This window comes from Poecile atricapillus, chromosome 15 (genome assembly GCF_030490865.1).
Source record: "Poecile atricapillus isolate bPoeAtr1 chromosome 15, bPoeAtr1.hap1, whole genome shotgun sequence".
Classification (NCBI taxonomy): domain Eukaryota; kingdom Metazoa; phylum Chordata; class Aves; order Passeriformes; family Paridae; genus Poecile; species Poecile atricapillus.
This window is the reverse complement of record NC_081263.1, coordinates 13,997,212-14,067,598: the sequence shown is the minus strand read 5'-3', so window position 1 is coordinate 14,067,598 and position 70,387 is coordinate 13,997,212. Positions and strand designations below refer to the sequence as shown.

Genomic DNA, 70,387 nt, shown 5'->3' with positions numbered 1-70,387 from the left:
TGGCAGCTATAATCCCCTTACTCTCTTTTCCTTATGGTTTGCTTTCTCCTCTTTTCCCTCTATCGCATATGAGTGCTGATGAGCACTCTATTGAGTGTGTTTTGCTGTTGAAGTCCTTGGTTTAAGTCCCTGATAATCTTTTGTACACTAAGATCGAATAAAAGAACCACATCACGAATCCCACCTTGCGGATCGTGACACTCAGACTGATGAGTTTGGGAGACTAAAGCATGTACATGTCTATTGATACTTTTCTCACTTTGCTATTGTAGCAACTGCACATGCAGGAGAAAAAGCTTTGGATGTTATTTGTCATTTTCAAAGAGCATTTTCAATTCTAGGAGTACCTCAAAAAATAAAAACTGATAATGGATCTTGTTATATATCTCAGAAAACACAAGATTTTTTGGCTGCATGGGGAATTGTATATGATACAGGTATTCTTCATTCTTCTACTGGACAAGCTATGGTTGAACATGCCTATGGCACTCTGAAGCATCAGCTTCAAAAAGAAAAAAGGCGAATGCAAGGAGAAACTGCCCAGGCACGACTGCACAAAGCAGTTTATGCGTTAAACTTTTTATCCTATAGGGAGAAAACTTTTGACCTCCTTTATTTCCTCATTTCTCTACTTTGATTTCAAAATCCAAGTTGCAAAAGCCTGCTCGGGTGCAGGTGAGGTGTTGTAATGCAGTTAGAAAAGATGGTATGACCCAAAGAATATACCCCCAAAAATGTAGAATTGTAAGCTTCTTTCCCTTATCTCTTTCTCCCCAGTTCCCTTTATTGGTTGTGTGAATGTAAGCCACCCTCTTCCCCCTGCCTTCAAGAAGGGGTGCTTATCGATACCTCCTCCTCTTTCCCTCCTGCTCTTCTCCACGGGACCCCAAGAAATAAAGCTGCACTTGCATCTCAGCTAAGGGAAAGGGCCTCGTTTTTAAGTTCTTCTTTTCTATGCTATACTATCTCCCCTGTTTCCCTGGCTCCAGCTGGGTGGACAGTGGTAACAGAGAAGCAGGGGACATAGAAATTATAGCAGAGAGGGATTTGGGAAGTGGCCAATGGAGTGGTGCTGTAGATTTAATAACCTAGGGAAAGGGTTATGCTTGTGTTTGCACAGAAAATGCACCACGCTGGATTCCTGCTCATTGTGTCAAGCCTTCTTTGGAGCACACAGGAAGGAACAGGATGGATGGCTTTGCAGCCAAAACAGAACGTGTGAGTGACACTGGCTAAAGCCGTACATCAGGATACTCTGTGTTTAGCAATCGCCAGTCCTGAAAATCCATGCTCTACATGTCTTGTTGGTGTTCCTCCTAACAACTGGCCTTGTCCCTCACAAGCTTTTAATTGTAAATCAAGAAATCCTGTACATAATGGAGACTCCTGGGATAGCATTTAGGCCCTCTTGTCTCAGGTTACAGCTGAGCCACAAGAACTAGAATTGCTAGGATCATTGCAAATGGATGCTTGTGTAATGTTTAGTTACAGGGACAAAGACAAGACCACATGGGGGTTACCTCAGAATGTAAATGCAACCTTAGACGTATCTAGAAATGCAAGCTGATGGTGTAACTCTACCTCATGCCGTAAATCACATGCCTCTAATGTGCCTTTGCAGCTGCCAAAGGGTGTGTTTTTAATCTGTGGTGATCGTGCTTGGTTTGGTATTGCAAGTAAAATAACAGGAGGTCCCTGCAGGTTGGGGCGATTGATCTTATTGACACCCAAGAGAACAATGATAGATCAAGAGGTAAGAACATGATCACCTTGACACACACATTTACTTCTCAGTGTCAGGATGATGTGGCCTTTTGGGGACCTGGTTCTCTTATTTCTGCATCTGTTTTGGCACCTGGAGTGGCTGCTGCTCACACTTTAACCTCAATGCATAGACTTGGTTGTTGGCTAGCCAAACAAAGCAATGACACATCTGTAGCTTTAAGTGGGTTGTTAATGGATGTAGATAGCATTAGACATGCCACTTTGCAGAATGGAGCCACTATGATTTTCTGTTATTGGCACATGGTCATGGATGTCAGGATTTTGAAGGAATGTGTTGTATGAATTTATCAGATCACAGTGAATCAATCTACAAAAGCACTGCAAACTTGAAAGGGAGAGTTAATTACACGTGAATGAAGGATGGATAGATGATCTTTTCAAGGGCTGGGCCATCACTGGGTGGCTTGGATCTTTGTTGAAGACTGGATTGCTAATCTTGTTAGTGATTGTAATTATTGCTTTGTGTCTCCCCTGCATGCTTGGATTTTAGCAGAGGGCCCTGCAAAAATCCTTGACAGCTGTGTTTGTAGCTCAAATACAAAAAGGGGGAAGTGTGGCTGGGCTTAGCAGCTGGTCTGCAGGCTCATCAATTGGGTTAGCAGAAGAAAAAATTGATAAAATACAAGTTTATCCATAGCAAGGAAGAAAGCAAGGCCTTTAGCATGGAAACCAATAAAATAGATGCATAAGGGATATTTGCAGTTAGGGGGGAGTTATGCCTTAGGAGAGCATATGTGCCTTAATAATCTCTTGTAAGCTCTTGCCAATTCATTATTGACATTAATTGCTTTGTACCAATAAAATACAATGAGCTATTGCTTTGTCCAATGAATATAATGAGCTGTTTTGATATAACTAATGACTTCAGACCACGTTTTGTTAAGGGTGTAAACTTGAGATCATGTAATAAAGAGGAGCCATTGCTGTCTCTGCTCAAGAGTGCGTGGGTGGCTGGGTGTGTGTTGTGTGTCTGTCTCTACAATGATACAAGGTGACCTCCAGAAATGCCTCCAAGCTCACCCAGACTGAGATTCTGTGACTCTCAGAATAAAACAGGTTGCAGTTTCCTAAGGACAAATGAAAAAGCTCCACATATGGCAGGATTCTCCTGCCCTCACCAAAGTGGATTATGTCACATGTCTCCCTTCTGCAGACTCCTCCCTGGAGTGACAATGTCCCTCAGTGCCACTCCTTGAGGCTGAGAGAAATCTTTGCCCATGATCATTGGTCTGGGTGATCAATCTCGAATTAAGAATTGGTTTTGCTGGCTTGAATAGAATTGCTTCAAAGTTGCTTCAAATATAATGCACTATACTGGAAATTATAATTATATACCCTGTACTGGGGAGTACGTAATTCAGACAAAGATCTTTTAGTTTAATTGTGATCATAACAACCTCTTTATTTGTCTATAAATATATCCTACATCCTATGGAACGCAGTTGTATAAAGGTTCACTTACACCTATAACTATCACTTACACCTATAACTATTAGTTATTAAACATAAACTATTGACAAATACTAAGGCTAAGACTAAATCGAATTGCACTCTGGCTCCTCTCTGAGAAGTTTAGGGAGCAAGGAGATCCCTTCTGCTCCTTGTGACTCAAGGGGAGTGTCTCATGCCTGCTCCCAGCACAGCTCTCCAGGTGGTGCTGTCGGTCTCGGGCCAGCTGTGACTGCAGCAGGGACACCTGAAAGAGGCACAAGGCCCGGCTCAGACAAGCCCACGCTGGCAGCAGCATCCACAGCCCCACGGTACCGGCTGTCAGGGCAGACACAGCCTCCAACTGCAGCCCTCACCAACACTCTGCCCTTGGGGAAGGGGAAAGGAACAGGCTCCCAGACTGGCCCTGAACAGAGCTCAGATGATCAACAAGTCCAGTCCAAGGCTGCCAAACCCTTCCCACATACATCCCTCCGCCCCCACAGGTCTAGCAGAGTGAGTTCCAACAGCCGTGAGGAACCCAACTCTGATTTCCAAAGGACACATTTGGGCCACTGACCCCTTGCTCCACAGGCTGTGCATCAGCAGGAGGGCTACTGCCCTCCTGAGCTGCTGGAGGTCTCTTCTCTTTGAGAAGTCAACGTATTTTGCTGGTCAGACTTGGGGACACGCGACGTAAGAGAGTGTGGTGGGAATACTCTCCTAAAAGTTCTGATTCTTCTCCCTTCAGGTTCCACCTGCACATTGGATGGGAGAAAGGGTCACAGAAATCCGTCAGCAAACATGGAGCAAAAGAACCTCTGGACATCAAGGCAAGATCTCTGCTCTGAGACCCTGAATTGCACCAGACAGCACTGGGGGCAAAAAGCTCTCGCTGGGGGCTGCGCAAGAGAGGCCAGTGTGTGTCCAGGGACACGGGGCCAGGGAGGGAGACAGCGCAGTGAAGGCGCCTTTGAGAAAGCCATGGGCTGCTGCAAGAGACAGAACAAACCAAAGGGTGTGCCCACAGCAGGGACAGGGAGAGGCAAGGAAACAGGCAGGGGACAGCAAAGCACTGCCTGGGCAAACGTGCTGTGTTCCAGAGGAGCCTGAGGCTCTGTGGAGGCACAGAAAGCCCATTTTACCTGCTCAAAAGTTCTCCTGGGCTCAGTGGTTAGTTCAGGCGTCTCTGTCTTTTCCTCTGCGGATGCAAGCGCTTGCAGAGGTTCCAGCCTGGTCTGTGAGACACATAACAGCTGCTCCTCTTGTGCTCCAACAGCCTGCTGGGGATTCAGAGGGGAGATGATTGCCTTATTTCAAACACCACAAGAGCTGTCCCTCAGAAATCTCCATCTTGGGAAGCATCCTCGAGGTACCAGCAGTGCAGCTGCTGCTGCTCAGATCTCTTGGTACAAAACTCTGCTGGGTTTAGTCCATCGCCCTGCTCACCTGCTCCATTCCTTCCCACACCAAATCCAAATCCCCATGTGTTGCCTCCCCTTGTGTGAGCACAGGAGAAGCAGCTCCCCATGCCCAGCATTTGGCCTGCAGCTGATTTGAACAGCAAACTCCAGAGCTGTAGCAGTCATTCTGGGTGTGCCAGGAAACAATCTGGCAGTCAATGGTCTCTGGCTGGGGCCAGGCAGACAGACAAGGCTGCCTGCTGCAGCCTGGGCTGCTTTGCCCAAGCAGGCCAGGACTGACAGGGATATAGAGTCCCACTTCTTTATGGGAAATATCACTGGAATTCTTCAGGGACATTGGAGTGGACTGAAGGTCAGTGCCTGTGCCTACCTGGAGATGAGACTGGCCTATGCTGTTGTCAGGAGATTTTCTCTCCAGGATTACGAAGTTTTTCTTCAAAGTCCCTTTGGCCATTTCTCTCTTCCTCTGTGCCCAAGTCTGGAGTTGTCCATTCTCTGTCCCTTTGATTTCTTCTCTTCCTCTCTTCTTCAAGGCAGCAGCAGTCCCATGGTCCAACTCTTCTTGCATGTCTTCCCTCTCCACTTCCAATTCCTGGGTTATCTTCTTCCGACTCTGTGCGTCAGGTGCACCCATTCCCTTCTTCTTTTCCAGGTCTCTCAGCTGCTGTTCGTACAATTCCCGTTCATGCTGCCAAAACAGGGAGAAGAAAACTCACTCTTTGCTTCTCCTGGTTTGCTTCTCATACCACATCTGGACTCCTGCTGCAGGGGCAGGCACGTGCTGCCCCTCTCTCTCTGCCTCTCGCGGTGCTGCAGACCTTGGCTGGGCCCCCCTTGACGCTGCCTCTTTCCCAGCTCGCTCAGCCCATCCCAGCTTCCTTTCTGCCCTTCCCCGACCTCTGGCAGCTCCACTCCCGTGTTCCTTTGGGCAGGAGCTGCCAGAACTGCAGCCAGGATTTCAAGTCCACACTAAGCAGGATTTAGGCAGTGCCACAAGGATGAGCTCTCCATCAGCAAGGAAGAGCAAACATCCTCAGCATTTCATTCCAAGGGCTTGGGGCAACAGGAGTGGTTTTCCAACACTCTTGTGTAGAGTTTCCATGGCAGCATCCCCGAGAGCCCCACTGCCCTCTCTTGCAGCACCAATGGCCAGATCAGGCTGTCATTCCCTGCTGCCACTCAGGACGAGTTGTCCCCTGGCAGGCACACGTCCTTATCTGCATCAGCACTTGGCTTTCCTCTCTTCTCTCCCCACTGCCTGCTCTCACATGGCCACGGCCAAACACCTTTCAATCAACAGCAAACTTGGTCTTCTCACCCCTCCTGCCAGCTCCACATATTTAGAAATCTGAACATGGATTTGGACACCAGAAATTGCCCAAACCATGCAATGTCAATGGAGACAGTGTGGCCATAGAGAACTAAAGCTTCCAGGGCCACAGAACTCCAGCATGGAGGAAAATCAGCAGCCTCAGTGCTAACTGGCTTTGACAGGACTACAACATCATTTCCTCCTTATTCAGAAGAATGAAATTAGGAAAGTTAAACTGGAAAGAGGTGCTCCTTAGAACTGGTAACACAAGGTGCAAACATAGCTAGGAAATGGCCCTTTGTGGCATCTGCCATTCTCACCAGCACATCCTTCCTTTCCTTCTCCTGACTCTCCAGTTTCCTCCGAAGATATTCCATCTCCTGACGAACAGTCACAGCCTCTTTCTTCAGGGCAGTGGCCTCTTCCTTCAGGCCCGTTCTTAGAAAGATTTTCTGGTGTTCTGCCCTCCATACTGCTGCAGGAGGGAAAGGGAAAGAGAAGGGGGAAAGCAAAGTAAAGTAAACTGATGGCCATCCTGCAGAGACAACAGCACTGTCTTCTCTGCCTGACTGGGTTTGCCAAGTCTTAAGCCCACAAGAGCTTCCAAAACTGAGAGAAATGAAGGAAACTTCCAGGCAGAGAAAAAAGCAGGAATGGCAGGGGCAAGGTTCAGAGGAATAGCAACGTGTGTTTGCTCTTGGCCTCGTGCAGAGTGAACAATCCAAGAGAGACAAAGCAGCTGGGATGCCTGTGCAGCCCTGCTCCAGAGGGGCCAATAGCCTGGAGGCTCTGGCAGGGCCTGGAGCTTAGGGGAATTGAGGTGAGGCATCCAGCTCCAGCTGCTTAGCACAGACACAGCACCTGAAAGGCATCAGCTGTGGATGGGATCAGCCACAGCAGAGACAGTTGGCACTGCCAGCCACAGCATTGTTCTCAAGAAAAATCTTTCACAGGCACTTGGATGGATAAATCTCATACTGGTTGTTTTTCCTGTCTGCCATCTCTGGGCAAAGGCCTTTACCTCTCCATGGGATCAGAGATCCTCACTGGTGGAACAGGATGGGACAATGGATGGCAGAGAAGTTGTACCTTGCTGAGTTTCCTCCAAAAGTGTCTGCAGCTCCTGATTGCAGGCCTTGATTTGGTTGTAGTCAGCCTGAGCCATCCTCAGCTCCATCTCCATGGCCTCACAGTGTATGGCCATGGCCTCTGTTCTTTCCTCAGAGCTCTGGAGCCTCAGATGCAGCTCAGACACCTCAACCTGCAGCACATGCACAGCGTCCCTCAAGCTCTGTTCTCCTGCTCGGGACTTTTCCAGCTCCTGCAGCAGCTCCTTCTCTCGAGTGTCCTGCTCAGCTGCCTTCTCTGTCACTGCGTCCTGCAGGGCCTGGATCTGGAAGATGGATGCAGAGAGCCTCAGGGACAGGGCTGCTCCTGAGGCAGCAGAGTGGGCAGTAGGGAGAGCATTGATGGAGAAATGACTTCAGGCAGAAATACACCAGAAACAGAAGGTGCAGAACCAAGGATTCCAGTGGAGACAAAGGTAGAGAAAACAGGGAAAGGGAGGCAAGGGGCATCCTTGAGGCTGCAGCTCTGAACACGGGCTGAACTGGCTGTGGTGGAAGTGCCCCGCCCAGCCTGCCATAGCCACGTCTGTGTCCCCACATTGCTCAGTGCCTGGCACAGGCACCAATCCTGTCAGGGACAGCACTGCTAACAGAGGGACAGAGAAGCTCCAGAGGAGTGTGCTGCTGCTTCTCCTCCCACATTTCTTGCTGGGACCCAGGAGAGAATGGGGGAAAACTTTGGCAGCAGACACCAGATCCAGCCTTGGCCTGAGGGTGCAGCAGCAGCAGCCCTGGGCAGAACACGGCGGCAGTGGATGCTGCTGGGAGGGGAAAGAGGTTGGGACTACCATGCCAAAGGTGGTGTTGTGTGTCCCTGGAGAGGAGGATGGAGTGCACAGCTTACCTGGCTGTTGAGCTCCTGCAGTTGTCCTGCACGGCTTGAAGAGAGGTGTTCAGCCTGCTGAAGAGCAGAATGAAACTGAGACACCTGATTGTTCAGTGCCACGTTCTTCTCTTCCAGTGATCTGAGGCACACGTTCTTTTTCTCCAGAGACAGAATCAGCCTAGAAGGGAAGCATGCAACTCATTACTAATGGTATCACATTTTATAAACTCCTAGGACTTGCACCACCTCGGAGAAAACTGCTCTGTCCGATGAGGTTTGTCAGAACAACTTGGCTGTTTGTTCCCCCTGCAGTCACAGCCCAGCATGTGCCCACTCTGCTCTAGTTCCTGAAAGAACAGGGAGTTCCTGCCTACATGGAATATCTTCTATTTGAGATGGGCATGTGAACACAAACCTAACAAAATCCTACAATGAAGACATTAGGGGAGAGGATGAATTTTCCTCTGACTAACCAGGCTCCAAGGGGAACAGCTTTGGTCAACATGGAAGAGACATTTCCTTCCCCCATCTTGTATGTCCAGGTAGGAGGAGCAGCACCCTACAGCCAGGGGATGTCTGGGAAGTTCCCAGAGATTTACCAGCACCCATCCTACTTGCAGCTGGAGGAACAAAGGCCCAAGGCAGAAGTGGCAACAGAGGCTTGGAGCTCAAGCTGATGGAAGATGCAGAAACCTCCAGGCAAGCAAGAGTGCTCTGCCTTTCCTTTGTCTTCTTCTTGGAAGAAGAATCCTGTGGCACTGAAGACTGGCTTGACTTGATCAGCTGGAGGAGCCCCCCTAACCTTGCTCTGGTTTCTTCCATTCTTTGCACAGTCAGTAACACCTGTGAGTGTGGAGGGTGACAGGGACCCTGCTTGAGCCCCTCCAGGCTCCGGGGGGCATTTTGTAAGGAACAATGCACCAGAGACATTCTTGTTTCTCGGGTGCCTCCCAGGGCAATCTGGGCTTGATCAGCACTCAGGGCCTTAAGAAGGTTCAGCCCAGCAAAGGCATCAGATGCCAGGATGATCAGATCCCAAAGGCTTCAAGTTACAGCAGCCCAGGTGGAGCTGATGGATGTATCCAGCTCCTTACACTGCAGCTCCAGCACTGTTAACACACCCACCTAACCTAACAGCACAACACTCCCTAGAGGGAAAGAGCTACCCCAAAAGCCTTGGTCTTCAGAAAAAATCTAACTGAAGGCTTAAAATATTAGAGAATGAACACAACATACAGATAACGAGATGTGTCTTCAGGGAGACTTCAGAATCTGCCACCTAGGAAATGCTACCAGAGCCCCAAGTAGGTGCAAAGATGGCAAAGAGGGAATGCATTCACCACAATGCAGAGTCCCACAGGCTTTCATTTACCTGTTATTTTCACTGTCTAGGAGCTGCATGAATGCTTGCAGTTCTGAATTCTGGCGTGCCACTTCTTCCCATTGTTTCCATTTCTTGTCCATTAGCTGTAGCTGCATTTGGAGCTCCTTTTTCTGATCTTCTACCTCCTCCAGCCTCTTCTGGATGTCTTCGGTCTCCAAGATCTTCTGCTGTAACTCTTCCTGGGCTTCACTCACATCCTGCTGGGCTCTCTGGACTGTGCTTTCCTGGAACTCTCTGGAGGCTGCCAGCTGAGCTGTCAACTCTTCCACCTCCAGTCAAACAGAACAAAGCAGTCAGAGGCGACAGCCACAGCCTGCCACTGTCAGCCACAGCAGAGGCCGTGAGGAAAGGGAAAGGACAACTTTCCATTTCTCCCTGTCCTGAGAGTGCCACGGCGGGTTGGATGGCTGGGGTGCCGTGACCTCCCTGAAGAAATGTCTTTAAGAAGACGGCCCAGGGGCACAGGCACGTCCCTCACCCCGTGAGTGATTTTCAGCTCAGCCCGGCAGCGGCTCTCAGGTGATGCGGAGAGAGGGACTGAGGCAGTGTGTGGCGTTCCACAGAGAACTAGCCTTTCTTGAAAGCAGGGCCCTCTGTGAAGGGAGCCAGGGACAGCAGCTCTCTCCAAGAGGGGAAAAACTTGGGTTTATGAAGAGAAGGAGAGGGGCAGGGAGAAACTAGTAACAGAGCAACTTGGTAAAGTGACAGGGGGAAAACCAATGGGATACAATAAATCAACATATAAGTCCAAAGGTCTCTGGGTAAAACATTTCCCCTCTATGAGCAGTATCTTGCTCATAGATTAGCTCTCCAGGGGAGTGCCACAACTCTTGCTGGCCGACTCCTCAGCCCCCACATGAGAGCACCAGATTGACAATGGATATGGACAACTTGGTTAAGTCTCTAAGTGGCCCGCTATGGGCACCTGAAAAAGCACCTCCCAAAAACCAAGAAGAGGCCAGCAGGAGTCCATGCTGATGGTTGCTGGCCAACAGCCCAGAGGACTGGCCTAGCTGTCCAGGGCAGCAGCAGCTGAGATTCAGCAGAGCACTGAGTGTCCTTCAGAGCAGCTGCCATGGAGCCCCCACAGCATGAGGCAGCCCCAGGGATCACCCCATCAGCTGCTGCTCTGCCATGGAAAAGCAAGAAGGCCGCAGAGTCCTCCCTGGGTGACTGCAGTGCCACTGCTGTTTCACTCACCTGCTTTTGCAGAGCATCCCTCTGCTCAAGGAGGACATTCATCTCCTCTCTGATGCCCTCAAGTTCTTCCTTGTGCCTCCTCTGCCCTGCCTGCATTTCATTGTGAGCTTCCTGCAGCTCAGCCTGTAGCTTTGCCTTGATGGTCTGGCAACAAAATTTAGAGTAACTTCCTTCAGCTACTTCTTCTGGCTTCTCAACCCAGCTCTGCTTTTACTGCCAGCCCTCCTTCCTGGGGCTGAGCTCTGGAGCTTACCAGGCTCTGTGTTCCCAGAGCCTGAGGAATCCCTTGCCCCCTCAGTCCCAGGAGCTGCCTTTTGTGCCCTTGTCCCTGCCCTGCACTCCGTTCCCTGCCTACTCAGACTTACCTGTCCCTTCTCTTGCTGCTCTTTCACCTCCTGCCTGAGCTGCTGGACCTGCTGGCACGCTTGGCTGAGGTCTCCTCGAGTTTGGAGCAGTGCCTCAGTTAAAGCCCTCTTCTCATTCTGCCCTTCCTGCAGCACCTGCACAGAAGCAAAGAGCAGAGGGTTTCACACTTCCCTGCAACACCTGTGTGGCAAGAGGCAAAGACGGATGGGCTCACGCGCCCTCAGAGCACTTGGCTGCTGCTCCCCTGGGCCACTGTCTGCCCTGGGGAGCCACAGCTGCCCAGGAAGTGACTTAAAACACAGCCCAGAAGACATCTCTGGGTTACTCTTCAGAAATATTCCAGACAAGTCGTTAAATAGATTTTTCTCATCCTTCTCAGCATTCCTCGGAAGCCCTGTGCAGAGCCAGCCAGTGCCACCTCGCAGGCAGCCAGAGGACAAGGAGCACCAGAGCTCTGGGCTCAAAGGTTCACAGCATCTGCCCTATGCAGCTCTGATACCCTGGGCTGCAAAAGCCTCTGCCACTGTTACCTTGGAGCTGCTGTGTCAGGCCCTGCTGCCTTGCCTGGAACCAGACAGCTCCTTGCCAACAAACATCCCTACTCCAAACTCCATGTTGTGACACAAAAATACTGCATCTTCCACAGCTGCCAATACAATTTACTCTAAGCACCAGCAGTGCAGCTGCTGCTGTTCAGATCTCTTGGTACAAAACTCTGCTGGGTTTAGTCCATCGCCCTGCTCACCTGCTCCATTCCTTCCCACACCAAATCCAAATCCCCATGTGTTGCCTCCCCTTGTGTGAGCACAGGAGAAGCAGCTCCCCATGCCCAGCATTTGGCCTACAGCTGATTTGAACAGCAAACTGCAGAGCTGTAGCAGTCATTCTGGGCGTGCCAGGAAACAATCTGGCAGTCAATGGTCTCTGGCTGGGGCCAGGCAGACAGACAAGGCTGCCTGCTGCAGCCTGGGCTGCTTTGCCCAAGCAGGCCTGGACTCACAGGGATATAGAGTCCCACTTCTTTATGGGAAATATCACTGGAATTCTTCAGGGACATTGGAGTGGACTGAAGGTCAGTGCCTGTGCCTACCTGGAGATGAGACTGGCCTATGCTGTTGTCAGGAGATTTTCTCTCCAGGATTACGAAGTTTTTCTTCAAAGTCCCTTTGGCCATTTCTCTCTTCCTCTGTGCCCAAGTCTGGAGTTGTCCATTCTCTGTCCCTTTGATTTCTTCTCTTCCTCTCTTCTTCAAGGCAGCAGCAGTCCCATGGTCCAACTCTTCCTGCATGTCTTCCCTCTCCACTTCCAATTCCTGGGTTATCTTCTTCCGACTCTGTGCGTCAGGTGCACCCATTCCCTTCTTCTTTTCCAGGACTCTCAGCTGCTGTTCGTACAATTCCCGTTCATGCTGCCAAAACAGGGAGAAGAAAACTCACTCTTTGCTTCTCCTGGTTTGCTTCTCATACCACATCTGGACTCCTGCTGCAGGGGCAGGCACGTGCTGCCCCTCTCTCTCTGCCTCTCGTGGTGCTGCAGACCTTGGCTGGGCCCCCCTTGACACTGCCTCTTTCCCAGCTCGCTCAGCCCATCCCAGCTTCCTTTCTGCCCTTCCCCGACCTCTGGCAGCTCCACTCCCGTGTTCCTTTGGGCACGAGCTGCCAGAACTGCAGCCAGGATTTCAAGTCAATGCTAAGCAGGATTTAGGCAGTGCCACAAGGATGAGCTCTCCATCAGCAAGGAAGAGCAAACATCCTCAGCATTTCATTCCAAGGGCTTGAGGCAACAGGAGTGGTTTTCCAACACTCCTGTGTAGAGTTTCCATGGCAGCATCCCCGAGAGCCCCACTGCCCTCTCTTGGAGCACCAATGGCCAGATCAGGCTGTCATTCCCTGCTGCCACTCAGGACGAGTTGTCCCCTTGCAGGCACACGTCCTTATCTGCATCAGCACTTGGCTTTCCTCTCTTCTCTCCCCACTGCCTGCTCTCACATGGCCAAGGCCAAACACCTTTCAATCAACAGCAAACTTGGTCTTCTCACCCCTCCTGCCAGCTCCACATATTTAGAAATCTGAACATGGATTTGGACACCAGAAATTGCCCAAACCATGCAATGTCAATGGAGACAGTGTGGCCATTGAGAACTAAAGCTTCCAGGGCACAGAACTCCAGCATGGAGGAAAATCAGCAGCCTCAGTGCTAACTGGCTTTGACAGGACTACAACATCTTTTCCTCTTTATTCAGAAGAATGAAATTAGGAAAGTTAAACTGGAAAAAGGTGCTCCTTAGAACTGGTAACACAAGGTGCAAACATAGCTAGGAAATGGCCCTTTGTGGCATCTGCCATTCTCACCAGAAGATCCTTCCTTTCCTTCTCCTGACTCTCCAGTTTCCTCCGAAGATATTCCATCTCCTGACGAACAGTCACAGCCTCTTTCTTCAGGGCAGTGGCCTCATCCTTCAGGCCCGTTCTTAGAAAGATTTTCTGGTGTTCTGCCCTCCATACTGCTGCAGGAGGAAAGGGAAAAAGAAGGGGGAAAGCAAAGTAAAGTAAACTGATGGGCATCCTGCAGAGACAACAGCACTGTCTTCTCTGCCTGACGGGGTTTGCCAAGTCTTAAGCCCACAAGAGCTTCCAAAACGGAGAGAAATGAAGGAAACTTCCAGGCAGAGAAAAAAGCAGGAATGGCAGGGGCAAGGTTCAGAGGAATAGCAACGTGTGTTTGCTCTTGGCCTTGTGCAGAGTGAACAATCCAAGAGAGACAAAGCAGCTGGGATGCCTGTGCAGCCCTGCTCCAGAGGGGCCAATAGCCTGGAGGCTCTGGCAGGGCCTGGAGCTTAGGGGAATTGAGCTGAGACATCCAGGTCCAGCTCCTTAGCACAGACACAGCACCTGAAAGGCACCAGCTGTGGATGGGATCAGCCACAGCAGAGCCAGTTGGCACTGCCAGCCACAGCATTGTTCTCAAAAAAAATCTTTCACAGGCACTTGGATGGATGAATCTCATACTGGTTGTTTTTCCTGTCTGCCATCTCTGGGCAAAGGCCTTTACCTCACCATGGGATCAGAGATCCCCACTGGTGGAACAGGATGGGACAATGGATGGGAGAGAAGTTGTACCTTGCTGAGTTTCCTCCAACAGTGTCTGCAGCTCCTGATTGCAGGCCTTGATTTGGTTGTTGTCAGCCTGAGCCATCCTCAGCTCCATCTCCATGGCCTCACAGTGTATGGCCATGGTCTCTGCTCTTTCCTCAGAGCTCTGGAGCCTCAGACGCAGCTCAGACATCTCAACCTGCAGCACATGCACAGCGTCCCTCAAGCTCTGTTCTTTTGCTCGGGACTTTTCCAGCTCCTGCAGCAGCTCCTTCTCTCGAGTGTCCTGCTCAGCTGCCTTCTCTGTCACTGCATCCTGCAGGGCCTGGATCTGGAAGATGGATGCAGAGAGCCTCAGGGACAGGGCTGCTCCTGAGGCAGCAGAGTGGGCAGTAGGGAGAGCATTGATGGAGAAATGACTTCAGGCAGAACTACGCCAGAAACAGAAGGTGCAGAACCAAGGATTCCAGTGGAGACAAAGGTAGAGAAAACAGGGAAAGGGAGGCAAGGGGCATCCTTGAGGCTGCAGCTCTGAACACGGGCTGAACTGGCTGTGGTGGAAGTGCCCTGCCCAGCCTGCCATAGCCACGTCTGTGTCCCCACATTGCTCAGTGCCTGGCACAGGCACCAATCCTGTCAGGGACAGCACTGCTAACAGAGGGACAGAGAAGCTCCAGAGGAGTGTGCTGCTGCTTCTCCTCCCACATTTCTTGCTGGGACCCAGGAGTGAATGGGGGAAAACTTTGGCAGCAGACACCAGATCCAGCCTTGGCCTGAGGGTGCAGCAGCAGCAGCCCTGGGCAGAACACGGCGGCAGTGGATGCTGCTGGGAGGGGAAAGAGGTTGGGACTACCATGCCAAAGGTGATGTTGTGTGTCCCTGGAGAGGAGGATGGAGTGCACAGCTTACCTGGCTGTTGAGCTCCTGCAGTTGTCCTGCATGGCTTGAAGAGAGGTGTTCAGCCTGCTGAAGAGCAGAATGAAACTGAGACACCTGATTGTTCAGTGCCACGTTCTTCTCTTCCAGTGATCTGAGGCACACGTTCTTTTTCTCCAGAGACAGAATCAGCCTAGAAGGGAAGCATGCAACTCATTACTAATGGTATCACATTTTATAAACTCCTAGGACTTGCACCACCTCGGAGAAAACTGCTCTGTCCGATGAGGTTTGTCAGAACAACTTGGCTGTTTGTTCCCCCTGCAGTCACAGCCCAGCATGTGCCCACTCTGCTCTAGTTCCTGAAAGAACAGGGAGTTCCTGCCTACATGGAATATCTTCTATTTGAGATGGGCATGTGAACACAAACCTAACAAAATCCTACAATGAAGACATTAGGGGAGAGGATGAATTTTCCTCTGACTAACCAGGCTCCAAGGGGAACAGCTTTGGTCAACATGGAAGAGACATTTCCTTCCCCCATCTTGTATGTCCAGGTAGGAGGAGCAGCACCCTACAGCCAGGAAACGTCTGGGAAGTTCCCAGAGATTTACCAGCACCCATCCTACTTGCAGCTGGAGGAACAAAGGCCCAAGGCAGAAGTGGCAACAGAGGCTTGGAGCTCAAGCTGATGGAAGATGCAGAAACCTCCAGGCAAGCAAGAGTGCTCTGCCTTTCCTTTGTCTTCTTCTTGGAAGAAGAATCCTGTGGCACTGAAGACTGGCTTGACTTGATCAGCTGGAGGAGCCCCCCTAACCTTGCTCTGGTTTCTTGCATTCTTTGCACAGTCAGTAACACCTGTGAGTGTGGAGGGTGGCAGGGACCCTGCTTGAGCCCCTCCAGGCTCCGGGGGGCATTTTGTCAGGAACAATGCACCAGAGACATTCTTGTTTCTCGGGTGCCTCCCTGGGCAATCTGGGCTTGATCAGCACTCAGGGCCTTAAGAAGGTTCAGCCCAGCAAAGGCATCAGATGCCAGGATGATCAGATCCCAAAGGCTTCAAGTTACAGCAGCCCAGGTGGAGCTGATGGATGTATCCAGCTCCTTACACTGCAGCTCCAGCACTGTTAACACACCCACCTAACCTAACCTAACCTAGCCTAACAGTACAACACTCCCTAGAGGGAAAGAGCTAGCCCAAAAGCCTTGGTCTTCAGAAAAAAATCTAACTGAAGGCTTAAAATATTAGAGAATGAACACAACATACAGATAATGAGATGTGTCTTCAGGGAGACTTCAGAATCTGCCACCTAGGAAATGCTACCAGAGCCCCAGGTAGGTGCAAAGATGGCAAAGAGGGAATGCATTCACCACAATGCAGAGTCCCACAGGCTTTCATTTACCTGTCATTTTCTCTCTTTAGGGAAGTCACAAAAGCATGCAGTTCTGAATTTTGGCGTGCCACTTCTTCCCATTGTTTCCATTTCTTGTCCATTAGCTGTAGCTGCATTTGGTGCTTCTTCTTCTGATCTTCTGCCTCCTCCAGCCTCTTCTGGATGTCTTCAGTCTCTAAGATCTTCTGCCGTAATTGTTCCTGGGCCTCACTCACATCCTGCTGGGCTCTCTGGACAGTGCTTTCCTGGAACTCTCGTGAGGCTGCCAGCTGAGCTGTCAACTCTTCCACCTCCAGTCAAACAGAACAAAGCAGTCAGAGGTGACAGCCACAGCCTGCCACTGTCAGCCACAGCAGAGGCTGTGAGGAAAGGGAAAGGACAACTTTCCATTTCTCCCTGTCCTGAAAGCACCAGATTCACAATGAATATGGACAACAAGTCTCTAAGTGGCCAGTTATGAGCACCTAAAACAGCACCTCCCAAACCAAGAAGAGGCCAGCAGGAGTCCATGCTGATGGTTGCTGGCCAACAGCCCAGAGGACTGGCCTAGCTGTCCAGGACAGCAGCAGCTGAGATTCAGCAGAGCACTGAGTGTCCTTCAGAGCAGCTGCCATGGAGCCCCCACAGCATGAGGCAGCCCCAGGGATCACCCCATCAGCTGCTGCTCTGCCATGGAAAAGCAAGAAGGCCGCAGAGTCCTCCCTGGGTGACTGCAGTGCCACTGCTGTTTCACTCACCTGCTTTTGTAGAGCATCCCTCTGCCCAAGGAGGACATTCATCTCCTCTCTGATGCCCTCAAGTTCTTCCTTGTGCCTCCTCTGCCCTGCCTGCATTTCATTGTGAGCTTCCTGCAGCTCAGCTTGCAGCTTTGCCTTGATGGTCTGGCAACAAAATTTAGAGTAACTTCCTTCAGCTACTTCTTGTGGCTTCTCGACCCAGCTCTGCTTGTACTGCCAGCCCTCCTTCCTGGGGCTGAGCTCTGGAGCTTACCAGGCTCTGTGCTCCCAGAGCCTGAGGCAGCCCTTGCCCCCTCAGTCCCAGGAGCTGCCTTTTGTGCCCTTGTCCCTGCCCTGCACTCCATTCCCTGCCTACTCAGACTTACCTGTCCCTTCTCTTGCTGCTCTTTCACCTCCTGCCTGAGCTGCTGGACCTGCTGGCACGCTTGGCTGAGGTCTCCTCGAGTTTGGAGCAGTGCCTCAGTTAAAGCCCTCTTCTCATTCTGCCCTTCCTGCAGCACCTGCACAGAAGCAAAGAGCAGAGGGTTTCACACTTCCCTGCAACACCTGTGTGGCAAGAGGCAAAGACGGATGGGCTCACGCGCCCTCAGAGCACTTGGCTGCTGCTCCCCTGGGCCACTGTCTGCCCCGAGGAGCCACAGCTGCCCAGGAAGTGACTTAAAACCCAGCCAAGAAGACATCTCTGGGTTACTCTTCAGAAATACTCCAGACAAGTCGTTAAAATGATTTTTCTCATTCTTGTTAGCATTCCTGCTACACCCTCCCTGTGCCCACAAAAGAAAAGTCTTACAATCTCACTTTGGTACAGAACACCTACCAGCACACACCAGAAGGGGAGTGGTAAGAGAACAGTGAAGAATCTCTGACGTATGTCTTAGGAAAACAGAACACAAGAGCAGCACTAAAACCTCAGCTTAAAGCTTATGTTTCTGCCTGGCTTCCTGAGAGAGGGCTCATTCCTGGTCCCAAAGACAGACCTGTTCACCTTTCACCTGCCCAAATTCAATGCAGCAGACATGGAGGACATGCTCCAGACAGCCCCCATAGCCTGTCATCTCCACAGCTCCAGCCTTGCAAAAAATCACACCAGTTCTCCCTTCAGAACCATTACCTGTCGCTTGGCTTTTTCAAATCCGATTTGTTGTTCTTGTTGTTGGGCCTGCAGGGTGGCAACTTTCTGCTTCATGTCATACAGCACCTCCTCGTGTTCCTGCTCTCTCTTTGCTGTCTCTTCTTCCCATTGCTCCAGCATCTCCTGTATCTCTGCACGGTGTCTTTCTTGCTCAATTTTCTGAAGAGGGGAGAAAAATTTTCAAGATGAAGTCACAGGCAAGCTCCTTGCTGAAAAATGTGAAGCTTCATCCATCCCACAAACCCCAGCCTGAAAAGACAACAGCACTGGCTTTCTGCACTCCAGAAATCAATTCCTGTCAGGGAATTTAAAAGGAGGTTCAGCAGCTGCAAGAATCACAGCCTCATGGAATCATTTCTGTTGGGAAAAACCTTCACAAGCATTGGGCCCAAGCACTCACAAAAGGAGGTGTCATCTTCTCCTCCCAGAGGCCTCTGGCATAGGACTGCTGCCCTTTCTCACCCTCAGGCTCTGCTTGTGCTAAACCTTCCCACAGGCCCAGCTTGGAGAATTCAGAAGCATATTGTCCCCTACCAGGTCTTGCAGGAGCTTGTTTATTTCCATTTGCTTGGCTGTTCCCTGAAGCCTGAGGCTTTCATGCTGCTGCTCTGCCTGCAAGAGCTGCAGAGCTCTCTCTTCCTGTTCCTTTCTCCTGAGAGCTCTCTCTGCTTCCAGCTCTCGTTGGAGGAATTTGACTTGTCCTGCAAACACCACCAACAGCAGGAGTCAGAGTCTTTACTGACTTTACTGACCTCAGGCCCTTTCAGTGCCTCCAGCCCCACCACTCCTCAGAAGCCCCGTGGACAGAGGTGGATTTACAGGGTGCTTGGCTTCTCTTGGCAGGGGTGGCACCACAAACAAAGCACACGAGGTCCTCACCTTCTACCACTGCCTTGGCCTGTGTGACTGTGAGCACTTGAGCCTCCAGATGGGTCCTGCTCATCTTCAGCTGAGATATCTGCAGCTGAGCAGCAGACAGGCTGCATCCCAGGATGTCCTTTGCTGACCTACAAGTTGCAAATACACAGAGGCATGAGTTGCTTGCTCCTGACACCCACAGCTGGTTATTCCAGGACAACTAGGCTCAAGATCCCCACACATGAGTATGGAAAATGGATCACATGGCAACTCGTCCAGAGAAGGCTCTTTTGTGCCATTTCCATAGCAAAGCGGGGCCCTATGAGAGAGTGCCCAGGCCTTGCTTATGGTCTGGCACAGCACACACAGCCCAGCCCAACTTGACCTCAACAGCCAAAGCTTCACTTGCTGTTCCTGACCTATGACACTGGAGAGCTGTGCCCAAACAGGATGGGCTGATGAGCAAAGGCTCAGACTCTGCTCACAGCCCTTCTCTCGTCAGCACTTGCAAGCTGCTCTGCAGGGGGACAGAACAGACTCTTGCTCTGGCTGACTCCTGACTTTTTAATGCTCTTGAAAATGGACATAAAGGTACATCATCTTCCAGACACCCTGTATTTAAGAGACTTCAGAACTACTTGGCATGGTGCAGAAAAATCTCATGGTCATGGCAGCACTTGTAAAAAAATCCCAACATCCTTTTGTCTGAACAACAACTACCTGAATTCAGAGACTGCTGTTTAAACTCTTGCAAGGTCAAGGAGTAGGCTTGCCACCCTAATTTCAGTGTTGTTGGCTAAGCAGACAGTAGCCCAAGTGACTTGTCCTCCTTTACAGAGTGAGAGGGACCATGCAAAGGGACCTTGGTGGGTTTGGCAGGTGGATGCCCATCAACAATTAGCAAGAATCCCCAGAGGTCGTTGAGGATGAGCTTTCCCTGCTGCTCTCTAACCAGCTCTAGCACCTGGCCCACACTTCTCAAGAGTGGGCTTGGAAGCAGAAAGCCTCAAGACTTTCCGCAGGAGCCTCTGGCTTCACCCGGAATGGCAGCAAGCAACAAGGGAAAACATACAGGACTTCCCCTTCTAGAACAAAACACTCCCAACGTCCCCAGGTAAGAGCCTGGAATGCTCAAGATGGAGCTTCAGTTCTGAAGACCAGGATCATGTCAAGCTACTTGGTAAGGAACGAGGGATGTTCAATGCCCAGAATAAGGAACCAAACCTAAGAGAAACTTGGTTTCACTCAACATCTGCATGCTTTAACTACTACTCAATTCAGGGCTGGGTGGCTTGCTTTTGACTTCCCCCAGAAGTGTGCTTGGGAGCACAAACAGGAGCCCAAGGCTGACGAGAGCTTTGCTGGCTTTAGATGTCAGAAAAATTACCTTCATATTGTGACTTTTTTTTTTTTTTGAGATACTTCCATTTTATGTCCATGGAATGTAAAATCATCTGAAAGGCTCTGCTCCCTGTCTTTACCTGGTCTCTGCCAGCTGCTTGTGAAGCTCTTGTTGCTGCTGTCCCATAGCTGCCAGTTGTCCCTCAAGGGCAGCTTTCTCCTGGCCCAGCAGCTCCTTCTCTCTGCACACCTGGGCCAGTGCGTGCCCTTGGCCAGAGGACTGCCGGCGCAGCTGCTCCAGAGCCCTGCTCGATGAGTCTTGCTCCTGGGAAACCTGGAAACAGGACAAGGTACAGCTTGAGCCCTTCCTCAGGAGCCCTGTGCAGAGCCAGCCAGTGCCACCTCGCAGGCAGCCAGAGGACAAGGAGCACCAGAGCTCTGGGCTCAAAGGTTCACAGCATCTGCCCTATGCAGCTCTGACACCCTGGGCTGCAAAAGCCTCTGCCACTGTTACCTTGGAGCTGCTGTGTCAGGCCCTGCTGCCTTGCCTGGGACCAGACAGCTCCTTGCCAACAAACATCCCTACTCCAAACTCCATGTTGTTACCCAAAAGTAATGCATCTTCCTCAAGTGACACTTGGCAAACAAAATTTCTATCAGGATCTATTTCAGCACTGGACATTTTCAGGAAGGTTGGGGAAAGCAATTTTGCTCTCTGAAGCACAGGAAAATATACAGGATTTCCTCCTCTAGAAAAAAAAACCCCATCAAAATGTCACCTCCTCTCTTGTTCAAAGCATCTCTCTGCAACGAGTGGATGCTTGTCAGTGAAATGGTTCTTGTGGTGAGCAGACATTTAGTGACTGATGGAAGTCTGGCTGATGTGGCCAATGCAGATGTCTTTGTTCAGCAATTCACACCAACAATACCACTTGTCTTACACAGAGAAGGTGTCTAGTGGCCCTTGCTGCTATTCAAGCCAGAAGAGTAAACCGTGTTTTTGAGCTCTTTTCTTCAAAAGCAAAATCTCTGCTGTGTATTTGCCAAACCTACCACATACCCCAGAACTGAGACTGTCTGAGAGGGACCATCAGAAACAAACCCTTCTCTTGCAGCTATCCTGTAACACCCAATCCAAACCTCCCCTGGCACAGCTTGGGGCCGTTTCCTCGTGTCCTGTCCCTTGCTCCCTGGGAGCAGAGCCCAACCCTCAGCTGCTGCACCTTCCTGTTACAGGAAGTTGTAGAGAGCAAGAAGGTGCCCCCTGAGCCTCCTTTTCTCCAGGCTGAGCCCCCCCCAGCTCCCTCAGCTGCTTCTCGTCAAACCTGTGCTCCAGACCCTTCCCCAACTCCATTCCCTGTTTTAGAGGCTCTGTGGCTGCCCAGAGCAACAAATTTTGCAGAAGCAGGCAGCACTTTGCTGATGAACATGCATATCCCTGGCTAAAAAATGTGTGTGCCATCTTGAGGCAGGTGTCCACAGCAGTGTTTATCACTGTTTATCATCCTGTTTATCAGTGGATGTCAGAGATGAGCGAATGCTGCCAGGATTGTCAGTCCAGATGATGGAATGGGCCATGCTGTCACCGTCGTCTATCAGCGCCTGAAAGCCCACATCCAGCTGGTAGTCAGGCATTCTCTTCCTATTCCAAAGTACTATGGAGATGCCTCTTCTGATCCCACAAGAACCAGTGTCCATTCCTGGAGAATCAGTTTCAAAATCCCAGGCAGCTCAGCACAGTTTACTCACCTCAGGGGCTCTGGAGGATTGTCCCTGGTGAGAAAGTCCTCGAACTCCCTGGAACAGCACAGGGAAGAGCACAGTCAGAGTGCATGCCTGCCCCCAAGGCAGTCGCCTCTAAGTGTTTCCCAGCCTGTCCCAGAGCACAGCAATTCCAGCTGAGCTCTTCCTCCCCTCCTTGGGAATATTTTCAGCCCACTAGTTTGACAGCAGCACAAACAAACATGCTGGAAGGTGTCTCATCATTTCTAAGGACACCAAAATGGGCATTGCCCAGAGACCCATCCGTCCTGGCCTTGAACACCCCCAGGGATCCAGTGGCAGCCACAGCTTCCCTGGGCAACCCATGCCAGGGCCCCAGCACCCTGACAGGGCAGAATTCCCTGCAAATATCCTATCCATCCCTGCCCTGTCTCAGTGGGAAACCATTGTCCCTCGTCCTGTCCTTTCAGGCCCCTGGCTTAAGTTGCTGTCCAGCTCTCTTGCAGGCCCTTCCTTCATGCATTGATAGGGGCTCTAAGATCACCCTGGAATCTTCTCCCACCTGGACAACCCCTACTCTTGCCTCCTTTGCCCTTGTCACAGGTACTCCAGCCCTTGGAGCATCTTCCTATTATCCCCATGGCCTCCCTTAGGCCACTGGGGATCATCTCAGAAATGTCTGGGAGAAACCCATGTTTGCCTCTGGGATGTGCTGAGGCTGCGCTGTAAATTAGGCTGAGGGGAAGGCGATGACCCTTGTTTGTGCCCATGGCCTCTGGTGGGACAAGGATGGAGGAGGAGATGTGTCTGTGCTCTGGGATGGCCAGGTGCCCCCCATTCCCTCCCAGGCCTGTCCCCACGGCAAGCACCAAAGCTGCTGGAGCTCTGGAACAGCCGACTGTTAAACCCTTGCTATTCCCAAAGGGAACCCTTCCCTCAGGCACAGCCCAGGCCCACCCAGGCCCCTGCAGGGCCTGGCACAAGGAGAGCAGTGGATTTCTCACTCACCCGTCGCATGTCCATCTGCTCCTTGGCACGAGCAGTGTCCAAAGTGCAGTGTCCAAAGGCCTTTGGCCTTCGCAGGGTTTAACCCTTAATGTCTAAAGGCCCTTGGCCTTCGCAGGGTTGTACCCCAGGGTCCAAAGGCCTTGGCCTTTGCAGGGTCCAAACCCAAATCTCCAAAGGTTCTTGGCCTTTGCAGGGTCAATAGCACACAATCAAAGTGCTGTTGGCCGTCGCAAGGTCCAAGCCCCAATGCTCATGAGCTGTTGACAGCTCCAGGGTCCAAACCCTAAAAGCCAAGAGCTCTGTTTGTTGCCAGGGTGCAACCCCCAACATTCCATGGACTGTTGACGGTTGCCAGGGTCCGAATCCCAACATTCCAGGGACTGTTGGAGCGGCCCTCCCTGGTTCTCCCCCCATCCCAGCTCCCTGCTGGCCCTGGCACCTGCCCTGCCTCCCACATGTCCCCACAGCCCTGCTGGGCAGCTGGGCAGGGACCTGGCTCATAACATGAGTTCCAAGTTGCTGCTTTAGGCAGCATCAGTTTTAAGGCTCAGCATTCTCAAGACCCGCATGCTCTTTTGGGATGCGCTTAGTTCCTGAGTCACAGCAATTCTTCTGTCTTCCCTGACCAAGGGGAAATGTCAGGAAAAGCCTAAAAGGCTCTTGGTGTTTATAAGTATTCATGGAAAGTAAAGCTTTGCCTTTAGAACAGCTACCTGAGGAGGAAAAATGGTGTTTCAGGAACTTTTCAAATTCCTACACAGAAATGCCTAGAGCTGCAGTGTTTAAGGCTCATAAAATAGATTAAGAATCCTGAGACAGCCACAAGTGCATTTTTTTTCTGCTCTGCTCTCTGTTTGGTAATATATCACTAGGTCTTCTAGGCAGAAGAGAAGTCTTGCTGCTTACATCAAAGATTCCTCACTAGGAACAGACCTTCAAGAACCAAATGGGTCTGCTTGGAAAAGCTTTGACAGGTGTTTCTTGCCCTCATCTTTGATAGCGTTTGTCTGTGTCCTAGGCAGGATTTCTGTGCCCCAGTTGACAGGAACTGCCTTCTGAGCAGGGCACAAATCCTCTGTGCACAAGAGCTGCACCTGCCTTCTCCAGGGCCTGTCTCTCCAGAGACTGATGGCCCAAGGATGTCCCTGCCAATCTGTTAAGATTCAGAGACCGATGCAGCTTCAAGTCTCTGCATCCACAAGAGCAGCTTTGGGCTCCTTCAGCACAGCTGCAAAGGAGCAGGACAGCTCCTGGTGAAGGTCTGACAGCTCCTGGCTGGTCCTTGAGCAGCTCTCAATGTAGTTCTGCCGGTGCTGTCGGTCTCGGGCCAGCTGTGACTGCAGCAGGGACACCTGAAAGAGGCACAAGGCCCGGCTCAGACAAGCCCACGCTGGCAGCAGCATCCACAGCCCCACGGTACCGGCTGTCAGGGCAGACACAGCCTCCAACTGAAGCCCTCACCAACACTCTGCCCTCGGGGAAGGGGAAAGGAACAGGCTCCCAGACTGGCCCTGAACAGAGCTCAGATGATCAACACGTCCAGTCCAAGGCTGCCAAACCCTTCCCAGTACATCCCTCAGCCCCCACAGGTCTAGCAGAGTGAGTTCCAACAGCAGTGAGGAACCCAACTCTGATTTCCAAAGGACACATTTGGGCCACTGACCCCTTGCTCCACAGGCTGTGCATCAGCAGTGGGCTGCTGCTGCTCCCCTGAGCTGCTGGAGGACTCTTCTCCTTGAGCTGCTGGACAGCCAGCCCAGGCCTGAGGGGAATGTTGTGCTTGGGCTTTTTTTGGTCCTTTCTTGAGGGATTTTAGCACCCCATTTTACACCTCCCTCTTTTTTAATTATTCATTAAATATGGCTTTAACTGATTTATATATGCCCACATTTATTATGCTTCTACACCATTTAATTTTGAGGGATTCTCTAAGGGGTTTTGGGGGGTTTTCTTGTTTTTGCCAGGTTTTAGTGCACAATCTGCCTTTTCAACCTTCCACTGTTTAAATGTAACTAAAAGATAGCTTGAAATATTTCATACTTCTTGGAATTTATTCCATTTTTGTCAGTTTTGTTGAAATTTGGAGGAGGTTTTGAGGCTTTTCCCAGGCAGCCAATGACTGAGGGCAGTTTGGCTGAGGCGGGAACCCTCAGCCCCGCCCCCGTCCCGCCCAGCCAATCCCTGAGGGCACTTTTCCCTGCCCGCGGTTTGTTGTAGTGCATCTAAAAATCTTGGTACCTCCCAAGGGTAAAACTCACCTCTGGTTTGTGTAATGTTAGTTCCTACCTGAAAACCTTCTTTCCCTTCCCCCTTCCCATTGGCTGTGACCTCCCTACATCCCCTGATTACCCCTGCCCCCTGGTATAAGAGATAAGACCCAAGGCATTTTCTGTCTCTCTCTTGCCCCGGATGGACGACAGACAATAAACCCGGGATTATTCATGCAAGTTTGAGCCTCCTGTGTCTAGATACTTTGAGTCCGTGTTGTATCCACTCCAGGACCCCCTCCGCTGCCTGTGCCCAGAGACGAGCAGGCTCTCACCACAGGGGGTGGGACAGAGGGGTCCCACCGGGAGGAGGATTGCAACAGAGTGGCGCCCGGCCAAGGGGCTGAACAAGCCCATGTTCAAAGGCTTATCAGAGCCAGGGTGAGCCGTTCTTTGGAGACTTTGGATGCTGTTTAAAAAATACAGCAAAAAAAGTTTCCGAAAAGGAGTCGAAAATCCTCCAGCACCAGGGGACCGATTCCAGGGGAACGAGTATCTTTCCACCTCCAGAAAATGACAGAACAAGGTAAGATTGAACTCTGGCACCGGGCTGGGAGGGCTGGAGAGTGAAACAGACCCCGGGGGACTGTGTCACGTGTAACCCCTTCCCAGCGGCAGCGTCCTGAGTGTGTGGGGATCCCCCCCAGCCATGGGCAGAGACGGGGTGGGGGGAGAGGGAATTCTCCCTGCTGCCTGTACCAGTGTGAGTTTAATTGTAATCCTTGGGGTGCCAGTTTGTTTTCTGTGGTAGGGAAAATAGACAGATTGTGTGCAGAGCTGCTGTGACCTCCAAAATGGGATCCCGGCTCTCCACACAAGAAAGGAGTCATACACAAAAAATACAAGATTTTTTAAAAACCACAAATGTGAAAATTTCAAAAAAGAAGATAAAACAGTTTGTATCATATTTGACTCAGCAAAGTGAACAGATGGAATTGTTGCAATTAGATTCAGTAACTGCCTGGGATGAAATTTGAAATTTATTAACCTTAAAAATAGAAGGAGGAGACAAATCGGCCCTGAAAATCCTCCCGGTTTTTCTTTTCATTTGAAAAGAATTGGTTAACAGAGAAATAAAAACGGAAGACAAACAAACACCACAGCATCCATCTGACTTCCCTAACTTTTCCCCCAAAACCTCTGCTCCCCCAGTGGAAAAGATACCCGAGACAAACAATACAAGTTCTAGTCCCGTGTGTCTGTCTCAGTCACCCAGTCCTGGCTCACAAGCCATCAAGGCTCCCTCCCTATACCCTTCCAGTGTTACTGAAAATGGATCTTCCTATCCCCACATGGCTGAGAGCCAAAATGGCACTGGCCACGTGTTTCCCAGCCACATGGTGAATCCCCCTGTGTACCCCCTTTCTCCTACCCATAATCCCTTCCAGCCACCAGTTTCCACCCATAACCCTTATCACAACCCCTTTGTTCCCCCTGACATTCCACCCTGCTCCACCCCCCAGCCCTGCCTGGCCCCACCCTATGACCCTGCCCCCTGAGGCTGTAACCCTATCCCCTATCCCTCCGCCCCCTGTCCCACGGGCAGGAGGGGTGGGGAGGGAGGGAGTTACACCCCTTGCTCCTGCAGAGGGGCAGGGGGAGGGGTGTCCCGGCCCTGCCCCCCGGGAGGGGGGTGCGAGCCTCCGGGTCTGGAGTGGGGGGATGCGGACCCTCTCCCAGCTCCTGGGGGGGTGGGGCTAGGCCTCTCCACAGGCCTGATGAGGGAATGGGACCCCCAGTACCTGGCATGGGGGGGGCGGAGTCCCGGAGCCCGGCATGGGGGGGCGGAACCCTGGGGCCTGGTATGGGGGGGCACGGACCCTCTCCCGGCTTCTGCGGGGGAGGAGCTGTGTCTCTCCACAGGTGTGGGGAAGGAACGGGCACCCTGGGGCTCAGCATGGCGGGGGGCGGGCAAAGAAGCCCAGGGAATGCCAGCCCTGGAGAAGATGAAATTCTGCTAACAGCGGCTCCTGTAGTATACAATAACAGCAGAGGAGCAATGCGATTACAACATCAGCCTTTCAATTACCAAGTAATCAAAGATATTTGTAAAATTAAAAATGGTTTTGGTCGTGATAGTGAAGTCTTGAGGGGAATAATAAGAACTACATTGAAATCACAGGATTTAATTCCTGCAGATATTAAAGATTTATTTTGGTGTCTACTAACTCCCTCTGAATATGATCTTTGGGAAAGCTTATGGAAAAAATTGTTGACAAGACTCCTAGCTGAACTCAAAGAAAGTAATCAAAGTGCATATGATACAGAGAACAATGAAATCACTTTAGAACATTTATGTGGGGAGGGAAATTGGATTAACCCTGCTGATCAAGTGAGAGTATTAACAAAGTTTGTTGCAGATAAAGTTTGTGATGTGGCTGAAAACATTTTTAACCAATTACCAACAGTTGATATTCAAGTCAGTTATGTTAATATTAACCAGCTCCCATGTGAGAGTTTCTTACAGTTTGTAGATCATCTGAGGCTACAGATACAGAGACAAGTTAAAGAACCAGTGGCCTAGATGGAACTGCTTAAAGAAATGGCCCAAAGAAATGCCAATGAGGCTTGTCGTAGAGTAATTCTGAGTCTTCCTATCAATCCTCCACCCACCATAGCAGATATGATTGAAGCGTGTGCCCAGAAAGCAGACTTGTACAGTGTACACGACAAGAAACCAGGCAGCCCAAGCACAGTAGCAGCAGTGACACCAGGAATGAACAAGCCACAGATGTCACCAGAACAGCAGCAGCACATCATCTGTTTCCAGTGCAAGAGGCCCGGACATTTTGCAAGGAAGTGTCCTCAAACCCAGCAACAAGGGAAACAGCAGAAAGAAGCTATAGTAAATCAACCAAAAAACTAAAGTCTCAGCACTTTTCTGTTAAGTGCAGAGACATAAAAATGACAGACCTGAAGCAGAAAAAAGACTCTGTTTTAATGGGAAAAGGGGAGGAAAGGGAGCGGGGTGGGAGACTGCAGAAATATAATTGTGAAGAACGTTTGCCTAATAAGGTCTGGCAACCGCAAAAGCGATTCAGACTTGTAACTTCTAAAGCTTTTTGTTTCAGATCTGATCAATGGACTATCGTTGGAGTAGACTTGCAGGATAATTCACAAGACCTGGCTGGACTGGATAGTAGGTATTTTGTTATTGGAGACACAGCACACACACCAATAGAGATTGAGGTGGCTCCCATGACAATTAAGGGAGACCTAACACACCTCACTCTCTTAGCTAGGTGCCCTCAACCACCTTACTATGTAGACAAAGGGCAGGTCATAGCCCAGGTGATCCCTGTTCCAACAGAAGTCCCAGTAGATGACAAAGCACCAGGAGTCTACTGGGCAGAAGTAGTGGGTGAAGACAAGCCCATTATGGGATGTAATTTAACACATAAATCAGAACATCTCCATGTAGAAGGGTTAATTGATACTGGGGCAGATGTGACTATCATACCAGAGAAGGTGTGGCCCTCACATTGGGAACTACAACCGGTGGCAGGAAAAATACAGGGTGTTGGAGGGATGAAACTGGCTAAAATTGCTAAAGATACCATCCAGATTGAAGGCCCAGACGGAAGATTGGCTAGTGTCCGACCTTTTGTAATTGATTACAAGTGCCCCCTGTGGGGAAGAGACACCATGTCCCAGTGGGGAGTGAAATTAACAATTCCTGAGACACCTCAGGATTTTTGATAGAGGCCACTGTAGAGCGTCCTGTCCAAAAGCTATCTTGGGTAGATAATAATCCAATTTAGGTGAATCAGTGGCCTCTCAGCAAACAGAAACTCGGGGCGCTAGAAAAATTAGTAGAAGAAGAATTGGCCAAAGGACACATGTAGAAACAACCAGCCCTTGGAATTCCCTGGTGTTTGTAATAAAAAAGCCAGGGAAAGATAAATGGCGCCTGCTGCAAGATTTGAGAGAAATAAACAAAAAAATACAGGACATGGGGTCTCTCCAACCAGGTATGCCATCCCCAACTATGTTACCACAAAATTGGTTACTAGCAGTACTGGATATTAAAGACTGTTTTTTTCAAATTCCCCTGCATCCAGCTGATGCACCAAAGTTTGCTACTTCATCTGCCAGTGGTATGTGGGATCTTTGCTGTCCTCAGTGCGTGCTGAAAAGAGAGAGGCTGTCATTTTGCATTACATGGACAACATTTTAATATGCTGCCCCAATAGCAACGTACTGAAAGACACCCTTGACCTAGTGGTTAAAGTTTTAACCTCTGCTGGATTCCAATTGCAGGAAGACAAGGTTCAAAAGATGCCACCTTGGAAATACCTGGGCCTGGAAATTACTGCACGGACTGTTGTTCCGCAAAAATTGGAAATTGTTGGTAATCCTAAAACTCTAGCAGATTTCCCTTCTCTATGCGGGTCACTAAACTGGGTCAGACCATGGCTAGGTCTCACGAATGAAGACCTGAGTCCCTACTCAATTTATTGAAAGGGGAGAGAGAGTTACTGTCTCCCAGGGAGCTGACTCCAGAAGCAAAAACTGTAATTGAAAAGGCACAAAAGGCCTTGACAGAAAGACAGGCACACCGCTTCAAACCGGAGCTGCCTTTCAAATTTATTGTCCTGGGGAAATTGCCACATCTACATGGGTTAATATTCCAGTGGGCCGACAGGCAGAGAGATCCACTCTTAATAATAGAATGGATTTTCCTCTCCCATCAAAGACCCAAAACTATCACCAAGCCACAAGAGCTGATGGCTCAGCTGATTCAAAAGGCCAGGATAAGGCTGCGGGAACTGGCAGGTTGTGACTTTATGTGTATTCACCTCCCAGTCAGGCTCTCTGGAGAAGGCAAAAACTCCCCTGAGAGACTGACCAAAGAGATGTTTGAGCATCTGCTGCAGAGCAATGCTAACCTCCAGTTTGCTCTGGACAGCTATAGTGGGCAAATTTCAGTCCATGCACCATCACACAAATTGTTTCATGAGGAATTCCATCTCATTCCTCGTGAGAAAAGGAGCCGAAGGCCACTCAAAGCTCTCATAGTGTTCACTGACGCATCTGGGACATCCCACAAGTCAGTGATGACTTGGAGAAATCCACAGACTCAGCTTTGGGAAGCTGATGTTGAGTTTGTAGAAGGGTCACCCCAGATAGCTGAACGGGCTGCGGTCGTGAGAGCCTTTGAGAAGTTTACTGAACCAATTAATTTAGTTACTGACTCAGCCTACGTAGCAGGAGTGGTGTCCAGAGCGGAACAAGCAGTTCTCAAGGACATTGAGAACGAACATCTCTTTAGATTGTTTTCAAAACGGATTTATTTTGTTTCAAATTGAGAACAACCTTTCTATGTGTTGCATATAAGGTCGCATACCCCGTTGCCAGGTGAAATCGCTGAGGGAAACCGAGAGGCTGATTCCCTTGCTGCCCCAGCTGAAAAGGTACGTCTCCCAGGTGTGTTTCAACAGGCAAAGTTAAGTCACCAGCAATACCATCAAAATGTGCCAGGACTGATTTGTCAGTTCCAGCTGACACGGGATCAGGCTAAAGCCATCGTGGCTACCTGTCCCAATTGTCAGCTCCAGGCAGTGCCATCATTAGGCATCGGGGTTAATCCCCGAGGCCTTAAGAGCTGTGAGGTGTGGCAAACAGATATCACTCACATCCCCAGTTTTGGTCGCCTTAAGTATGTACATGTGAGCATTGATACATACTCAGGAGCAGTTTATGCCTCTGCTCATGCAGGAGAAAAGACTGCACATGCTAAACAACACTTAGTACAGGCCTTTTCCGTATTGGGGATCCCTAAAGAAATTAAAACAGATAATAGCCCAGCGTATAAATCCAAGGAGTTCCTGGAGTTTGTCCAGCAGTGGGGAGTGGAACATAAAACTGGCATCCCCCATTCCCCCACAGGTCAAGCTGTGATTGAGCGTACACACCAGACGCTCAAACAAGTCCTAGCCAGGCAAGGTAGCGAGGCACTGTGGATGTCTCCCCAACAGAAACTCTGTAAAGCTCTGTTTACCATTAACTTCCTAAACTGCTCATTTGAAAACATGAATCCTCCTGTGACTCGGCATTTTAACAGTGGTGATCAGTTTAAATTGCCGCAGCATCCACCGCTTTTAATCAGGGACCCTGAAATTTGGCAAACCAAGGGCCCCTAAGAACTTGTCACCTGGGGGCGTGGTTACGCGTGTGTATCCACTCCCACAGGCCCCCGATGGATTCCTCAGAAATGGGTAAAACCTTTTGTTCCAAAGAATCCAGCACCAGCAAGAGAAGAGAAGCAATGGCTGTTGCTTCCAAGAGAAGACGCTGCGGGAGAGAGCGAGAAGAAACCTTTCTAGCCTCTGACCTGCATACTTTGGCTGTGAATATGTTGTAAAAAATTTCTGTTTCCTTTTTTTTAGAAATAACCTACCTCTTACTCAAATCCATGTTTCTCATTTTTGTATAACAGAAAAGGGTGAGGTGTTGTAGTGCATCTAAAAATCTTGGTACCTCCCAAGGGTAAAACTCACCTCTGGTTTGTGTAATGTTAGTTCCTACCTGAAAACCTTCTTTCCCTTCCCCCTTCCCATTGGCTGTGACCTCCCTGCATCCCCTGATTACCCCTGCCCCCTGGTATAAGAGATAAGACCCAAGGCATTTTCGGTCTCTCTCTTGCCCCGGATGGACGACAGACAATAAACCCGGGATTATTCATGCAAGTTTGAGCCTCCTGTGTCTAGATACTTTGAGTCCGTGTTGTATCCACTCCAGGACCCCCTCCGCCGCCTGTGCCCAGAGATGAGCAGGCTCTCACCACAGGGGGTGGGACAGAGGGGTCCCACCGGGAGGAGGATTGCAACAGCGGTTTGGGTGGGAGCTGCCCCCCATTGTCAATCACTGAGGGGGTTCGGCTGAGGCGGGAACTTCTCCCCAGCCTCCCCTCGCTGGTCACTGCCGCCCCTCCCCTGCCTCGCTCCCAGCGGCTCCTTGTGACTCTGAATTTTCCCCGGCTGCCCCAGTCTGGACTGGTTTATACTGGTTTATTCTCCCCGCTCCCCAGGTAGAGGAGCTCCTCTACCCCCACCGCCCAGTGCATACAAGTCATGTCGCTAGAGCTTCCTGACCACAAAGGAGACAGAGCAGTCCTGTAAAAGTCCTGTGATTCGAACAAAGGGAAAGAGTCCATTAGGCGTGTCTCCAATGGGATCTCTCTGAATCAGTTGGAGCAAGTAGCCTTCTTTTCTTCTCATTCCCATTCCCCGTGGGCTGGGGTACTTGGAAGGTGCTCGAGACATCCTGATCCACCTATCCATGTCCCTCATATTATGTGCCCTCTGTAAAACACATGACCCATGATCATTACAACTAGCTAAATCAATTGATATATTTCAGTGAGCTTTACTAATGGAGATGGGCTGCTCCTCAGCCGAGGTCATGCTAAACTCCTGAACTTTGGGAAGAAGAACAAAGACTTTTATAGGATTGTGAGAGATGAGGTGGTATTTGCTGAAGCCAAAAGGTTATTAGGTGAAAGAATTATGAAAAACGAGGTTCACTCTCCTGTAACATTTTAGAAGGTTTAATAAAGACAATAAGAGACAGAAAACAAAGCAAAGAGTAAGGGCTGGATGCCTTGGCTCTCTGCCAAGAGCACACCTGGTGCTTTGGAAACACCCTTTATATACCATTTGTACAGTATGGACTATATGCATATTCAGACTTTTCTAAGAAATGTTTTGCATGGCCACTCTTGGGTCCACCTTTCTAGAGCATGCGTGTTTCTTGACTTTGTGCATTTAATTTCTCTCTTATCGTCTTTGAACTTGGGCCATGGCTTGTTCTTCCACAGGCAGTAAGTGTTGAGAGCAGCCTGGGCCCCCTCATCTGTTCACTGGAGGTTATCCTGTCTGTTCTGACAGGACTTAAACCTAATGTCTAAAATTCTTCTGATCTATGTCTCCGTTCTAGTTAACAGCAGGAGAGTAAGAAAAAGACATTGCAAAAGCTATTCTAACATTATACATGCACCATTCATCTTAATACTTGTGAAAAGCCAATATCACAATATGTATTTATAACAGAAGGAAAGTTGCTGGTTCTGTGTGTTGCCGGTTCTGTGTGTTGCCATTTGTGGTTTGGATATGTTCTGCTTGGTTTGTTGGGTGCTGTTGTGGGCTGGGAGAGGGTGGGGGTTGAAGACCTGGAGACAAAGGAAGTAGAATGAGAGAGGAGGGGACAGAAAAGTAGGCAGTTGGGAGAGAATGTAAAGTCCAGTGTACCCAGCCGTGATGGATTAGCATTTAAGAAAACAAAGGGAAACACCTAAGGAAGTTTAGGCTGCTGGAGGCAGATGGGAGTTTTTCTCCTGGCCAATAACTAGCCATTTCTGACAACTGACAGTAGTTTTCACCATTGAGAAGTGGGATCAACCTGTGAACACCACCTTAAGACCTAAGCCCGAGAATTTCTGGTTCTCTTTGGTTTCTGGCTTTTGAAGAAGTAACAGGGTTTCAGTTCAGCCTCCTCCTCCCCCCACCCAGGCCCGAGAAGGCTGCGGGGGGGAGCAGGGCTGGCCAGAGTTGTACTCTTCCCAGGGAGGATGGAGAGTGTGAAGTGTCAGGAGCCCCTTCTCGGAGGGCTCGCTGGGCCTTGCACAGCAGGCCTGCTGGGCCAGGCCGGTCCCTGGCTCGGCTGCAGTTTCTGCCACTGCTGAGTTTCACCAGAGACTGCTGAGTAAAGAGAAGAAAGCCATTGACCTGCAGCGCGCTGAGACAGTGGCCACACTCTCCAGAGCAGCCATGAAAAATCTTCCATCGCAGACAGCTCCAGCCGCCGCTCCGGCAGAGATCACAAGAGCATCTACAAGGCCTGGGCAAGATTTGAACCCTTTCACTACCCAGATGAGACTTGCAGGTTAGTCGTTTTGTTTTTTTTTTCAGAGAGAGGGGAAGAGAGAGCGTGATCAACAGGTAAAGAGGTAACACAAACTATCAAAGACAGTGAAAAAAGGAATTAAGCTAGAGATGGGAGAGAGAAATAAGGAGATGCTTTAATAAGCTGAAATATTCTTTTGCTAAAACTACTGAGATGGACAATAGTGTTCATGAGTTTCTGAATTAAATTTATATTAAATTAAATTAATTTTATATTTTATATTTTATATTTTATATTTTATATTTTATATTTTATATTTTATATTTTATATTTTATATTTTATATTTTATATTTTATATTTTATATTTTATATTTTATTTTATATTAAATATAAATTAAATTTATATTTAATTTTAATTAATGAAAGAGTATTTGGGGGAGAATAGAGTGTTTCAAAGTGTGGATTTAAGCAAATAGTGAAGTAGTTGTGATCTTATGTGATGCTGGAACAGAAATGGAGAAGTGAGAGTTGTTAAAAAATTTGCAGCCTTTAAGAGGCAAAGAGAAAACTTCTGGTTCCAGAAATGCTTACAGAGACAGATGAAGAGAACTTTTGCCTTTGAATAACTCATCCTTGAAATGACACCCCCTCTTGACTCATTAGCCCATAACACACCTCAGAGTGGTGTGAAATGGGAGGAGAGAAATGATGGCAGAGTTCTCTGGGTGGCTGCCATCAGAAAAATAGAAAACCATTAGAAAAAGTTTTTCTTCTGAAAAACTCCATAAATCAGCAGAAGAGAACTTCTTTTTCTCTACAAAGACTGATGAAGCGACTATAGCAAAGCTGGGACTGTTTTAACCACCAAGGTTTTGTCTCTGTGTTGTCATGTGAACAAGACAATGGTTGTGTGGTAAAGAAAAAGAGTTCTAGAAGTTCTAGTCTGGTTTCTTATTCTTGTAGTTAGGTTAAGAAACCTTCTTTGTTCCTTGTAAGTTTTAGGCCTGTTTTGCTCTTGTTCTAACCCATATCTCACGGCAAGAAATAAGTAAGTTTTCTAGTGATTTTTTAGCTGATGCTTTAAAACCACAACAGGCTTAGAATGATAATGTGCAGTCACCATCATTGGCAACTATCATTGCAATATCTTTCCTTTTACCAGGGGGAATGGCTGCCATAAATGCGAAAAATATAGCTCATCTTGCCTGTTGGGGAGAAAAACAGCTTAATTTAAATTTGAAAATGTTGAGTGAGTTGCTAACTGATGTTGATAGTATTAGGCATGCTATCTTGCAAAATCACGCAGCTATAGATTTTTTGTTGTCAGCACACAGATGCAGGTGTGAAGATTTTGAAGATTTCTGACTGGCTTGCTAGGGTAGGTTTAAAGGGTTGGTGGCAGACCTTGATCAAGGGGGCAATAATGTTACTGCTTGTATTTCCAGGTTTTATGCTGATTCTTCCTTGTTTGTTACAAGGCCTTCAACAAATGATGCACAATTTAGTTATTCCAATTTTCAAGAAGAGAGGGGGAGATGTAAGAGTCTGGGCTGTGTTAGAACAAATTTGACCATAAAGAGGAACCCTTAAGAACAAGAGCAGGGTTATCAGACAGGGAAGGGACAGTCGTGGTCAGCAAGAGAACACAAAGAAAGAGCTAAACAGGATGAGAAATAGAGAAATTGAACAAGTTGTGGTCCGGTATACACAAATGTAATTATCCAATAAGAATGCTTCTAATGGTGTGTGAACAGCTGTCACACTATTTTAGGGATGGTGAAGCACTACATGACTCTCTCAGCTGCATTGTCCAAGAGAGCAAAGTTCATTGTTCTTAATCTTCTTTTATACACATGTTCGAGAAGGTCTGAGAGGTAAAACTCTCCTTGGCCATTAAAGCAACACATCCACCATCGTTGGTTAAGTGGAACACCACCCCTCGCCTAAACAATACCTGTAGGTTGTTGTCCTTTACCAAGCACTGTTTGGATTCTTTCATGACTTTCTCAGGCCAAAGTGAGAAGCCTCTGTGACTTAGTCTCACACTTAGTTTCTGTTCCCTGCTTACGTTTTACAATTAAGTGACAACGAACAACACATGCAGTCAATTGTAGGAGAAATACTCGTGTGTATAGATTTGTGTACAGTATAAATGTACCCAAACTTAGAGAATAAATGCATGATCCTATCATCATATTGGTGCTGTGTCATTCCTGTTCCCGCATGAAGAAATGCAAGCCCCGACAATCAATTAATTGGATAAGACCTTATTTGGGACTTACCAATTCACAATTGCAACCACATTTAGAAATGTTAAAGGGGTCAGAAAACCCTACTGATACCCGTGAGTTGACCCCAGAAGCCCTTTTTGTTCCTGAATTGGTCAAAGCTTTGCTTGGGAAATTTGTCTCTCGCATTGACCTATTGGCACAAATAGTACGATTATTTGTTTTGATTGATAACAATGACTTCTTTTGCAATTCTTGTGCAATGGAGTGACCAGTGGGAAGATCCTTTACGTATGTTAGAATGGTTATTTTTACCTTTTCTATCTATAAAAACTGCCCCTGGTCTTTTTGAATTAATTGCTGAACTTATTAAGTCTCCTAAACAACGTGTTGGATTGACTGGTCAAGATCCTGAAAGAATTGTTTTGCCTCTTCAGAACTGGTATTTTGAGTGGTGCTGTGCCAACAGTTCTTGGCAAGCTGTGATAACTTACAAGCTGCTATGCTTACGTTACAAGCTGCTATGGCTGCTTTTACAGGGCAGCTGTCTTATCATTTACCAAGTCACCCTTCATTGAGATTTTTTCAGCAAGTACCAGTTGGCCAAAAGCAGTTAAGTATGGAAAGCCCTGTAGATGGACCCAGTGCTTTTACAGATGGCTCTGGAAAACCAGAAAAAGCTGCAGTTGCATTGAAAATCAATGGTAATTGGCAACCTGTGGTGAAATATCAAACTGGTTCACTGCAAATTGTTGAACTGAGAGCCACGGCCACTGCATTTCAATTGTTCCCTCAAACTGTAAATATTGTGACAGATTCTGCCTATGGAGCAAATTCGACCGGAAAATTAGATAAAGTGGTTTTATCTGGAATTGATCACCCACCTTTATTTGATGTGTTGGTGGAATTGTGGGATACAATTCAGCAACGCACTGAATCATATTTTGTGATGCATATTCACAGTCACACTTCTCTCCCGGGGTTTTTCACTGAAGGAAATGCTGATGATCTTGTTGCCAATGTTGCCTTAATGGCTCCTCACCACAGGCAACAAGCTATCTTATCTCATCCATTTTACCATCAAGGTTTTCAAGCATTACCATGACAATTTGGTCTTAGTAACAATGATGCTCGTTCAATGATTGTTGTATCAACCTGTCGTGGTTTAAAACTAGTAATTAACAAAAGGGGGAAAAAAAAATACTTATTTCTTGTTGTGAGATATGGATTAAAACAAGAGCAAAACAGGCGTAAAACTTAAAAGGAATAAAGAAAGTTTATTGACAAACTACAATAATAAGAACACCAGAATAAACTTCCAGAAAAACCTTTTCATTTCTTACTGCCCACCATTCTTTTGTTCACATGATGAGACAAAAATTTTAGAACTTTGATGGTTTAAACAGTCCTAATTCCTTCTACAGTCTTTTCACCAGTCTCTGTAGAGAAACAGAAGTTTCTTTCTGTTAATTTATGGAGTTTCTCACAAGAAAACTATTTTTGTTATAGTTTTCCGTTTCCTTGATATCAGCTGCCCAGAGCTGCTGTTATCAAAGCCCACCCCTCCCATTCCACATCACTCTGAAATGTGTTATGGGTCATAAGTTTGGGGATAGCATTTTTACGGATAAGTTAGTCAAAGGCAAAAAGTATTCTTCATCTGTTTCTGTGAGCTTCACTAGAAAACAGTTTTCTCATTGCCTCTCAAGGCTTCAAATCTCCCAGCACTTCACTATACCATAATTACTCTACTTTTTACTCAAATTTACACTTTGAACACTCTATTCCTCCCCATACTCTATCATGAATTAAAGGAGTTCTTTTCAGGACTTCATTGTCCATCCCCATAGTTTTAACAGAAAGATATTTCAGCTTAATTAAAGCATCTTCTTAATTCTCTACCTTTCTTGAAGCTTCTTTTCTTTCTTGCCACTAGTAGTTTATAAAGTCTCTTTTCATGTTGATCACTCTCCTTTTCTCTCTCTGGATAAAAAGATTAATCCGCAAGTCTCATCTGGATAAGAAAGAGTTAAAATCCTGCCCAAGCTTTTGTAGATGGTTCGGTGATCTCTGCTGAACAGGAGCTGGAGCCGTCTGGGATGGAAAGTTCTTCATAGCTGTTCTGGAGAGCGTGGTCACCGTCTCTGCTTGCTGCAGGCCCAGAGCCCCTCTCCTTCTTTACTCGGCAGTTTCTGGTAAATTCCATCACGGCAAAACCTGCAGCCAAACCAGGAACCAGCCCGGCCCGGCTTGGCTCGGGGCAAGCCCCCGCAGGCCCCATCTCCCGGCCGGGAGACGCGGCAGGCCCAGCCCGGCCCCCGCCCGGCCGTGTGGCCTGGGCAGGGAACCGGAGGCCACCGGAGCTCTGCTACCTTTCACAGCCAAGAAACAAAGAGAACAAGAGAGTTCTGTTTCTTTACTTTAAGGTGGGGTTCACAAGTTGATCCCACTTTTCAATGGCTAAAACTGCTGTCAATTCTCAGCAATGACCGATAGTTGGTCAGGAGAAAAGACTCCAGGCAGTCCCCAGCAACTCCAGCTTTCCTTAAAGGTAAAGTAACTCCATGACACAACCCTGACAGTCACGGTTCATGTGTTCCTATGCATTATGGGACCAAGCCCAGAGGGTTGCAAGTGTTGCAACTTTGGCAGACAGACATAACTCAGTGTAAGAGACAGTCCGAAGATTCTGTCATCTGTCTCACAACCCTCTCAAGGATGGAGACTGAGACCCCGAATATCACAAGGGACTTGGTTTAGGGGTTTGGGCCTAGCTGAGGTGGATGTTTGCCAAGTGATTGTTTGCAGGTGGTTGCACGCTACACTGCCCTCGCTCCTGCTGGTGAGCAAAGACTTGCAAGACGTGGTTTGCTTTGCACCCTACACCTCCCCCTGCGCAATGGAATTCATCACAATGATCATCAATCTCCTCTGGTTCTGGCCCTGTGCCCCTTGCTTTGTAAAAGACTAGAAAATCACACCCCAAATTTACCTACCTTTGAGATCTCCCCAACGGACAGAAGACTCTGCGTCGGTGGACGGCTGAGTGGACTTTGACGTTGGGGAGTAAGTAATTCAGACAAAGATCTTTTAGTTTAATTGTGATCATAACAACCTCTTTATTTGTCTATAAATATATCCTACATCCTATGGAACGCAGTTGTATAAAGGTTTACTTACACCTATAACTATCACTTACACCTATAACTATCCTTGAAACATAAACTATTGACAAATACTAAGGCTAAGACTAAATCGAATTGCACTCTGGCTCCTCTCTGAGAAGTTTAGGGAGCAAGGAGATCCCTTCTGCTCCTTGTGATTCAAGGGGAGCGTCTCGTGCCTGCTCCCTGCACAGCTCTCCAGGTGGTGCTGTCGGTCTCGGGCCAGCTGTGACTGCAGCAGGGACACCTGAAAGAGGCACAAGGCCCGGCTCAGACAAGCCCACGCTGGCAGCAGCATCCACAGCCCCACGGTACCGGCTGTCAGGGCAGACACAGCCTCCAACTGCAGCCCTCACCAACACTCTGCCCTCGGGGAAGGGGAAAGGAACAGGCTCCCAGACTGGCCCTGAACAGAGCTCAGATGATCAACAAGTCCAGTCCAAGGCTGCCAAACCCTTCCCAGTACATCCCTCGGCCCCCACAGGTCTAGCAGAGTGAGTTCCAACAGCCGTGAGGAACCCAACTCTGATTTCCAAAGGACACATTTGGGCCACTGACCCCTTGCTCCACAGGCTGTGCATCAGCAGGAGGGCTACTGCTCCCCTGAGCTGCTGGAAGTCTCTTCTCTTTGAGAAGTCAACGTATTTTGCTGGTCAGACTTGGGGACACGTGACGTAAGAGAGTGTGGTGGGAATACTCTCCTAAAAGTTCTGATTCTTCTCCCTTCAGGTTCCACCTGCACATTGGATGGGAGAAAAGGTCACAGAAATCCGTAAGCAAACATGGAGCAAAAGAACCTCTGGACATCAAGGCAAGATCTCTGCTCTGAGACCCTGAATTGCACCAGACAGCACTGGGGGCAAAAAGCTCTCGCTGGGGGCTGCGCAAGAGAGGCCAGTGTGTGTCCAGGGACACGGGGCCAGGGAGGGAGACAGTGCAGTGAAGGCACCTTTGAGAAAGCCATGGGCTGCTGCAAGAGACAGAACAAACCAAAGGGTGTGCCCACAGCAGGGACAGGGAGAGGCAAGGAAACAAGCAGGGGACAGCAAAGCACTGCCTGGGCAAACGTGCTGTGTTCCAGAGGAGCCTGAGGCTCTGTGGAGGCACAGAAAGCCCATTTTACCTGCTCTAAAGTTCTCCTGGGCTCAGTGGTTAGTTCAGGCGCCTCTGTCTTTTCCTCTGCTGATGCAAGCGCTTGCAGAGGTTCCAGCCTGGTCTGTGAGACACATAACAGCTGCTCCTCTTGTGCTCCAACAGCCTGCTGGGGATTCAGAGGGGAGATGATTGCCTTATTTCAAACACCACAAGAGCTGTCCCTCAGAAATCTCCATCTTGGGAAGCATCCTCGAGGTACCAGCAGTGCAGCTGCTGCTGTTCAGATCTCTTGGTACAAAACTCTGCTGGGTTTAGTCCATCGCCCTGCTCACCTGCTCCATTCCTTCCCACACCAAATCCAAATCCCCATGTGTTGCCTCCCCTTGTGTGAGCACAGGAGAAGCAGCTCCCCATGCCCAGCATTTGGCCTGCAGCTGATTTGAACAGCAAACTCCAGAGCTGTAGCAGTCATTCTGGGCGTGCCAGGAAACAATCTGGCAGTCAATGGTCTCTGGCTGGGGCCAGGCAGACAGACAAGGCTGCCTGCTGCAGCCTGGGCTGCTTTGCCCAAGCAGGCCTGGACTGACAGGGATATAGAGTCCCACTTCTTTATGGGAAATATCACTGCAATTCTTCAGGGACATTGGAGTAGACTGAAGGTCAGTGCCTGTGCCTACCTGGAGATGAGACTGGCCTACGCTGTTGTCAGGAGATTTTCTCTCCAGGATTACGAAGTTTTTCTTCAAAGTCCCTTTGGCCATTTCTCTCTTCCTCTGTGCCCAAGTCTGGAGTTGTCCATTCTCTGTCCCTTTGATTTCTTCTCTTCCTCTCTTCTTCAAGGCAGCAGCAGTCCCATGGTCCAAAACTTCTTGCATGTCTTCCCTCTCCACTTCCAATTCCTGGCTTATCTTCTTCCGACTCTGTGCGTCAGGTGCACCCATTCCCTTCTTCTTTTCCAGGACTCTCAGCTGCTGTTCGTACAATTCCCGTTCATGCTGCCAAAACAGGGAGAAGAAAATTCACTCTTTGCTTCTCCTGGTTTGCTTCTCATACCACATCTGGACTCCTGCTGCAGGGGCAGGCACGTGCTGCCCCTCTCTCTCTGCCTCTCGTGGTGCTGCAGACCTTGGCTGGGCCCCCCTTGACGCTGCCTCTTTCCCAGCTCGCTCAGCCCATCCCAGCTTCCTTTCTGCCCTTCCCCGACCTCTGGCAGCTCCACTCCCGTGTTCCTTTGGGCACGAGCTGCCAGAACTGCAGCCAGGATTTCAAGTCAATGCTCAGCAGGATTTAGGCAGTGCCACAAGGATGAGCTCTCCATCAGCAAGGAAGAGCAAACATCCTCAGCATTTCATTCCAAGGGCTTGAGGCAACAGGAGTGGTTTTCCAACACTCCTGTGTAGAGTTTCCATGGCAGCATCCCCGAGAGCCCCACTGCCCTCTCTTGCAGCACCAATGGCCAGATCAGGCTGTCATTCCCTGCTGCCACTCAGGACGAGTTGTCCCCTTGCAGGCACACGTCCTTATCTGCATCAGCACTTGGCTTTCCTCTCTTCTCTCCCCACTGCCTGCTCTCACATGGCCAAGGCCAAACACCTTTCAATCAACAGCAAACTTGGTCTTCTCACCCCTCCTGCCAGCTCCACATATTTAGAAATCTGAACATGGATTTGGACACCAGAAATTGCCCAAACCATGCAATGTCAATGGAGACAGTGTGGCCATTGAGAACTAAAGCTTCCAGGGCACAGAACTCCAGCATGGAGGAAAATCAGCAGCCTCAGTGCTAACTGGCTTTGACATGATTACAACATCATTTCCTCTTTATTCAGAAGAATGCCATTAGGAAAGTTAAACTGGAAAGAGGTGCTCCTTTGAACTGGTAACGCAAGGTACAAACATAGCTAGGAAATGGCCCTTTGTGGCATCTGCCATTCTCACCAGCACATCCTTCCTTTCCTTCTCCTGACTCTCCAGTTTCCTCCGAAGATATTCCATCTCCTGACGAACAGTCACAGCCTCTTTCTTCAGGGCAGTGGCCTCATCCTTCAGGCCCGTTCTTAGAAAGATTTTCTGGTGTTCTGCCCTCCATACTGCTGCAGGAGGGAAAGGGAAAGAGAAGGGGGAAAGCAAAGTAAAGTAAACTGATGGGCATCCTGCAGAGACAACAGCACTGTCTTCTCTGCCTGACGGGGTTTGCCAAGTCTTAAGCCCACAAGAGCTTCCAAAACTGAGAGAAATGAAGGAAACTTCCAGGCAGAGAAAAAAGCAGGAATGGCAGGGGCAAGGTTCAGAGGAATAGCAACGTGTGTTTGCTCTTGGCCTTGTGCAGAGTGAACAATCCAAGAGAGACAAAGCAGCTGGGATGCCTGTGCAGCCCTGCTCCAGAGGGGCCAATAGCCTGGAGGCTCTGGCATGGCCTAGAGCTTAGGGGAATTGAGCTGAGGCATCCAGCTCCAGCTGCTTAGCACAGACACAGCACCTTAAAGGCACCAGCTGTGGATGGGATCAGCCACAGCAGAGCCAGTTGGCACTGCCAGCCGCAGCATTATTCTCAAAAAAAATCTTTCACAGGCACTTGGAGGGATGAATCTCATACTGGTTGTTTTTCCTGTCTGCCATCTCTGGGCAAAGGCCTTTACCTCTCCATGGGATCAGAGATCCCCACTGGTGGAACAGGATGGGACAATGGATGGGAGAGAAGTTGTACCTTGCTGAGTTTCCTCCAACAGTGTCTGCAGCTCCTGATTGCAGGCCTTGATTTGGTTGTAGTCAGCCTGAGCCATCCTCAGCTCCATCTCCATGGCCTCACAGTGTGTGGCCATGGTCTCTGCTCTTTCCTCAGAGCTCTGGAGCCTCAGACGCAGCTCAGACATCTCAACCTGCAGCACATGCACAGCATCCCTCAAGCTCTGTTCTCCTGCTCGGGACTTTTCCAGCTCCTGCAGCAGCTCCTTCTCTCGAGTGTCCTGCTCAGCTGCCTTCTCTGTTACTGCATCCTGCAGGGCCCCTGTCTGGAAGATGGATGCAGAGAGCCTCAGGGACAGGGCTGCTCCTGAGGCAGCAGAGTGGGCAGTAGGGAGAGCATTGATGGAGAAATTACTTCAGGCAGAAATACGCCAGAAACAGAAGGTGCAGAACCAAGGATTCCAGTGGAGACAAAGGTAGAGAAAACAGGGAAAGGGAGGCAAGGGGCATCCTTGAGGCTGCAGCTCTGAACACGGGCTGAACTGGCTGTGGTGGAAGTGCCCTGCCCAGCCTGCCATAGCCACGTCTGTGTCCCCACATTGCTCAGTGCCTGGCACAGGCACCAATCCTGTCAGGGACAGCACTGCTAACAGAGGGACAGAGAAGCTCCAGAGGAGTGTGCTGCTGCTTCTCCTCCCACATTTCTTGCTGGGACCCAGGAGAGAATGGGGGAAAACTTTGGCAGCAGACACCAGATCCAGCCTTGGCCTGAGGGTGCAGCAGCAGCAGCCCTGGGCAGAACACGGTGGCAGTGGATGCTGCTGGGAGGGGAAAGAGGTTGGGACTACCATGCCAAAGGTGGTGTTGTGTGTCCCTGGAGAAGAGGATGGAGTGCACAGCTTACCTGGCTGTTGAGCTCCTGCAGTTGTCCTGCATGGCTTGAAGAGAGGTGTTCAGCCTGCTGAAGAGCAGAATGAAGCTGAGAGAGCTGATTGTTCAGTGCCACGTTCTTCTCTTCCAGTGATCTGAGGCACACGTTCTTTTTCTCCAGAGACAGAATCAGCCTAGAAAGGAAGTATGCAACTCATTACTAATGATATCACATTTTATAAACTCCTAGGACTTGCACCACCTCAGAGAAAACTGCTCTGTCCGATGAGGTTTGTCAGAACAACTTGGCTGTTTGTTCCCCCTGCAGTCACAGCCCAGCATGTGCCCACTCTGCTCTAGTTCCTGAAAGAACAGGGAGTTCCTGCCTACATGCCCTACCTTCTATTTGAGATGGGAATGTGAATACAATCCTAACAAAGTCCTGCAATGAAGACATTAGGGGAGAGGATGAATTTTCCTCTGACTAACCAGGCTCCAAGGGGAAGAGCTTTGGTCAACATGGAAGAGACATTTCCTTCCCCCATCTTGTATGTCCAGGTAGGAGGAGCAGCACCCTACAGCCAGGGGATGTCTGGGAAGTTCCCAGAGATTTACCAGCACCCATCCTACTTGCAGCTGGAGGAACAAAGGCCCAAGGCAGAAGTGGCAACAGAGGCTTGGAGCTCAAGCTGATGGAAGATGCAGAAACCTCCAGGCAAGCAAGAGTGCTCTGCCTTTCCTTTGTCTTCTTCTTGGAAGAAGAATCCTGTGGCACTGAAGACTGGCTTGACTTGATCAGCTGGAGGAGCCCCCCTAACCTTGCTCTGGTTTCTTGCATTCTTTGCACAGTCAGTAACACCTGTGAGTGTGGAGGGTGGCAGGGACCCTGCTTGAGCCCCTCCAGGCTCCGGGGGGCATTTTGTCAGGAACAATGCACCAGAGACATTCTTGTTTCTCAGGTGCCTCCCAGGGCAATCTGGGCTTGATCAGAACTCAGGGCCTTAAGAAGGTTCAGCCCAGCAAAGGCATCAGATGCCAGGATGATCAGATCCCAAAGGCTTCAAGTTACAGCAGCCAAGGTGGAGCTGATGGATGTATCCAGCTCCTTACACTGCAGCTCCAGCACTGTTAACACACCCACCTAACCTAACCTAACCTAACAGCACAACACTCCCTAGAGGGAAAGAGCTAGCCCAAAAGCCTTGGTCTTCAGAAAAAATCTAACTGAAGGCTTAAAATATTAGAGAATGAACACAACATACAGATAACGAGATGTGTCTTCAGGGAGACTTCAGAATCTGCCACCTAGGAAATGCTACCAGAGCCCCAAGTAGGTGCAAAGATGGCAAAGAGGGAATGCATTCACCACAATGCAGAGTCCCACAGGCTTTCATTTACCTGTTATTTTCACTGTCTAGGAGCTGCACGAATGCTTGCAGTTCTGAATTCTGGCGTGCCACTTCTTCCCATTGTTTCCAGTTCTTGTCCATTAGCTGTAGCTGCATTTGGAGCTCCTTTTTCTGATCTTCTACCTCCTCCAGCCTCTTCTGGATGTCTTCGGTCTCCAAGATCTTCTGCTGTAATTGTTCCTGGGCTTCACTCACATCCTGCTGGGCTCTCTGGACTGTGCTTTCCTGGAACTCTTGGGAGGCTGCCAGCTGAGATGTCAACTCTTCCACCTCCAGTCAAACAGAACAAAGCAGTCAGAGGTGACAGCCACAGCCTGCCACTGTCAGCCACAGCAGAGGCCGTGAGGAAAGGGAAAGGACAACTTTCCATTTCTCCCTGTCCTGAGAGTGCCACGGCGGGTTGGATGGTTGGGGTGCCGTGACCTCCCTGAAGAAATGTCTTTAAGAAGACGGCCCAGGGGCACAGGCACGTCCCTCACCCCGTGAGTGATTTTCAGCTCAGCCCGGCAGCGGCTCTCAGGTGACGCAGAGAGAGGGACTGAGGCAGGGTGTGGCGTTCAACAGAGAACTAGCCTTTCTTGAAAGCAGGGCCCTCTGTGAAGGGAGCCAGGGACAGCAGCTCTCTCCAAGAGGGGAAAAACTTGGGTTTATGAAGAGAAGGAGAGGGGCAGGGAGAAACTAGTAACAGAGCAATTTGGTAAAGTGACAGGGGGAAAACCAATGGGATACAATAAATCAACATATAAGTCCAAAGGTCTCTGGGTAAAACATTTCCCCTCTATGAGCAGTATCTTGCTCATAGATTAGCACTCCAGGGGAGTGCCACAACTCTTGCTGGCCGACTCCTCAGCCCCCACATGAGAGCACCAGATTCACAATGGATATGGACAACTTGGTTAAGTCTCTAAGTGGCCCGCTATGGGCACCTGAAAAAGCACCTCCCAAAAACCAAGAAGAGGCCAGCAGGAATCCATGCTGATGGTTGCTGGCCAACAGCCCAGAGGACTGGCCCAGCTGTCCAGGACAGCAGAAGCTGAGATTCAGCAGAGCACTGAGTGTCCTTCAGAGCAGCTGCCATGGAGCCCCCACAGCATGAGGCAGCCCCAGGGATCACCCCATCAGCTGCTGCTCTGCCATGGAAAAGCAAGAAGGCCACAGAGTCCTCCCTGGGTGACTGCAGTGCCACTGCTGTTTCACTCACCTGCTTTTGCAGAGCATCCCTCTGCTCAAGGAGGACATTCATCTCCTCTCTGATGCCCTCAAGTTCTTCCTTGTGCCTCCTCTGCCCTGCCTGCATTTCATTGTGAGCTTCCTGCAGCTCAGCCTGTAGCTTTGCCTTGATGGTCTGGAACAAAATTTAGAGTAACTTCCTTCAGCTACTTCTTGTGGCTTCTCGACCCAGCTCTGCTTGTACTGCCAGCCCTCCTTCCTGGGGCTGAGCTCTGGAGCTTACCAGGCTCTGTGTTCCCAGAGCCTGAGGAATCCCTTGCCCCCTCAGTCCCAGGAGCTGTCTTTTGTGCCCTTGTCCCTGCCCTGCACTCCGTTCCCTGCCTACTCAGACTTACCTGTCCCTTCTCTTGCTGCTCTTTCACCTCCTGCCTGAGCTGCTGGACCTGCTGGCACGCTTGGCTGAGGTCTCCTCGAGTTTGGAGCAGTGCTTTAGTTAAAGCCTTCTTCTCATTCTGCCCTTCCTGCAGCACCTGCACAGAAGCAAAGAGCAGAGGGTTTCACACTTCCCTGCAACACCTGTGTGGCAAGAGGCAAAGACGGATGGGCTCACGCGCCCTCAGAGCACTTGGCTGCTGCTCCCCTGGGCCACTGTCTGCCCTGGGGAGCCACAGCTGCCCAGGAAGTGACTTAAAACACAGCCCAGAAGACATCTCTGGGTTACTCTTCAGAAATATTCCAGACAAGTCGTTAAATAGATTTTTCTCATCCTTCTCAGCATTCCTCAGGAGCCCTGTGCAGAGCCAGCCAGTGCCACCTCGCAGGCAGCCAGAGGACAAGGAGCACCTGTGCTCTGGGTTCAAAGGTTCACAGCATCTGCCCTATGCAGCTCTGATACCCTGGGCTGCAAAAGCCTCTGCCACTGTTACCTTGGAGCTGCTGTGTCAGGCCCTGCTGCCTTGCCTGGGACCAGACAGCTCCTTGCCAACAAACATCCCTACTCCAAACTCCATGTTGTGACACAAAAATACTGCATCTTCCACAGCTGCCAATACAATTTACTCTAAGCACCAGCAGTGCAGCTGCTGCTGCTCAGATCTCTTGGTACAAAACTCTGCTGGGTTTAGTCCATCGCCCTGCTCACCTGCTCCATTCCTTCCCACCCCAAATCCAAATCCCCATGTGTTGCCTCCCCTTGTGTGAGCACAGGAGAAGCAGCTCCCCATGCCCAGCATTTGGCCTGCAGCTGATTTGAACAGCAAACTGCAGAGCTGTAGCAGTCATTCTGGGCGTGCCAGGAAACAATCTGGCAGTCAATGGTCTCTGGCTGGGGCCAGGCAGACAGACAAGGCTGCCTGCTGCAGCCTGGGCTGCTTTGCCCAAGCAGGCCTGGACTGACAGGGATATAGAGTCCCACTTCTTTATGGGAAATATCACTGGAATTCTTCAGGGACATTGGAGTGGACTGAAGGTCAGTGCCTGTGCCTACCTGGAGATGAGACTGGCCTATGCTGTTGTCAGGAGATTTTCTCTCCAGGATTACGAAGTTTTTCTTCAAAGTCCCTTTGGCCATTTCTCTCTTCCTCTGTGCCCAAGTCTGGAGTTGTCCATTCTCTGTCCCTTTGATTTCTTCTCTTCCTCTCTTCTTCAAGGCAGCAGCAGTCCCATGGTCCAAAACTTCTTGCATGTCTTCCCTCTCCACTTCCAATTCCTGGCTTATCTTCCTCCGACTCTGTGCGTCAGGTGCACCCATTCCCTTCTTCTTTTCCAGGACTCTCAGCTGCTGTTCGTACAATTCCCGTTCATGCTGCCAAAACAGGGAGAAGAAAACTCACTCTTTGCTTCTCCTGGTTTGCTTCTCATACCACATCTGGACTCCTGCTGCAGGGGCAGGCACGTGCTGCCCCTCTCTCTCTGCCTCTCGTGGTGCTGCAGACCTTGGCTGGGCCCCCCTTGACGCTGCCTCTTTCCCAGCTCGCTCAGCCCATCCCAGCTTCCTTTCTGCCCTTCCCCGACCTCTGGCAGCTCCACTCCCGTGTTCCTTTGGGCACGAGCTGCCAGAACTGCAGCCAGGATTTCAAGTCCACACTAAGCAGGATTTAGGCAGTGCCACAAGGATGAGCTCTCCATCAGCAAGGAAGAGCAAACATCCTCAGCATTTCATTCCAAGGGCTTGGGGCAACAGGAGTGGTTTTCCAACACTCCTGTGTAGAGTTTCCATGGCAGCATCCCCGAGAGCCCCACTGCCCTCTCTTGCAGCACCAATGGCCAGATCAGGCTGTCATTCCCCGCTGCCACTCAGGACGAGTTGTCCCCTTGCAGGCACACGTCCTTATCTGCATCAGCACTTGGCTTTCCTCTCTTCTCTCCCCACTGCCTGCTCTCACATGGCCAAGGCCAAACACCTTTCAATCAACAGCAAACTTGGTCTTCTCACCCCTCCTGCCAGCTCCACATATTTAGAAATCTGAACATGGATTTGGACACCAGAAATTGCCCAAACCATGCAATGTCAATGGAGACAGTGTGGCCATTGAGAACTAAAGCTTCCAGGGCCACAGAACTCCAGCATGGAGGAAAATCAGCAGCCTCAGTGCTAACTGGCTTTGATAGGACTACAACATCATTTCCTCCTTATTCAGAAGAATGAAATTAGGAAAGTTAAACTGGAAACAGGTGCTCCTTAGAACTGGTAACACAAGGTGCAAACATAGCTAGGAAATGGCCCTTTGTGGCATCTGCCATTCTCACCAGCACATCCTTCCTTTCCTTCTCCTGACTCTCCAGTTTCCTCCGAAGATATTCCATCTCCTGACGAACAGTCACAGCCTCTTTCTTCAGGGCAGTGGCCTCTTCCTTCAGGCCCGTTCTTAGAAAGATTTTCTGGTGTTCTGCCCTCCATACTGCTGCAGGAGGGAAAGGGAAAGAGAAGGGGGAAAGCAAAGTAAAGTAAACTGATGGCCATCCTGCAGAGACAACAGCACTGTCTTCTCTGCCTGACTGGGTTTGCCAAGTCTTAAGCCCACAAGAGCTTCCAAAACTGAGAGAAATGAAGGAAACTTCCAGGCAGAGAAAAAAGCAGGAATGGCAGGGGCAAGGTTCAGAGGAATAGCAACGTGTGTTTGCTCTTGGCCTTGTGCAGAGTGAACAATCCAAGAGAGACAAAGCAGCTGGGATGCCTGTGCAGCCCTGCTCCAGAGGGGCCAATAGCCTGGAGGCTCTGGCAGGGCTTGGAGCTTAGGGGAATTGAGCTGAGGCATCCAGCTCCAGCTGCTTAGCACAGACACAGCACCTGAAAGGCACCAGCTGTGGATGGGATCAGCCACAGCAGAGGCAGTTGGCACTGCCAGCCGCAGCATTATTCTCAAAAAAAATCTTTCACAGGCACTTGGATGGATGAATCTCATACTGGTTGTTTTTCCTGTCTGCCATCTCTGGGCAAAGGCCTTTACCTCTCCATGGGATCAGAGATCCCCACTGGTGGAACAGGATGGGACAATGGATGGCAGAGAAGTTGTACCTTGCTGAGTTTCCTCCAACAGTGTCTGCAGCTCCTGATTGCAGGCCTTGATTTGGTTGTAGTCAGCCTGAGCCATCCTCAGCTCCATCTCCATGGCCTCACAGTGTGTGGCCATGGCCTCTGCTCTTTCCTCAGAGCTCTGGAGCCTCAGACGCAGCTCAGACATCTCAACCTGCAGCACATGCACAGCGTCCCTCAAGCTCTGTTCTCCTGCTCGGGACTTTTCCAGCTCCTGCAGCAGCTCCTTCTCTCGAGTGTCCTGCTCAGCTGCCTTCTCTGTCACTGCGTCCTGCAGGGCCTGGATCTGGAAGATGGATGCAGAGAGCCTCAGGGACAGGGCTGCTCCTGAGGCAGCAGAGTGGGCAGTAGGGAGAGCATTGATGGAGAAATGACTTCAGGCAGAAATACGCCAGAAACAGAAGGTGCAGAACCAAGGATTCCAGTGGAGACAAAGGTAGAGAAAACAGGGAAAGGGAGGCAAGGGGCATCCTTGAGGCTGCAGCTCTGAACACGGGCTGAACTGGCTGTGGTGGAAGTGCCCTGCCCAGCCTGCCATAGCCACGTCTGTGTCCCCACATTGCTCAGTGCCTGGCACAGGCACCAATCCTGTCAGGGACAGCACTGCTAACAGAGGGACAGAGAAGCTCCAGAGGAGTGTGCTGCTGCTTCTCCTCCCACATTTCTTGCTGGGACCCAGGAGAGAATGGGGGAAAACTTTGGCAGCAGACACCAGATCCAGCCTTGGCCTGAGGGTGCAGCAGCAGCAGCCCTGGGCAGAACACGGCAGCAGTGGATGCTGCTGGGAGGGGAAAGAGGTTGGGACTACCATGCCAAAGGTGATGTTGTGTGTCCCTGGAGAAGATGATGGAGTGCACAGCTTACCTGGCTGTTGAGCTCCTGCAGTTGTCCTGCATGGCTTGAAGAGAGGTGTTCAGCCTGCTGAAGAGCAGAATGAAGCTGAGAGAGCTGATTGTTCAGTGCCACGTTCTTCTCTTCCAGTGATCTGAGGCACACGTTCTTTTTCTCCAGAGACAGAATCAGCCTAGAAGGGAAGCATGCAACTCATTACTAATGATATCACATTTTATAAACTCCTAGGACTTGCACCACCTCAGAGAAAACTGCTCTGTCCGATGAGGTTTGTCAGAACAACTTGGCTGTTTGTTCCCCCTGCAGTCACAGCCCAGCATGTGCCCACTCTGCTCTAGTTCCCGAAAGAACAGGGAGTTCCTGCCTACATGCCCTACCTTCTATTTGAGATGGGAATGTGAATACAATCCTAACAAAATCCTACAATGAAGACATTAGGGGAGAGGATGAATTTTCCTCTGACTAACCAGGCTCCAAGGGGAAGAGCTTTGGTCAACATGGAAGAGACATTTCCTTCCCCCATCTTGTATGTCCAGGTAGGAGGAGCAGCACCCTAAAGCCAGGAGACGTCTGGGAAGTTCCCAGAGATTTACCAGCACCCATCCTACTTGCAGCTGGAGGAACAAAGGCCCAAGGCAGAAGTGGCAACAGAGGCTTGGAGCTCAAGCTGATGGAAGATGCAGAAACCTCCAGGCAAGCAAGAGTGCTCTGCCTTTCCTTTGTCTTCTTCTTGGAAGAAGAATCCTGTGGCACTGAAGACTGGCTTGACTTGATCAGCTGGAGGAGCCCCCCTAACCTTGCTCTGGTTTCTTGCATTCTTTGCACAGTCAGTAACACCTGTGAGTGTGGAGGGTGGCAGGGACCCTGCTTGAGCCCCTCCAGGCTCCGGGGGGCATTTTGTCAGGAACAATGCACCAGAGACATTCTTCTTTCTCGGGTGCCTCCCAGGGCAATCTGGGCTTGATCAGAACTCAGGGCCCTAAGAAGGTTCAGCCCAGCAAAGGCATCAGATGCCAGGATGATCAGATCCCAAAGGCTTCAAGTTACAGCAGCCCAGGTGGAGCTGATGGATGTATCCAGCTCCTTACACTGCAGCTCCAGCACTGTTAACACACCCACCTAACCTAACCTAACCTAACCTAACAGCACAACACTCCCTAGAGGGAAAGAGCTACCCCAAAAGCCTTGGTCTTCAGAAAAAATCTAACTGAAGGCTTAAAATATTAGAGAATGAACACAACATACAGATAACGAGATGTGTCTTCAGGGAGACTTCAGAATCTGCCACCTAGGAAATGCTACCAGAGCCCCAGGTAGGTGCAAAGATGGCAAAGAGGGAATGCATTCACCACAATGCAGAGTCCCACAGGCTTTCATTTACCTGTTATTTTCACTGTCTAGGAGCTGCATGAATGCTTGCAGTTCTGAATTTTGGCGTGCCACTTCTTCCCATTGTTTCCATTTCTTGTCCATTAGCTGTAGCTGCATTTGGAGCTCCTTTTTCTGATCTTCTGCCTCCTCCAGCCTCTTCTGGATGTCTTCGGTCTCCAAGATCTTCTGCTGTAACTCTTCCTGGGCTTCACTCACATCCTGCTGGGCTCTCTGGACTGTGCTTTCCTGGAACTCTCTGGAGGCTGCCAGCTGAGCTGTCAACTCTTCCACCTCCAGTCAAACAGAACAAAGCAGTCAGAGGTGACAGCCACAGCCTGCCACTGTCAGCCACAGCAGAGGCCGTGAGGAAAGGGAAAGGACAACTTTCCATTTCTCCCTGTCCTGAGAGTGCCACGGCGGGTTGGATGGTTGGGGTCCCGTGACCTCCGTGAAGAAATGTCTTTAAGAAGACGGCCCAGGGGCACAGGCACGTCCCTCACCCCGTGAGTGATTTTCAGCTCAGCCCGGCAGCGGCTCTCAGGTGACGCAGAGAGAGGGACTGAGGCAGGGTGTGGCGTTCCACAGAGAACTAGCCTTTCTTGAAAGCAGGGCCCTCTGTGAAGGGAGCCAGGGACAGCAGCTCTCTCCAAGAGGGGAAAAACTTGGGTTTATGAAGAGAAGGAGAGGGGCAGGGAGAAACTAGTAACAGAGCAACTTGGTAAAGTGATAGGGGAAAAACCAATGGGATACAATAAATCAACATAGAAGTCCAAAGGTCTCTGGGTAAAACATTTCCCCTCTATGAGCAGTATCTTGCTCATAGATTAGCTCTCCAGGGGAGTGCCACAACTCTTGCTGGCCGACTCCTCAGCCCCCACATGAGAGCACCAGATTCACAATGGATATGGACAACTTGGTTAAGTCTCTAAGTGGCCCGCTATGGGCACCTGAAAAAGCACCTCCAAAAAACCAAGAAGAGGCCAGCAGGAGTCCATGCTGATGGTTGCTGGCCAACAGCCCAGAGGACTGGCCCAGCTGTCCAGGACAGCAGCAGCTGAGATTCAGCAGAACACTGAGTGTCCTTCAGAGCAGCTGCCATGGAGCCCCCACAGCATGAGGCAGCCCCAGGGATCACCCCATCAGCTGCTGCTCTGCCATGGAAAAGCAAGAAGGCCACAGAGTCCTCCCTGGGTGACTGCAGTGCCACTGCTGTTTCACTCACCTGCTTTTGCAGAGCATCCCTCTGCTCAAGGAGGACATTCATCTCCTCTCTGATGCCCTCAAGTTCTTCCTTGTGCCTCCTCTGGCCTGCCTGCATTTCATTGTGAGCTTCCTGCAGCTCATCCTGTAGCTTTGCCTTGATGGTCTGGAACAAAATTTAGAGTAACTTCCTTCAGCTACTTCTTGTGGCTCCTCGACCCAGCTCTGCTTGTACTGCCAGCCCTCCTTCCTGGGGCTGAGCTCAGGAGCTTACCAGGCTCTGTGCTCCCAGAGCCTGAGGAATCCCTTGCCCCCTCAGTCCCAGGAGCTGCCTTTTGTGCCCTTGTCCCTGCCCTGCACTCCATTCCCTGCCTACTCAGACTTACCTGTCCCTTCTCTTGCTGCTCTTTCACCTCCTGCCTGAGCTGCTGGACCTGCTGGCACGCTTGGCTGAGGTCTCCTCGAGTTTGGAGCAGTGCCTCAGTTAAAGCCCTCTTCTCATTCTGCCCTTCCTGCAGCACCTGCACAGAAGCAAAGAGCAGAGGGTTTCACACTTCCCTGCAACACCTGTGTGGCAAGAGGCAAAGACGGATGGGCTCACGCGCCCTCAGAGCACTTGGCTGCTGCTCCCCTGGGCCACTGTCTGCCCTGGGGAGCCACAGCTGCCCAGGAAGTGACTTAAAACACAGCCCAGAAGACATCTCTGGGTTACTCTTCAGAAATATTCCAGACAAGTCGTTAAATAGATTTTTCTCATCCTTCTTAGCATTCCTCAGGAGCCCTGTGCAGAGCCAGCCAGTGCCACCTCGCAGGCAGCCAGAGGACAAGGAGCACCTGTGCTCTGGGCTCAAAGGTTCACAGCATCTGCCCTATGCAGCTCTGATACCCTGGGCTGTAAAAGCCTCTGCCACTGTTACCTTGGAGCTGCTGTGTCAGGCCCTGCTGCCTTGCCTGGGACCAGACAGCTCCTTGCCAACAAACATCCCTACTCCAAACTCCATGTTGTGACACAAAAATACTGCATCTTCCACAGCTGCCAATACAATTTACTCTAAGCACCAGCAGTGCAGCTGCTGCTGCTCAGATCTCTTGGTACAAAACTCTGCTGGGTTTAGTCCATCGCCCTGCTCACCTGCTCCATTCCTTCCCACCCCAAATCCAAATCCCCATGTGTTGCCTCCCCTTGTGTGAGCACAGGAGAAGCAGCTCCCCATGCCCAGCATTTGGCCTGCAGCTGATTTGAACAGCAAACTCCAGAGCTGTAGCAGTCATTCTGGGCGTGCCAGGAAACAATCTGGCAGTCAATGGTCTCTGGCTGGGGCCAGGCAGACAGACAAGGCTGCCTGCTGCAGCCTGGGCTGCTTTGCCCAAGCAGGCCTGGACTGACAGAGATATAGAGTCCCACTTCTTTATGGGAAATATCACTGCAATTCTTCAGGGACATTGGAGTAGACTGAAGGTCAGTGCCTGTGCCTACCTGGAGATGAGACTGGCCTATGCTGTTGTCAGGAGATTTTCTCTCCAGGATTACGAAGTTTTTCTTCAAAGTCCCTTTGGCCATTTCTCTCTTCCTCTGTGCCCAAGTCTGGAGTTGTCCATTCTCTGTCCCTTTGATTTCTTCTCTTCCTCTCTTCTTCAAGGCAGCAGCAGTCCCATGGTCCAAAACTTCTTGCATGTCTTCCCTCTCCACTTCCAATTCCTGGGTTATCTTCTTCCGACTCTGTGCGTCAGGTGCACCCATTCCCTTCTTCTTTTCCAGGTCTCTCAGCTGCTGTTCGTACAATTCCCGTTCATGCTGCCAAAACAGGGAGAAGAAAATTCACTCTTTGCTTCTCCTGGTTTGCTTCTCATACCACATCTGGACTCCTGCTGCAGGGGCAGGCACGTGCTGCCCCTCTCTCTCTGCCTCTCGTGGTGCTGCAGACCTTGGCTGGGCCCCCCTTGACGCTGCCTCTTTCCCAGCTCGCTCAGCCCATCCCAGCTTCCTTTCTGCCCTTCCCCGACCTCTGGCAGCTCCACTCCCGTGTTCCTTTGGGCACAAGCTGCCAGAACTGCAGCCAGGATTTCAAGTCCACACTAAGCAGGATTTAGGCAGTGCCACAAGGATGAGCTCTCCATCAGCAAGGAAGAGCAAACATCCTCAGCATTTCATTCCAAGGGCTTTGGGCAACAGGAGTGGTTTTCCAACACTCCTGTGTAGAGTTTCCATGGCAGCATCCCCGAGAGCCCCACTGCCCTCTCTTGCAGCACCAATGGCCAGATCAGGCTGTCATTCCCTGCTGCCACTCAGGACGAGTTGTCCCCTTGCAGGCACACGTCCTTATCTGCATCAGCACTTGGCTTTCCTCTCTTCTCTCCCCACTGCCTGCTCTCACATGGCCAAGGCCAAACACCTTTCAATCAACAGCAAACTTGGTCTTCTCACCCCTCCTGCCAGCTCCACATATTTAGAAATCTGAACATGGATTTGGACACCAGAAATTGCCCAAACCATGCAGTGTCAATGGAGACAGTGTGGCCATTGAGAACTAAAGCTTCCAGGGCCACAGAACTCCAGCATGGAGGAAAATCAGCAGCCTCAGTGCTAACTGGCTTTGACAGGACTACAACATCATTTCCTCCTTATTCAGAAGAATGCAATTAGGAAAGTTAAACTGGAAACAGGTGCTCCTTAGAACTGGTAACACAAGGTGCAAACATAGCTAGGAAATGGCCCTTTGTGGCATCTGCCATTCTCACCAGAAGATCCTTCCTTTCCTCCTCCTGGCTCTCCAATTTCCTCTGCAGTGATGCCACCTCCTGACGAAGTGTCACAGCCTCTTCCTTCAAGGCAGTTTCTAGAGAGGTCATCTGCTGTTCTGCCCTCCATACTGCTGCAGGAGGGAAAGGGAAAGAGAAGGGGGAAAGCAAAGTAAAGTAAACTGATGGCCATCCTGCAGAGACAACAGCACTGTCTTCTCTGCCTGACGGGGTTTGCCAAGTCTTAAGCCCACAAGAGCTTCCAAAACGGAGAGAAATGAAGGAAACTTCCAGGCAGAGAAAAAAGCAGGAATGGCAGGGGCAAGGTTCAGAGGAATAGCAACGTGTGTTTGCTCTTGGCCTTGTGCAGAGTGAACAATCCAAGAGAGACAAAGCAGCTGGGATGCCTGTGCAGCCCTGCTCCAGAGGGGCCAATAGCCTGGAGGCTCTGGCAGGGCCTGGAGCTTAGGGGAATTGAGCTGAGGCATCCAGCTCCAGCTGCTTAGCACAGACACAGCACCTGAAAGGCACCAGCTGTGGATGGGATCAGCCACAGCAGAGACAGTTGGCACTGCCAGCCACAGCATCGTTCTCAAGAAAAATCTTTCACAGGCACTTGGATGGATAAATCTCATACTGGTTGTTTTTCCTGTCTGCCATCTCTGGGCAAAGGTCTTTACCTCTCCATGGGATCAGAGATCCCCACTGGTGGAACAGGATGGGACAATGGATGGGAGAGAAGTTGTACCTTGCTGAGTTTCCTCCAACAGTGTCTGCAGCTCCTGATTGCAGGCCTTGATTTGGTTGTTGTCAGCCTGAGCCATCCTCAGCTCCATCTCCATGGCCTCACAGTGTGTGGCCATGGTCTCTGCTCTTTGCTCAGAGCTCTGGAGCCTCAGACACAGCTCAGACATCTCAACCTGCAGCACATGCACAGCGTCCCTCAAGCTCTGTTCTCCTGCTCGGGACTTTTCCAGCTCCTGCAGCAGCTCCTTCTCTCGAGTGTCCTGCTCAGCTGCCTTCTCTGTCACTGCATCCTGCAGGGCCTGGATCTGGAAGATGGATGCAGAGAGCCTCAGGGACAGGGCTGCTCCTGAGGCAGCAGAGTGGGCAGTAGGGAGAGCATTGATGGAGAAATGACTTCAGGCAGAAATACGCCAGAAACAGAAGGTGCAGAACCAAGGATTCCAGTGGAGACAAAGGTAGAGAAAACAGGGAAAGGGAGGCAAGGGGCATCCTTGAGGCTGCAGCTCTGAACACGGGCTGAACTGGCTGTGGTGGAAGTGCCCTGCCCAGCCTGCCATAGCCACGTCTGTGTCCCCACATTGCTCAGTGCCTGGCACAGGCACCAATCCTGTCAGGGACAGCACTGCTAACAGAGGGACAGAGAAGCTCCAGAGGAGTGTGCTGCTGCTTCTCCTCCCACATTTCTTGCTGGGACCCAGGAGTGAATGGGGGAAAACTTTGGCAGCAGACACCAGATCCAGCCTTGGCCTGAGGGTGCAGCAGCAGCAGCCCTGGGCAGAACACGGTGGCAGTGGATGCTGCTGGGAGGGGAAAGAGGTTGGGACTACCATGCCAAAGGTGGTGTTGTGTGTCCCTGGAGAGGAGGATGGAGTGCACAGCTTACCTGGCTGTTGAGCTCCTGCAGTTGTCCTGCACGGCTTGAAGAGAGGTGTTCAGCCTGCTGAAGAGCAGAATGAAACTGAGACACCTGATTGTTCAGTGCCACGTTCTTCTCTTCCAGTGATCTGAGGCACACGTTCTTTTTCTCCAGAGACAGAATCAGCCTAGAAGGGAAGCATGCAACTCTTTACTAATGGTATCACATTTTATAAACTCCTAGGACTTGCACCACCTCGGAGAAAACTGCTCTGTCCGATGAGGTTTGTCAGAACAACTTGGCTGTTTGTTCCCCCTGCAGTCACAGCCCAGCATGTGCCCACTCTGCTCTAGTTCCTGAAAGAACAGGGAGTTCCTGCCTACATGCCCTACCTTCTATTTGAGATGGGAATGTGAACACAAACCTAACAAAATCCTACAATGAAGACATTAGGGGAGAGGATGAATTTTCCTCTGACTAACCAGGCTCCAAGGGGAAGAGCTTTGGTCAACATGGAAGAGACATTTCCTTCCCCCATCTTGTATGTCCAGGTAGGAGGAGCAGCACCCTACAGCCAGGGGATGTCTGGGAAGTTCCCTGAGATTTACCAGCACCCATCCTACTTGCAGCTGGAGGAACAAAGGCCCAAGGCAGAAGTGGCAACAGAGGCTTGGAGCTCAAGCTGATGGAAGATGCAGAAACCTCCAGGCAAGCAAGAGTGCTCTGCCTTTCCTTTGTCTTCTTCTTGGAAGAAGAATCCTGTGGCACTGAAGACTGGCTTGACTTGATCAGCTGGAGGAGCCCCCCTAACCTTGCTCTGGTTTCTTGCATTCTTTGCACAGTCAGTAACACCTGTGAGTGTGGAGGGTGGCAGGGACCCTGCTTGAGCCCCTCCAGGCTCCGGGGGGCATTTTGTCAGGAACAATGCACCAGAGACATTCTTCTTTCTCAGGTGGCTCCCAGGGCAATCTGGGCTTGATCAGCACTCAGGGCCCTAAGAAGGTTCAGCCCAGCAAAGGCATCAGATGCCAGGATGATCAGATCCCAAAGGCTTCAAGTTACAGCAGCCCAGGTGGAGCTGATGGATGTATCCAGCTCCTTACACTGCAGCTCCAGCACTGTTAACACACCCACCTAACCTAACAGCAGAACACTCCCTAGAGGGAAAGAGCTACCCCAAAAGCCTTGGTCTTCAAAAAAATCTAACTGAAGACTTAAAATATTAGAGAATGAACACAACATACAGATAATGAGATGTGTCTTCAGGGAGACTTCAAAATCTGCCACCTAGGAAATGCTACCAGAGCCCCAAGTAGGTGCAAAGATGGCAAAGAGGGAATGCATTCACCACAATGCAGAGTCCCACAGGCTTTCATTTACCTGTCATTTTCTCTCTTTAGGGAAGTCACAAAAGCATGCAGTTCTGAATTTTGGCGTGCCACTTCTTCCCATTGTTTCCATTTCTTGTCCATTAGCTGTAGCTGCATTTGGTGCTTCTTCTTCTGATCTTCTGCCTCCTCCAGCCTCTTCTGGATGTCTTCAGTCTCCAAGATCTTCTGCCGTAATTGTTCCTGGGCCTCACTCACATCTTGCTGGGCTCTCTGGACTGTGCTTTCCTGGAACTCTCGGGAGGCTGCCAGCTGAGCTGTCAACTCTTCCACCTCCAGTCAAACAGAACAAAGCAGTCAGAGGTGACAGCCACAGCCTGCCACTGTCAGCCACAGCAGAGGCTGTGAGGAAAGGGAAAGGACAACTTTCCATTTCTCCTTGTCCTGAAAGCACCAGATTCACAATGGATATGGACAACAAGTCTCTAAGTGGCCCGTTATGAGCACCTAAAAAGCACCTCCCAAAAACCAAGAAGAGGCCAGCAGGAGTCCATGCTGATGGTTGCTGGCCAACAGCCCAGAGGACTGGCCTAGCTGTCCAGGACAGCAGCAGCTGAGATTCAGCAGAGCACTGAGTGTCCTTCAGAGCAGCTGCCATGGAGCCCCCACAGCATGAGGCAGCCCCAGGGATCACCCCATCAGCTGCTGCTCTGCCATGGAAAAGCAAAAAGGCCACAGAGTCCTCCCTGGGTGACTGCAGTGCCACTGCTGTTTCACTCACCTGCTTTTGCAGAGCATCCCTCTGCTCAAGGAGGACATTCATCTCCTCTCTGATGCCCTCAAGTTCTTCCTTGTGCCTCCTCTGCCCTGCCTGCATTTCATTGTGAGCTTCCTGAAGCTCAGCTTGCAGCTTTGCCTTGATGGTCTGGAACAAAATTTAGCGTAACATCCTTCAGCTACTTCTTGTGGCTTCTCAACCCAGCTCTGCTTGTACTGCCAGCCCTCCTTCCTGGGGCTGAGCTCTGGAGCTTACCAGGCTCTGTGTTCCCAGAGCCTGAGGCAGCCCTTGCCCCCTCAGTCCCAGGAGCTGCCTTTTGTGCCCTTGTCCCTGCCCTGCACTCCGTTCCCTGCCTACTCAGACTTACCTGTCCCTTCTCTTGCTGCTCTTTCACCTCCTGCCTGAGCTGCTGGACCTGCTGGCACGCTTGGCTGAGGTCTCCTCGAGTTTGGAGCAGTGCCTCAGTTAAAGCCCTCTTCTCATTCTGCCCTTCCTGCAGCGCCTGCACAGAAGCAAAGAGCAGAGGGTTTCACACTTCCCTGCAACACCTGTGTGGCAAGAGGCAAAGACGGATGGGCTCACGCGCCCTCAGAGCACTTGGCTGCTGCTCCCCTGGGCCACTGTCTGCCCCGAGGAGCCACAGCTGCCCAGGAAGTGACTTAAAACCCAGCCCAGAGGACATCTCTGGGTTACTCTTCAGAAATATTCCAGACAAGTCGTTAAAATGATTTTTCTCATTCTTGTTAGCATTCCTGCTACACCCTCCCTGTGCCCACAAAAGAAAAGTCTTACAATCTCACTTTGGTACAGAACACCTACCAGCACACACCAGAAGGGGAGTGGTAAGAGAACAGTGAAGAATCTCTGAAGTATGTCTTAGGAAAACAGAACACAAGAGCAGCACTAAAACCTCAGCTTAAAGCTTATGTTTCTGCCTGGCTTCCTGTGAGAGGGCTCATTCCTGGTCCCAAAGACAGACCTGTTCACCTTTCACCTGCCCAAATTCAATGCAGCAGACATGGAGGCTCCAGACAGCCCCCATAGCCTGTCATCTCCACAGCTGCAGGCTTGCAAAAAATCACACCCGTTCTCCCTTCAGAACCATTACCTGTCGCTTGGCTTTTTCAAATCCGATTTGTTGTTCTTGTCGTTGGGCCTGCAGGGTGGCAACTTTCTGCTTCATGTCATACAGCACCTTCTCGTGTTCCTGCTCTCTCTTTGCCTTCTCTTCTTCCCATTGCTTCAGCATCTCCAGCAACTCTGCACGGTGTCTTTCTTGCTCATTTTTCTGAAGAGGGGAGAAAAATTTTCAAGATGAAGTCACAGGCAAGCTCCTTGCTGAAAAATGTGAAGCTTCATCCATCCCACAAACCCCAGCCTGAAAAGACAACAGCACTGGCTTTCTGCACTCCAGAAATCAATTCCTGTCAGGGAATTTAAAAGGAGGTTCAGCAGCTGCAAGAATCACAGCCTCATGGAATCATTTCTGTTGGGAAAAACCTTCACAAGCATTGGGCCCAAGCACTCACAAAAGGAGGTGTCATCTTCCCCTCCCGGAGGCCTCTGGCAGAGGACTGCTGCCCTTTCTCACCCTCAGGCTCTGCTTGTGCTAAACCTTCCCACAGGCCCAGCTTGGACAGTTCAGAAGCATATTGTCCCCTACCAGGTCTTGCAGGAGCTTGTTTATTTCCATTTGCTTGGCTGTTCCCTGAAGCCTGAGGCTTTCATGCTGCTGCTCTGCTTGCAAGAGCTGCAGAGCTCTCTCTTCCTGTTCCTTCCTCCTGAGAGCTCTCTCTGCTTCCAGCTCTCGTTGGAGGAATTTGACTTGTCCTGCAAACACCACCAACAGCAGGAGTCAGAGTCTTTACTGACTACTGACCTCAGGCCCTTTCAGTGCCTCCAGCCCCACCACTCCTCAGAAGCCCCGTGGACAGAGGTGGCTTTACAGGGTGCTTGGCTTCTCTTGGCAGGGGTGGCACCACAAACAAAGTACACGAGGTCCTCACCTTCTACCACTGCCTTGGCCTGTGTGACTGTGAGCACTTGAGCCTCCAGATGGGTCCTGCTCATCTTCAGCTGAGATATCTGCAGCTGAGCAGCAGACAGGCTGCATCCCAGGATGTCCTTTGCTGACCTACAATTTGCAAATACACAGAGGCATGAGTTGCTTGCTCCTGACACCCACAGCTGGTTATTCCAGGACAACTAGGCTCAAGATCCCCGCACATGAGTATGGAAAATGGATCACATGGCAACTCGTCCAGAGAAGGCACTTTTGTGCCATTTCCATAGCAAAGCAGGGCCCTCTGAGAGAGTGCCCAGGCCTTGCTTATGGTCTGGCACAGCACACACAGCCCAGCCCAACTTGACCTCAACAACCAAAGCTTCACTTGTTGTTCCTGACCTATGACACTGGGGAGCTGTGCCCAAACAGGATGGGCTGACGAGCAAAGGCTCAGACTCTGCTCACAGCCCTTCTCTCATCAGCACTTGCAAGCTGCTCTGCAGTGGGACAGAACAGACTCTTGCTCTGGCTGACTCCTGACTTTTTAATGCTCTTGAAAATGGACATAAAGGTATATCATCTTCCAGACACCCTGTATTTAAGAGACTTCAGAACTACTTGGCATGGTGCAGAAAAATCTCATGGTCATGGCAGCACTTGTAAAAAAATCCCAACATCCTTTTGTCTGAACAACAACTACCTGAATTCAGAGACTGCTGTTTAAACTCTTGCAAGGTCAAGGAGTAGGCTTGCCACCCTAATTTCAGTGTTGTTGGCTAAGCAGACAGTAGCCCAAGTGACTTGTCCTCCTTTACAGAGTGAGAGGGACCATGCAAGGGGACCTTGGTGGGTTTGGCAGGTGGATGCCCATCAACAATTAGCAAGAATCCCCAGAGGTCGTTGAGGATGAGCTTTCCCTGCTGCTCTCTAACCAGCTCTAGCACCTGGCCCACACTTCTCAAGAGTGGGCTTGGAAGCAGAAAGCCTCAAGACTTTCCGCAGGAGCCTCTGGCTTCACCCGGAATGGCAGCAAGCAACAAGGGAAAACATACAGGACTTCCCCTTCTAGAACAAAACACTCCCAACGTCCCCAGGTTAGAGCCTGGAATGCTCAAGATGGAGCTTCAGTTCTGAAGACCAGGATCATGTCAAGCTACTTGGTAAGGAACGAGGGATGTTCAATGCCCAGAATAAGGAACCAAACCTAAGAGAAACTTGGTTTCACTCAACATCTGCATGCTTTAACTACTACTCAATTCAGGGCTGGGTGGCTTGCTTTTGACTTCCCCCAGGAGTGTGCTTGGGAGCACAAACAGGAGCCCAAGGCTGACGAGAGCTTTGCTGGCTTTAGATGTCAGAAAAATTACCTTCATATTGTGACTTTTTTTTTTTTGAGATACTTCCATTTTATGTCCATGGAATGTAAAATCATCTGAAAGGCTCTGCTCCCTGTCTTTACCTGGTCTCTGCCAGCTGCTTGCAAAGCTCTTGTTGCTGCTGTCCCATAGCTGCCAGTTGTCCCTCAAGGGCAGCTTTCTCCTGGCCCAGCAGCTCCTTCTCTCTGCACACCTGGGCCAGTGCTTGCCCTTGGCCAGAGGATTGCCGGCGCAGCTGCTCCAGAGCCCTGCTCGACGAGTCTTGCTCCTGGGAAACCTGGAAACAGGACAAGGTACAGCTTGAGCCCTTCCTCAGGAGCCCTGTGCAGAGCCAGCCAGTGCCACCTCGCAGGCAGCCAGAGGACAAGGAGCACCAGAGCTCTGGGCTCAAAGGTTCACAGCATCTGCCCTATGCAGCTCTGATATCCTGGGCTGCAAAAGCCTCTGCCACTGTTACCTTGGAGCTGCTGTGTCAGGCCCTGCTGCCTTGCCTGGGACCAGACAGCTCCTTGCCAACAAACATCCCTACTCCAAACTCCATGTTGTTACCCAAAAGTAATGCATCTTCCTCAAGGGACACTTGGCAAACAAAATTTCTATCAGGATCTATTTCAGCACTGGACATTTTCAGGAAGGTTGGGGAAAGCAATTTTGCTCCCTGAAGCACAGGAAAATATACAGGATTTCCCCCTCTAGAAAAAAAAACCCCATCAAAATGTCACCTCCTCACTTGTTCAAAGCATCTCTCTGCAACAAGGGGATGCTTGTCAGGGAAATGGCTCCTGTGGTGAGCAGACATTTAGTGAGTGATGGAAGTCTGGATGATGTGGCCAATGCAGATGTCTTTGTTCAGCAATTCACACCAACAATACCACTTGTCTTACACAGAGAAGGTGTCGTGGCCCTTGCTGCTATTCAAGCCAGAAGAGTAAACCGTGTTTTTGAGCTCTTTTCTTCAAAAGCAAAATCTCTGCTGTGTATTTGCCAAACCTACCACATACCCCAGAACTGAGACTGTGTGAGAGGGACCATCAGAAACAAACCCTTCTCTTGCAGCTATCCTGTAACACCCAATCCAAACCTCCCCTGGCACAGCTTGGGGCCGTTTCCTCGTGTCCTGTCCCTTGCTCCCTGGGAGCAGAGCCCAACCCTCAGCTGCTGCACCTTCCTGTCACAGGAAGTTGTAGAGAGCAAGAAGGTGCCCCCTGAGCCTCCTTTTCTCCAGGCTGAGCCCCTCCAGCTCCCTCAGCTGCTCCTCGTCAAACCTGTGCTCCAGACCCTTCCCCAACACCATTCCCTGTTTTAGAGGCTCTGTGGCTGCCCAGAGCAACAAATTTTGCAGAAGCAGGCAACACTTTGCTGATGAACATGCATATCCCTGGCTAAAAAATGTGTGTGCCATCTTGAGGCAGGTGTCCACAGCAGTGTTTATCACTGTTTATCATCCTGTTTATCAGTGGATGTCAGAGATGAGCGAATGCTGCCAGGATTGTCAGTCCAGATGATGGAATGGGCCATGCTGTCACCGTCGTCTATCAGCGCCTGAAAGCCCACATCCAGCTGGTAGTCAGGCATTCTCTTCCTATTCCAAAGTACTATGGAGATGCCTCTTCTGATCCCACAAGAACCAGTGTCCATTCCTGGAGAATCAGTTTCAAAATCCCAGCCAGCTCAGCACAGTTTACTCACCTCAGGGGCTCTGGAGGATTGTCCCTGGTGAGAAAGTCCTCGAACTCCCTGGAACAGCACAGGGAAGAGCACAGTCAGAGTGCATGCCTGCCCCCAAGGCAGTCGCCTCTAAGTGTTTCCCAGCCTGTCCCAGAGCACAGCAATTCCAGCTGAGCTCTTCCTCCCCTCCTTGGGAATATTTTCAGACCACTAGTTTGACAGCAGCACAAACAAACATGCTGGAAGGTGTCTCATCATTTCTAAGGACGCCAAAATGGGCATTGCCCAGAGACCCATCCATCCTGGCCTTGAACACCCCCAGGGATCCAGTGGCAGCCACAGCTTCCCTGGGCAACCCATGCCAGGGCCCCAGCACCCTGACAGGGCAGAATTCCCTGCAAATATCCTATCCATCCCTGCCCTGTCTCAGTGGGAAACCATTGTCCCTCGTCCTGTCCTTTCAGGCCCCTGGCTTAAGTTGCTGTCCAGCTCTCTTGCAGGCCCTTCCTTCATGCATTGATAGGGGCTCTAAGATCACCCTGGAACCTTCTCCCACCTGGACAACCCCAACTCTTGCCTCCTTTGCCCTTGTCACATGTACTCCAGCCCTTGGAGCATCTTCCTATTATCCCCATGGCCTCCCTTAGGCCACTGGGGATCATCTCAGAAATGTCTGGGAGAAACCCATGTTTGCCTCTGGGATGTGCTGAGGCTGCGCTGTAAATTAGGCTGAGGGGAAGGCGATGACCCTTGTTTGTGCCCATGGCCTCTGGTGGGACAAGGATGGAGGAGGAGATGTGGCTGTGCTCTGGGATGGCCAGGTGCCCCCCATTCCCTCCCAGGCCTGTCCCCACGGCAAGCACCAAAGCTGCTGGAGCTCTGGAACAGCCGACTGTTAAACCCTTGCTGTTCCCAAAGGGAACCCTTCCCTCAGGCACAGCCCAGGCCCACCCAGGCCCCTGCAGGGCCTGGCAAAAGGAGAGCAGTGGATTTCTCACTCACCCGTCGCATGTCCATCTGTTCCTTGGCACTAGCAGTGTCCAAAGTGCAGTGTCCAAAGGCCCTTGGCCTTCGCAGGGTTTAACCCTTAATGTCTAAAGGCCCTTGGCCTTCGCAGGGTTGTACCCCAGGGTCCAAAGGCCTTGGCCTTTGCAGGGTCCAAACCCCAATCTCCAAAGGTTCTTGGCCTTTGCAGGGTCAATAGCACACAACGAAAGTGCTGTTGACCGTCGCAAGGTCCAAGCCCCAATGCTCATGAGCTGTTGACAGCTCCAGGGTCCAAACCCTAAAAGCCAAGAGCTCTGTTTGTTGCCAGGGTGCAACCCCCAACATTCCATGGACTGTTGACGGTTGCCAGGGTCTGAGTCCCAACATTCCATGCATGGACTGTTGACGGTTGCCAGGGTCCGAATCCCAACATTCCAGGGACTGTTGGAGCGGCCCTCCCTGGTTCTCTCCCCATCCCAGCTCCCTGCTGGCCCTGGCACCTGCCCTGCCTCCCACATGTCCCCACAGCCCTGCTGGGCAGCTGGGCAGGGACCTGGCTCATAACATGAGATCCAAGTTGCTGCTCCAGGCAGCATCAGTTTTAAGGCTCAGCATTCTCAAGACCTGCATGCTCTTTTGGGATGCGCTTAGTTCCTGAGTCACAGCAATTCTTCTGTCTTCCCTGACCAAGGGGAAATGTCAGGAAAAGCCTAAAAGGCTCTTGGTGTTTATAAGTATTCATGGAAAGTAAAGCTTTGCCTTTAGAACAGCTACCTGAGGAGGAAAAATGGTGTTTCAGGAACTTTTCAAATTCCTACACAGAAATGCCTAGAGCTGCAGTGTTTAAGGCTCATAAAATAGATTAAGAATCCTGAGACAGCCACAAGTGCATTTTTTTTCTGCTCTGCTCTCTGTTTGGTAATATATCACTAGGTCTTCTAGGCAGAAGAGAAGTCTTGCTGCTTACTTCAAAGATTCCTCACTAGGAACAGACCTTCAAGAACCAAATGGGTCTGCTTGGAAAAGCTTTGGCAGGTGTTTCTTGCCCTCATCTTTGATAGCATTTGTCTGTGTCCTAGTGAGGATTTCTGTGCCCCAGTTGACAGGAACTGCCTTCTGAGCAGGGCACAAATCCTCTGTGCACAAGAGCTGCACCTGCCTTCTCCAGGGCCTGTCTCTCCAGAGACTGATGGCCCAAGGATGTCCCTGCCAAGTTAAGATTCAGAGACCGATGCAGCTTCAAGTCTCTGCATCCACAAGAGCAGCTTTGGGCTCCTTCAGCACAGCTGCAAAGGAGCAGGACAGCTCCTGGTGAAGGTCTGACAGCTCCTGGCTGGTCCTTGAGCAGCTCTCAATGTAGTTCTGCCGGTGCTGTCGGTCTCGGGCCAGCTGTGACTGCAGCAGGGACACCTGAAAGAGGCACAAGGCCCGGCTCAGACAAGCCCACGCTGGCAGCAGCATCCACAGCCCCACGGTACCGGCTGTCAGGGCAGACACAGCCTCCAACTGCAGCCCTCACCAACACTCTGCCCTCGGGGAAGGGGAAAGGAACAGGCTCCCAGACTGGCCCTGAACAGAGCTCAGATGATCAACAAGTCCAGCCCAAGGCTGCCAAACCCTTCCCAGTACATCCCTCAGCCCCCACAGGTCTAGCAGAGTGAGTTCCAACAGCAGTGAGGAACCCAACTCTGATTTCCAAAGGACACATTTGGGCCACTGACCCCTTGCTCCACAGGCTGTGCATCAGCAGTGGGCTGCTGCTGCTCCCCTGAGCTGGTGGAGGTCTCTTCTCCTTGAGCTGCTGGACAGCCAGTCCAGGCCTGAGGGGAATGTTGTGCTTGGGCTTTTTTGGTGCTTTCTTGAGACATTTTAGCACCCAAAGCCCCATTTTACACATCCCCATTTCTAAACTATGTATTAAATATGGCTTTAAATGAATTATATTTGTTCATATTTATTATGCTTCTGCTCAATTTTACTTAATTTTGAGGGACTCCTAAAGGGATTTAGGGGGACTTTCTGGTTCTGCCACGTTTTTGTGCACAATCTACATTTTCAATCTTCAATTGTTTAAATGTAACTAAAAGATAGCCTGAAATATTTCATACTTATTGGAATTTATTCCATTTTTGTCAGTTTTGTTGAAATTTGGAGGAGGTTTTGAGGCTTTTCCCAGGCAGCCAATGACTGAGGGCAGTTTGGCTGAGGCGGGAACCCTCAGCCCCGCCCCCGTCCCGCCCAGCCAATCCCTGAGGGCACTTTTCCCTGCCCGCGGTTTGGGCGGGAGCCGCCCCCCATTGTCAATCACTGAGGGGGTTCGGCTGAGGCGGGAACTTCTCCCCAGCCTCCCCTCGCTGGTCACTGCCGCCCCTCCCCTGCCTCGCTCCCAGCGGCTCCTTGTGACTCTGAATTTTCCCCAGCTGCCCCAGTCTGGACTGGTTTATACTGGTTTATTCTCCCCGCTCCCCAGGTAGAGGAGCTCCTCTACCCCCATCGCCCAGAGCACACAAGTCATGTCGCTAGAGCTTCCTTGTTATAAGGGATCTTTTCATTGAACTTGGGAGGTTAATTAAAGTTGTTATCATTAGAGAGTTAATTAATATTATGATAAAAGTTAACTATGTTTGATTATGTTGTAAAGCTGTTAAGATGATTGTTAAGTATTTTGGAATGTTCGGGGTTGATATTGGATTGGGGTCGGGCGGATAGAATGGGGGATTGGTACAGGGAATGGAACATTCAAGAACATGATGTCATCAGCAGCACGAGTAAGGATTGGATGAAACATTGACCAATCATTCGACGCCCTGGGGAAATGATTGGACCAGGATGAACGTGGCTATGGACCAATCAGAGCCCAAGAAAGCAGCCAATCCTGAAACAGATTCAAAACGGACCAATCCAAGTCTAAGGGAGGGTATAAAACAGGGTGTTACATGTTAGCAGGGGTTTTTTCTGTTGAGCTTTTCTGTTAGTGAGTTTGTTAGATACGTTGTTGCTGTCCCGGTCTGTAGCGTGGAGCACACAGGACTAGCCTGTGTCTCCCTTCGGCTGCAGCTCAGTATTAATAAACAGGCCAGGCTTTAATTACACCAAAAAGTCTTGAGCCTCATTTATAACCGGAATTTGGGGGCTCGTCCAGGATAGCCACGCCCCTAGGGCAGTCCCGGAGTAGGACAGGACTGGGGTGACGCATCCAGCCTCGTTTTTGGCTGCCCGAACTTGGACTATGTCGGGATCATTGACGCGCTTGCTGGCTGTACCCGAGGCTGCAGACGAAACTACGGCCGGGAGTTTAAGGGTCCTCCGAGGGGAAGCGAGGCTTCCGATGCGTGGGTGAGTGTCGGGAGTGGGGTTTAAGGCAAAAGGGGGGTGCAGAGTACCCTAGGGACCCTCGGGAGTAGGGGAGACGGGGAGTACCTCTCCTTCAGCCGCCCTTACTCGCTTAGGCTCCCGCTCCTCCCAGGGAGGGAGGCTCCAAGGGGTGGATTTGGCCTAATCCCCGAGTTAGAAACCCAAGGGACTCATAGGGAACTTTTCCTGAACTAGGAGTCTAAAGGGGTTTGTAGGGGAGGGCTAAATTCTACCTGGAGGGTGGTTCCCCAGAAACAGACTTGGGACAAGTTCGCTGTCTGGGGAACTAGGACTCCAGAGTAAGGGAGAATGACACTTACCCGGGGACTGCCATGAAAAGGGGGCCCCCGGATAGGTGAGTGCCCTTCCTTTTGACAGGGGGAGGGGAGGGAACCCACTCTGGAGGAAAGATAGGGGCTCCCTGAGTTAGAAATCCAAGGGGTTCATAAGGGGGGATTAATCCTTCCCTGAACTAGGAACCCAAGGGATTTGTAGGGGAGGCAGAAACCCTGCAGCAAAGTGACTCCGAAGGCCCGAATTAGAAACCCAAAGCGGGTTCGTAGGGGGAGACTCACTTCCCTGAGCTAGGAACCCAGAGAGGGGTTTATAGGGAGGGGCCACCGGCTGTGGGAGGATCTTTCCAGTCACTAGGATTGGGAAGAACGGGTTAGAACCTGTCAAGCTAGGGGGTTTTTTTACATCTGAGTTGCTTGTTATTAATGAAATGTGTATTTTGATTAATGGACTGCTAATTGTTTAATGGCAGTTGAATTGTCATTTAGAAATTACCTTTTCGTCTGCAATATATATTGAGTTCTCTTTATTACATAAGGATAGAGTTTGTTT

General features: G+C 50.4%; 1 protein-coding gene across 1 annotated transcript; it reads right to left on the bottom strand.

The window, feature by feature from the left end:
• Positions 1-24,193: 24,193 nt before the first annotated feature.
• Positions 24,194-61,334, bottom strand: LOC131584837 (cingulin-like protein 1). Its single transcript, XM_058850342.1, has 20 exons — positions 61,260-61,334; positions 60,567-60,653; positions 59,426-59,706; positions 58,073-58,232; positions 57,191-57,362; positions 56,443-56,576; positions 55,181-55,498; positions 54,138-54,224; positions 52,514-52,794; positions 51,145-51,304; positions 50,263-50,434; positions 49,494-49,648; positions 48,232-48,549; positions 47,189-47,275; positions 45,565-45,845; positions 44,201-44,360; positions 43,319-43,490; positions 42,550-42,704; positions 41,289-41,606; positions 24,194-24,364 (listed from the first exon to the last, which is right to left on the bottom strand). Exons 1-20 carry the CDS (start codon positions 61,332-61,334, stop codon positions 24,194-24,196), a joined length of 3,744 nt encoding a protein of 1,247 aa, XP_058706325.1.
• Between the last annotated feature and the right edge of the window lie 9,053 nt (positions 61,335-70,387).

Coding starts and splice junctions, on each gene's coding strand:
- LOC131584837 (XM_058850342.1), bottom strand. CDS start 61,334: ATGAAGCAGAAAGTTGCCACCCTGCAGGCCCAACGACAAGAACAACAA. Junction 44,361..45,564: donor CTAGACAGTGAAAATAACAG/GTAAATGAAAGC, acceptor CTTCCTTTCTAG/GCTGATTCTGTCTCTGGAGA. Junction 43,491..44,200: donor TGCAGGAGCTCAACAGCCAG/GTAAGCTGTGCA, acceptor CATGTGCTGCAG/GTTGAGATGTCTGAGCTGCG.